This window comes from Pithys albifrons, chromosome 4 (assembly GCF_047495875.1).
Source record: "Pithys albifrons albifrons isolate INPA30051 chromosome 4, PitAlb_v1, whole genome shotgun sequence".
NCBI lineage: Eukaryota > Metazoa > Chordata > Aves > Passeriformes > Thamnophilidae > Pithys > Pithys albifrons.
Window position 1 is genome coordinate 45944289 of NC_092461.1, and position 72089 is coordinate 46016377.

Genomic DNA, 72089 nt, shown 5'->3' on the forward strand with positions numbered 1-72089 from the left:
GTCCATTTACTAGATCATGGCACTCAGTGCCACGTCCAATCTGCGTTTAAAACTCTCTAGGGATGGTGAATCCACCACCTCTCTGGGCAGCCCATTCCAATGCCTGATTACTCTCTCTGGAAATAATTTTTTTCTGATATCTGACTTAAATTTCCCCTGGCAGAGCTTAAGCCCGTGCCCCCTTGTCCTACTGCTGAGTGCCTGGCAGAAGACACCAGCCCCCACCTGGCTAGAACTTCCCTTCAGGTAGTTCTAGACAGTGATGAGGTCACCTCTGAGCCTCCTCTTCTCCAGACTAAACAACCCCAGCTCCCTCAGCCTCTCCCCATAGGGCTTGTGCTCCAGTCCCTTCACCAGCCTTGTTGCTCTTCTCTGTACTCGCTCCAGCACCTCAATATCCTTTCTGAACTGAGGGGCCCAGAACTGAACACAGTACTCAAGGTGTGGCCTCACCAGTGCAGAGTACAGGGGAAGGATCACTTCCCTGGTCCTGCTAGCCACGCTATTTTTGATACAGGCCAGGATCCCATTGGCCTTCTTGGCCACCTGGGCACACTGTTGGCTCATGTTGAGCTTCCTGTCAATTAGTACTCCAAGGTCCCTTTCTGCCTGGCTGCTCTCCAGCCACTCTGTGCCCAGCCTGTAGCGCTGCAGGGGGTTGTTGTGGCCAAAGTGCAGGACCCGGCATTTGGGCTTATTGAACTTCATCCCATTGGAATCAGCCCATCTCTCAAGTCTATCCAGATCCCTCTACAGAGCCCTCCTGCCTTCCAGCAGATCGACACTCCCTCCCAGCTTGGTGTCATCAGCAAATTTGCTGATGATGGACTCAATCCCCTCATCTAAATCATCAATAAAGATGTTAAACAGGACTGGACCCAATACAGACCCCTGGGGAACACCACTGGTGACTGGCTGCCAGCTGGATGCAGCTCCATTCACCAGGAGTCTCAGGGCCCGACCCTCCAGCCAGCTCTTAATCCAGGAGAGGGTACACTTGTCCAGGCCATGGGCTACCAGCTTTTCCAGGAGTATATTATGGGAGACAGTGTCAAAGGCCTTGCTGAAGTCCAGACAGACACATCCACAGCCTTCCCCTCATCCACCAGGTGGGTCACCTGATTCTAAAAAGAGATGAGGTTGGTCAGACAGGACCTGCCCCTTCTAAACCCATGCTGGCTGGGTCTAATCCCTTGTCCACCCTGAAGGTGCTGTGTGATTGCAGTCAGGATGAACTGCTCCATAACCCTGCCAGGCACAGAGGTCAGGCTGACAGGTCTGTAGTTGCCAGGGTCCTGCTTGCAGCCCTTTTTGTGGATTGGGGTGACATTCGCCAACCTCCAATCATCTGGGACCTCCCCAGAGAGCCAGGACTGTTGGAAGATGATGGAGAGCGGTTTGGCAAGCTCTTCTGCCAGCTCCTTCATCACCCTGGGATGGATCCCGTCTGGTCCCATAGACTTGTTAGGATCCAACTGGCTCAGTAAGTCAGTAACTATATCCTCCTGGAATACAGGAGGGCTATTCAGCTCCCTCTCCCTGTCTACCAGCTCCAGAGGCCAGTTGTCTTGAGGGCCACCTGTCTTACTGGTGAAAACTGAGGCAAAGTAGGTGTTTAAGTACCTCAGCCTTCTCCTCATCTTCCTTAACTATATTTCCCTTCAAGTCCAACAGAGAATGGAGGTTTTCCTTGCCCCTCCTTTTGTTATTAATGTATTTATAAAAGGACTTTTTGTTATCCCTAACTGAAATAGCCAAATTTACTTCAAATTCCACTTTTCTTTCCCTAATTTTTTTCCTGCATGACCTAGTTCTATCTGTAAATTCTTCGTAAGTAGCCAGCCCTTTTTTCCATAGTCTGTAAACTTTCTTTTTATCCCTGATTTCTTGCAGAATCTCCCTATTTAACCAAGCTGCCCTTCCTCCCCTCTGGCTGGCCTTTCGGCACACTGGTATAGCCTGTTGCTGTGCATTCAAAATCTCCCTCAAAACATGTCCATCCCTCCTGGACCCCCTTGCCTTTAAGGGTTGTTTCCCAGGGTATGCTCTGAATCAGTTTTTTGAATAGGCCAAAATCTGCTCTCTGGAAGTCCAAAGTAGAGGTTTTAATGGTGACTCTCCTTACATCCCTGAGGACTGAAAATTCTATTATTTCATGGTCACGATGCCCCAGGCAGCCTCCAACCACTACATCATCCACCAGCCCCTCTCTGTTTGTAAACAGTAGGTCTAGTGGGGCCTTACCCCTGGTAGGCTCATTTACCAGTTGATGAAGGAAATTGTCCTCTATACACTCCAGGAACCTCCTTGACTGCCTCTTCTCTGCAGTATGAAGCTCCCAGCAGATATCTGGCAGGCTAAAGTCACCCACAAGAACAAGGGCTGGAGATTTTGAGACATCCGCCAGTTGCTTGTAGAATAATTCATCTCCTTCATCATCCTGGTTGGGCGATCTGTAACAGACTCCCACAAGGGTGTCAGCCTTGTTGGCCTTGCCCCTGATTCTGGCCCACAGGCACTCAACCTTGTCACTGCTGACCTCAACTTCAACAGAGTCAAGAGACTCTGTAACACATAAAGCCACCCCTCCACCTCTCCTTCCCAGCCTGTCTTTTCTGAAGAGCTTGTAGCCCCCCATAGCAGCACTCCAGTCATGTGAGTCATCCCACCACGTTTCTGTGACAGCAACTATGTCATAGTTTTCCTGCTGCACTATGGCTTCCAGCTCCTCTTGTTTGTTTCCCATACTGCGTGCATTGGTGTACATGCACTTCAGCTGGGCCATTGATTTCATTCTCAACTCGGGCTCTATGCCCTTAGGCCTATCTCTGGAGAGCCCAGTTGCCGTCCCTTCCCCCTTCAAACCTAGTTTAAAGCCCTCCTAACCAACCCTGCCAACTTATGGGCTACAGTTCTTTTGCCCTTCCTAGATAAATGAAGCCCATCTGCTTTGACGAGACTGGGCAACACGGAGTTTGCCCCATGATCAAAAAACGCAAAATTTTGACGATAGCAACATCCCCTAAGCCACCTATTGGTAAGCTGGGCTTTCCTAAACCTCTCCTCATTTATCTCCTCATTCATCCCAGCTAGCACAGGAACTGAGGCAATTACTACCCGTGCTCCTGTCCCATGAAGAGATCGGGTCAGTGCCTTGAAATCTTTTTCAATTACTTGTCTAAGTGTGATCTGGAGAGTACTGACTGGAAGGGAATACAGCCTGGAGTGTTATTGCCTGTCTATTGCACACAGGTTCCTGTTGAACTTGCTGCCCCCCAGCTCTTTCTCTGCAGAATTGCTCCCTGGGCGGGTTCTCAGCAGTCCCCTTCCTTTGCTGATGTCAGGAGCTCTTCTTTCCCAGATGTAGGACTTTGCACTTGTCCCTGTTGACTTTCAAAATGTTCCCTGCTGGCCCCATCTTCCAGCCTGTCTAGGTCCCTCTGGATGGCCACCTGGAAACTGGGCATATTGGTTGATCCTTACAATCTGGTATCATCTTCAAACTTGATGAGGGGACATTTCATAATCTCCTCCCACTCATGGCTACATATTAAATGGGTGTGTACTGGACAGACTCCTGCAATATCTTTGCAAGAACTCGTCAGCTCCTTATCAGGTAGAGAAAGTCCACCCCACTAAGCACTACTTTCTGACCTGAGCATCCAACATGTGTTTTCACTAGTTAGTTGTTCACACATCCACTCTGTAATATCGCCAATTCGATATGAAAGAAAATCATATCCACAGCTGTCCTATAATCTGAAAATCCAATTATTTTGTCATAGAAAGCAGTCAGGTCAGTCAGAGCTGATTTAAAAATTGTAAATCTTTGCTGACTATGCCCAACCATCTAACACACCACAGATTTTTTTAATGAAGTCCATATAAACTAACACTGCAGATTTTTCTAACAAAAAATCTAATTTTCTTTTTAAACCCCCCTTTTTGTCTGGTGTTATGTTTAACTTTCCAGTGTTTCTTGAACTCTAACATGGGCAGTTTCAGCATTCTTTCAGCAGGCTGGAAGAGGAAGGGAGAGGAATGTGAGCAGTATGGGGTTTCAGCAGCACGTTCAGTAGGACAAAGTTATTAATGGAGTGTAAGAATCCACATGGAAATCTTTGTTTTTTCACAACCTGCTTCCTTCTTACTCTTTGCTAGCCTCATTGCTAGCTTCTTTGAAAGCTGCACAATATCTTTCCCCAGAGTCAAAGTGGCATGAAGGTTGTTGTTTGCTACACATTGACTATGTATATTTGCCAGGTCTATACCATACACAGTATTTCCAGCAGTTAAGCTCCAACAGCTCAGGCAACAAACATTTGAATACTAGACAATTATTGAAACTGTGCAACATGTGACCCTGCTTGTCAACACAGACATTTTATTACCTCCCAAACATCTGACACCCCCACCCCTGTGGGACCACAGGGCAGCCGATGTCAGCAGGGAGAATGATGCTGTGCCCGCCCCTGCTGCGCTTGGAGGTTGATCACACTCCTGGCCTCTTGCTTTGTTTCTCTTCACTAGAAATTAAGTAGGAGGGAAAAAATAATAAGTTCCTATGTCTTACAGTGACAAAAATGTTTGTAAGTTTTGTCAAAACATCAGAAGTCAGAATCAATACCCTTTAGAAAAAGTTTATGATGTTTTCATGAAAACAAAATCCTGTCATCCCAGAAGAGGTTGTCTCACCCAGTATGCAGAGGTTGATCCACACATAGATTCGAGGCATTTTATTTATTCACTGTTCAGTGCAGAAAGGGGTACTCGGTGGCAAATCCATAAAGCCAGAATATTGACTAACAAAACTTTTCACTATTTATATATTTTAGCAAAAGAAGGCAATAATTTTCATTGGCTACAAATTACATAGTTGCATTATTAATTAGTATTCTATCTTCTATTGGTTAAATGATCCTCTCACTTCTCCTGCTAATTAGCCCACTTGCTAAATCTTTTTCTTTCCAGCTGGTACCTTCCTTGAGCCAGCAGTTGTGATCCCACCTGCCAGAATTACTCTTTGCCTAGTTGAATGAGTTGGCTTTGTTTTATTTCTCGTAATCTGGCATTTTCTTAGTTGTTTCACCAAGCATCCTTGGTTTGCTGGTTTAGCATTCTATTATGTCTGGGTTCAGCTGATGTATGGAAAGAAGTTTCTTTCTTCTATTCTTTTTTTCTATAGCTGCTGCAATTACTGAGATGTTCAAGATAATTTGTCTTTGGGAGTCGTACATCAACATTAGAGTATGGCAAAAAAGTGTGCTGGAATCAAGTATCACAGACAACTGAAACCTGTAGTTTCTTTCTTCATTGCCTAATAAGAAAAAAGATGAACACAAGAACCCTGTTTACTTCTTCATCTAAAGAATCAGGAATCTTTACATATGTACAACTATTAGTAATACTTTTAGCCAATTCATATGCTACCACCACAACTTCTTTCTAGACATCCTGGCTTCAAGCACATCCTTAAGGCACCAAAAAACAGCGACTGGGATAGAGAAACTGCTGGGATCTTGAAGCTGAGGATTGAATATCTGGCCTATTTAGACTGACTAAATAAAAGGAATGGCTGACTGGGACCATGGGTACCTGCGGAAGATTTCTTCTGAGTTCTGACAACTAAGAAATCCTCTCTTAGAGGAAAAGCATTTGACTGATAAACATCAAACCATCATAGGCAGAAAGCTCCCCATATGTCAAATTAAAGATGATTGAGCCATGCTAGTTAAAAAGAAAGCCTGATGATACTGGAGAAAAGACTCAAATCTTGTTATGTGTCATATTTCATTTCTTTTCAGGAATGGAATGTACCCTTGGATATGTGTGGTTTCTAGCACAGTTTGCCATTTAGCAAATTACACATACAAAATGTGTCAATCAAAAATACATGCTCTTGAACAAGGGGGATGTTAAGAGTTCATGAATTCAAGTTTAGATTTAATATTCAAGGGCTGATATTAATTTGCTATGGGAATATATTTTATGGAGGGCACTTTGATATCCCTTACCACCCACAATAAACTCAAGTAGCCACTGTAATTAAAATAAACATTGACACATGGAAAGCATTGAAGCAGAATTTTCCTTCCTAAAATAAAACTGATTTTCCTGACAGATGCCTGTGTTTCACAACTGTAGGCATGATGCAGCTATGGAAAGTAACTGAAAAAAGCACTTAAAAATGTTCCCTATAGGATTGTTATAATAAATCAGATAATATATTTTGATTAGTAATTTCCACCCATGTTTGATATTATTCTTGATAAGTAGGAGACAGCAAAAAAAGGAAGGAATTTGTGTCTACATGTCTAAACATGAAATTAATTGAATTATCATAACAAGAGTTTAAGTTATGCATTTAGGAAAAGCTTTTTAGCAAAGAAGAAAAAAGAAATTTTATGTATTGCTTAAGAACATGCAGTTCCTGTAGCGAGATTTTATGTACAAGTAAAAGACACATCTATTGGGAAGGATCTAGGAATAGGTGATTTCGGTTTTGTGGATGGAAACTATGATTCCAGGTCATACTGAAGTCCCATTTTTCATTAATTTATATGATGCCAAACACAGTGATTACAAGCCTAAATTTCCTTAAACAGCAACAGTGAAATAAGACTACATCCTTCATGAAGTCACGTCTAATGGAAAAAAAGCTTTCAAATGATGAAATCTGGAGTGTAACAAATGTGAGTAATAGATTAAAGATATATCACACATAATGCTTGTAGCATTGATAAAGTTGTCTGACACTGCACATTTGAAGACCATAAATTTCAAAAGCTTTTAAACTAAATTGACATTTACCACTTAAACCTTCCATTTCACTTAGCTGTGGAAAGTAAGGCACCTAATTGATTACTGCCCTTTAGAGTCTCTCTAAAGACAACAGAGGGAGGTAAATGCTTCTAGAAGATTGTCTTGTTTTAAGAGGACTGTTTAAGCTAGGTGGTTACCATTGATCTCCACTGACTATGAAGGAAGTCAGCCAAGACTAGGTCATGTTCAGCAGTTGTGATTGCATGAGAAGAACCCCTCCCAGAGACTATGATTTATTCGTACTCTTTCATGTGAAACACATATTTAGGATATCTATAAGGTATGCCTGAAGATATCTGAACTGAAGACTACTTTTAAGACATGTGAGAGATTCTTCCTAGATCTTAAATTGCGGGAATGTATCAGGCTTTGGAAGCTTAAGCAATGTACCATGGTCTCTGAGGTTTCACTGTTATGCTTCCTTGCTAAGATCTGCTTTGAAAAGTATTTACCTAATGCTGTTCTTCCTTGCCCCTTAGGAAATTCATGGGCCTTCCTTATTAACTGCATCCTCACATTCAATCAGGCAAAAGAATTTCCCTTTTCAGGTAATTTCAGTTATTACATAGAAACTTCGTTCGTTAAATTAAGTGAGAATATTTCTTTCAAATGCACTCAGAACTACTGACAGCTGAGATAGATTAAATCCTAAACCAAAGATGAAATATTTAATCAATCACTAAGTGGTTTTCTGTGTAGCTGGGAGAAGGCAAGAGAGTTGACCACATTCTGTAACTATGATGTATTTGTGTGGTGTTATAAGACCCTTCAACCAATCACTTTAGAGAACTTCCTGGCAACTTTCAGAAAGCTTTTAGAATAAAAAAAGAAGTAATGAAGTAAAAGTAAAATAATCCTTTTCTTTTCTGTTCATCCTGTAATGTAATTCTTGTTATTTTCTAACCCAGACGCATCAGAAATATAGAGAATGAATTTTCTGATAGAACTGAAATTCAGTTTTAACTGAAACTAGGCAAAAATCTTCAGGAAATAGTAATCTTCCTGGAATATATCTCACAGGTTGCAGCTAGCAAAATGCGATTAATGTCAATGTTAGTGGTGAACAAAAAAAATTGAATTTCCTAAGGAGAAGTTAATAAAAAATGAGATCTCATCAACCTACATTCTGTTTAAGTTTGGATTCATATATACAAAATCCACTTATTATTTGAAGCAACAGCCTAGTCTACCTAATTTTCATGGCAATTTATTCTTTACATACCTAACTTACTAACCCTCTTCCTAGCTTGGAAATTCCTTGAGACTATCTGTATGCACCACCCAGCTTTCATATACAGAACTTCTCCGGTAAGATAAGAACATTCATCACAGTCCAGGTTTCGGGCAAAAAGAACAGAAGCTTCATTTTCATCCCTCAAAATACACAGAGGTTTAATCTGTCAGGACTATTACTAATTCCATTTGACATAGTGGTGATATTTCCCTTCCATGTAATCATTTTCTGGTTAGGAAATTTATTCACAAGAAAGTAATTTAGTCAGTTTTTATTGGGTGAGTACTCAAAAGACACAAGTCAGCTGGAGGCTGACTTGAGCTTCAGTCCTGACTTAGTGATTAGTTTTCAGGGGAACAGAAAATGAGGTGGGTGGCCCGGCCACCTGAACCTGGATAATTCCATCAGTCTGTAGACTATTGTACAAAACAACAGAAAGCCACACCATTATGCCTTTTCAATTCTCAGGAGTAAATTAAGTAGACTGTATCCCAAATGGTTGGAGGCACTTGACATGCAGTATTGCTTCCCTGTATCCTCAGTGGATGTAACTGAAACACATTCTAAGTAGACTCAATCATTTTACAGAAACAATCACATTTCCCTGCACTCAAAGGATAGAAAGAAATTTAGACCAAAAAAAACCACTCAAACACCTGAATTAATATGAGTCCCCTTCAGAATTTCTCAAGCATCAATCTCTTTCCTCTTCTATTCCCTCTTAGCTGGATGCAGTACTCCAGGTGGGGTCTCAAGAGAGCACAGTAAAGGGGCACAATCACCTCTCTTGACCTGGTGATCACATTTCTTTTGATGCAGCCCAGGACATGGTTGGCTTTCTGGGCTTGCCATCTCATGTCCATCTTTTCATTCAACTGCAATCCCAAATCCTTCTTGGCAGGGCTGCCCTCAATCCCTTCATCCCCCAGCCTGTATTGCTACACCTGTATTGCTTGGTGTCATCATGTCCAGTTTTGTTTAACAAACATTCATCCAAAATACCAAAAACAGCAACAGGATTTTTTTTTCTGTAGGGGATGGTGAGATTATAATCCATGCTATTCTATAGCTTTGTTTATCCTCTTTTGCCAAAGCAACCACCTTCCAACATTGTAATCGTCCAAAATGTACCAATTATCTTAAACACATGGAAGTCACCCTCATCACATTATACGGACACTGAGACATCACAGGATCACTCCAGTGGGAACTGGAGGGGAGGTGGAATAAAGGAAGTGGCTTACATGTAAACAAAGTGTGGCAGTGATGAGGAGTTGAGGGACAACTGCTGCTGAACTTCAAGCTGTACCAGCCAGATCACACAGAGCCAGGGTCAGGGCTGGAAGCTGGGCAAAGAGGGCCCAGGTCCTAGGCAGGGACACTGGGCAGATGAGATGGGAACAGACTGCTCTGCTGTTTGAGCAACCCATGGAAGTGCATGTCATGGTGGACAATTAGAGCATGCGATGAGGCAAGGACTATGCCTGCTGGAGAACCCCTGCCCTGGTAGCCTGGAGACAAGGAAGAGCACTTGCTGACAGTGGTGGTGATATCTCTGTGAGTGATGTTGGTGTTTGTATGGGTGCCAGGAACAGCACTGCTTTCTATGCTGATCTCTGCAGCCAGACATGTGCATTGTGGTCTGTGTGTCTGCATGGGATGGGAGAATTGCCCTGAGTCTAAAAGTTACTAGGTGAGGCTTTCTTTAACATCTTTCATCAGTTGTGGCTCCACTAAGAGGAGTCTCTGCAATTTCCTTGCTTGTAACTCAAGATCTCTGGCCTCTGTTAAGAACACTGGCACTCCACTGCTCTCAACAGTTATACCACTACAAGTGTTTTTTGTAAATGTGTTACACTGACATGTATCACACAAGAGAAAATTACACCTCACTTAAGTTTTGTTGTATTAGGTCACCAATTTCAACCTCATTAATGTGGTTACACCAGAGAGAAAATTGCCTGGAACAGTGCTTGTCTATGAAAAATCAGTGACTTAAATTACTGAAAAATCTAATTTGTTTTTCTTTGTTTGTCTCCTTGTTTCACATTCTCAAGGGTATGTGGTTTGGCTAAAGAGATCTGCAGAAAAGGATGTGTGATCTGAATACATACTTCCATCAGACCACTGTAGTAGTCTACACATCCATTTGAATTGTTAATTAGATGTTTTTTAAATGTGTCATGCATGTCATACATTAAATATCTAGAATGGTTTAAACTAACAGATGTGATTCTTACGTTGCTCACTTTTTCATTATTTGACCAAGATTGGTTAGAATGATTAATCTTTTTGTAATGCATCTGTATTTTTAGCAAAGAAGGAATAAAAAAATTTCTTCTAGCTGAATGTACTTGAATGCTGTATTTTTCACCAGTTTTGAGAAAGGTCAGCTTCATTGTGCCCATACAAAAGTGTATCACCAGAATTTTCAATTCATTCACATGGAAGCTGCAGTTTCTGTTAGGTCTACACACACACGCAAATATGAATCAGGAAGAAATCTACACATATGCAGCTTTTGCTTCTACTATTTGAAAATCTCCTGCAGAAAATATCATAAGCATGAGTAGAAATCACAGAATCATGAAATGATTGATTTCAAAGGGACCTTAAAGATCATCTAGTTCCAAACCCCCCGTCATTGTCAGGGACACCTTTCACTAGACCAGACTGCTCAAAGCCCCAACCAATCTGACTTTGAACACTTCTGGGGGTGAAGCATCCATAACTTCTCTCAGCATGTTGTTCCAGTGCTTCACCACCCTCACAGTAAAGACATCCTTTACAATATCTAGTTTAAACCTATCCTCTTTCAGTTTAAAGCCATTACCCCTTGTCCCATTGCTACAGGCACTTGAAAAAATGTTGCTTTCCAGCTTTACGTTTGTAACTTGAAATTAATATATAGGTGTCTGAAAATACAGATGAGGGCTTAATTGAATATTCAGAAATACTCATCACCAATATTCAGTAATTTAAAAGATCTCTTTACTGGCACATGCTATTATTGCAGAGATGTTGCCATTCTGGGATATATAGGGGACAGACAGATGCTCTTGTACTAGTAACAGAGAAGTAACTTATTACTTAGAGCCGAAGCAGACAAATGAATTTGACATATCCGCTCATAACACAAAGTATCTATTACAGGTATTAATATTGCTACAGTATCCCTGCCTGACCAAGACAGCATGAGATGTATTACTGTGAAAAACTGAGATAGGTCTAAAAAGCTGCAAATCTAGGAGGCAGAAAATGTGGGATTACTCAAATATACAATTATGAGACATCACTTCACAGACAATTCTGAGACTATATTTTTAGACACTGTAAATGTAGCAGCAAAGCCGAGAAGACAAGAAAAGACAAGCAATACCATAATCCACAAATTCTAAGAGAATCAGTTTGTGCCATATGCAACCATGCAGTTAAAACTGTCTCAGTATCAAGCACAGAAAGTAGTAAACATGACAATTTTTTAAAAGGATTCTGGTAACTCCAGTGAAATAAATCTGAAAATGTACCAGGCAAATTATTAGAAAGTATGATAAACAGTAGGATTAAAGAGTTGATACATGGATAAAAAATATTTTGAGGAAGAATCAATATAGCTTTGTAAAGAGATGCCATGCCTCACAATCAATTGTAGAAGAATCTGCTTGGTATAATTCCCTGGGATTCCCAGAAAGTGTTCAAGAGGATTGTCCACCAAAGTCAGTTACAGACAATAAGCTGTTGTGAAGTAAGGGGGAAGTCCTCACATGAATAAAGATCTGCTTTAAAGCTATAAAACCATTCTTTTTTTTTTTTTCAGTGCAAGGAGGACAACAACAGGATCCTGAAGATATCTCTGTGAAGCTTTGCACTATTCAACATGCTCAAAGATTATCTGGAAAATGGAACAATGCTTAAGTGATATGGTTTTCTAATGCCACTAAGCTATTCAGGCTCTAACAGCAACAGTGGGTGGGGCTGGGGAAATAACAGAAGAACCTCACGATAGTACACAATAAAAAATGAAAACTAGTCTAAGTAAAAGAAGCTAATGCACAATGAGAAAAATAATCTTACCTTTATATTCTCATAGGATTCAGAATTACCTACCACTACTCATAAAAACATCCCAGTGTTTTAGCAGTACCTGTGAAAACCTGAGCTCAGCAGAGGGCAAACCCCATACATCATAATACAAATACAAATACAAATAATAAAAAACAATACAACACCAAAACCAGAAATAGATGATGATGATAATATAGAATAGCTGGATATTAATCTAAGGCATTCACAACATGAATATATTGTGCTCTTTTTATCTCTCCCCACTCTTCACTTCATAGTGGGTAGAGCATAATTAGAGAAAGTTGAAAGGAACAATGAAAGACAGTGAATGAGATGCTCATCTAGTGATTTAATACAAACACTACCTTTCTCTTCAAAGAATTTTGCTTCATAGAGATTCTTAAGGTCTACATATGCCTCAGTTTTAACCTGGCACCCTGACTACTGACAGATCTGCTCTTGGTCTGTCAGAACTCTTTAATGGCACTGTACTAAACAACGCAAAGTATGAAGACTCCTGAGATCCACACAAGCTGTAGTCATGCTTCTGCAGACTTTGCACACATGCCAAATGTTATGGGCACTGGTCAAGGTCCTGAATCAAATAAGAAGGAAATGGTATAACTTCCATTCTTTCTCCCCTTCTACAGGCCATGATGAGATCTGAAGGTCCTTTAGCCACCTATCAGAGGACAGTACCTCCTAACAGTCACTGCATTCTCTGAAAATCAGCTAAATATAAGAGAGAATAATGTTAATATAGCACCAAATATCAACCTAAAGCTACCAGCTCAACACTACAGCTCCTAAGCTTTCTTGTATGTCTTTTGATAATAGGAAAAAAGCATCTAAATTACTCAAAAAATTCTATACAAATTGCATAATGTAACAGCAGGTGGCACTGTCATATCAAAACTCATGTTCTTATTTAATGAGATTTTATTCATAGATAATGAAATGGAAAAGTGAGTGACATGAAAATTTGCACATTATAATTAAATATTATTTTCTAAATAATCTTCTTCATTTCTGATTAACCATTTGAGTGTTCCAATGTTCTAATCCTGGATTTGAGCTATTACATTTGCCGATACACTTTCACTGATCCCTTTTGTTCTGCTCAGCCATCGTGGCAGTTCTACATTCCCAGAAGAAATAAGCTGAAACATACATAATTATTTCTTCCAAAACTGCTCATCATCTCACAGGTAATAAGACACAAGACTGACATTTCCTTTCCTTTCATACACAGTACTATGTAGGAAAGCTGTAATGACAAAGGAAAAACAGCTCTTACTGTATGTTGAAAGAGAAAGCTTTTTACTGAAAGATTTAGCAAATGGCTGGAAAAACTCAAACATTTCATGAATGAGAAGCAGGAGCAGTCTGGCCATTCTGAAACAGCAATATCTACAGCCAGAACAGTTTATATGTACAAGTATCAGCTGTAACCACCCCTGAAAAAGTTCTCAAAGCACACGCTCTGATATCCACGAGATACTTTTGAGTGCTTTTGTCCTTTACATTTGTAACACACATTGATATGATTTTTTAAAGCCCCTTATTCCCATACTGAAGTCAAATTTCTGAACCACAAACACTTTACAATCACTGGACCATGCCATAGATAACTAAGCATAGTTCAACATTACGAAGCCTAAGCCAAGGATCAGAGGAGCATCAGTTTAACTGTTGGTTCCTCTCTGCCATGTAAAACCTTTCTGTTTGCCTTAATCACAAGCTTGATGGTGCTGAAACCAGGTTTTTGGGGTCTCTGGCCCATGAAGTGGGTATCAAACAGGTGTTTGTGAGGGAACCAAAGCCTCTTTCGCTCTGGACATGACTTCTAACAAGTGCAAGACAGTAGAGAGTCATGGCTGCCTCGGGACACACTGCAGACCTTTTTGCTTCCTGGGTACTGACTTGGACTGGAAGGAGATTCTTGGGAATTATCAGCACTCCTCCACTCCCAGCTTTTCCTTATTTTTGAATGGAGGACAAGGAGTGAGAGAGAGAGAGTCTGCTTTTTTTCCCCCACGAGAAAGGCTCCATACTGTGTCATGTGAGTTGTCCACCCCTTTGTCTCTGTCTCACTGGGAAAAGACTGAGAATTCACCTCACAGCCAGCCAAGGTGTGACACCGACACTGGCCATAAATATAACTGCACCAGGAGAAGCCTACTGGGTTTTATTTTGGGGTTGTTCTTTTTTATTTTTGGTGCTGGAGGAGTAGTTTGCTCTGGTCTGTTTATAGTTGTATCTATATCTACATACATACATACATATATATATATATATATATATATATATATATATATATGTATATGTATGGTTAAGACCAGTTATTCTTCTTATATCCATTTTCTAATTAAAGTTCCTTCTTCTTAAATTTAATAAGGAGTGATGTGATTGTTGAGGAGGAATCCTCTTCTCTGGTTTTGGTAAACATTTTGGTTTCTCTCAAATTAAGATACTTGATAAGTTTCAGGGCATTCGTAGATGTCAGTCCTTTATTCAGGAATTATTCCATTGAGTCAGAAGTTAAGAGATATCAGGGACAGCAGCATGATTAAGGCAAATGGAAATCAAACTAGAGTGGAAAGAAAAGAAAATATAGAGACAAAACAGTAGTATGGGAAAAAGAAGGGAAAAACGTGGCCATGAGCCTTTCAGGCTTTCTAACATTCCCTTTGGGTAAAACCTTGGTACAGCATAAACAGGCTTACTGAAGAGTAGATCTGGATATTACAATAGATTACCCTTATTTTTCTGGATTTTAATTCCCTTTCAGTTGACAACATGATTGTAATTTTTTATGGTTACCAAAGGTCATTTACAGTTGTATTGACACTTAAGGTTATTACTGCTATAATATACATTATTACTAGTTGTTTGATTTACAGTAGTGTCTAGAGGGGAATTCAACTATATTTCCTCCCAAGCAAGCTGAGAATGAGGTTGCACTTTCAATGCTCTAAATACTAACCATAGGTCAAGACACAAAAGCAAAAGACCAAGAGAAGTAGAGAGGACTTCCTCTCTGTGGCAGGAGCATGTGCTCACACAACCAATGTCTGTGCTCTATCCAAAGTATTTTGAAAGCAAAAGATAATCACACATTGGCCTAAACAGGCATTTACCAAGATTTACACATACAATTAGGGTGGTCCCATGGTGTAATGGATAGCACTCTGGACTTTGAATCCCAAGGTCCTGGGTTTGAGTCTCAGTGGGGACTGTCTCCTGGCAGTTCAATGCCTTCCTGCCATCTGATCCCATCAGATCTTGGGTGTTCAGCAGGGTCAGCCTTGGTTAGTACCAGGTGCTGTAGACAGTCCCAAGGACTTCACTGTCACTGTCCAAGCTCACTCGGCCGTGGCAAATGGACCTTAGGACTTAAACGGTGGGGCCAGTTCTGTGCACGCTGTGCCTCACCTAAAAAATCCACTGCGCAGGCTAGAAGGGCACACCCACGTGGGGAGAGCCCTTCCCAAATCTTTTTTCGCAAAGTCTGGCCATACACATACACACATACACATACACATACAATGACCAGATTGAGATCTTGAAATGTTCAGAAATGTGTTTTAAATGCATTACAATCATACAAGATCCAGCTAACCAGTTGTAGATCAAGATAAGAGATCACAAGATCTTCTGCTTAGTTCACAAGCCTACAGAACCAGATGGAATCCATCCTAGCATGATGAGGGAGCTGGTGGAAGAGCTCACTAAGCTGCTATCTATCTAAGTCCTGGCTCACTGGGGAGAACCCAGATGACTGGAAGTTGGCCAGTGTGATGCCAATCCACAAGAAGGACCAGAAGAAGTATTCAGGGAATTATAGGCCTGTCAGCCTGACTGCAGCACCTAACAAGGTTTTGGAGCTGATCAGCTTTAGTGTGATCACATGGCACATACAGTACAATTAGGAGATCAGACCCATCCAGCATGAGTTTAAGAAAGGTAGGTCCTGACTGACCAAACTGATCTCCTGTTATGACCAGATGACTCTCCTACTAGATGAGGAAATAGCTGTGGATGTAGTCTACCCAGAATTCAACAAAGCCTTTGTCATCACCTCACAGAAAATCTGGCAGCCCAGGGCTTGAACAGGTGGACTTTTGGCCAGGTTAAGAACTGGCTGGATGGCCAGGCCTAGAGAGTGCTGGTGAACGGTGCTGCATCCAGTTGGTGCACGGTCATTAGTGTTGTCCCCCAGGGATAAGAGTTGGGCCCAGCCCTATTTAATGCCTTTACTGATGATCTGGATGAGGGGATCAAGTCTATGATTAGCAAATTCATGGATGACACCAAGCTGGGTGCAAGTGTCAAACTGCTGGAGGTTAGGAAGGTTCTGCAGAGGGATCTGTACAGGCTGGATAGCTGGGCTGAGATCAACAGGATAAAGTTCAAGAAGACCAAGTCCCACACGGCCACTTTGGCCACAATAACCCCATGCAGCACCACAGACTGGGGGAAGAATGACTGGAAAGATGTGAATATTACAGGTTTGTTCTGAGCTATACCAATTGTCATGCAGCCTGAAAAAGAAATGAAATCGATCAGCACATCCTTCAGTACCCCTAGGAAAATCTGTCTGACAACAATGAAAGGTTTATAAAAGTCAGAGACATTAAACAGATATTTTTTTGACAGGCTTATACCCATAAACATACACCTACTGGCATCTATAAAAACACCACCTGTTGGAGTTTTAATAAGTGAATACTAAATATATTGACAGGGAAAAATCATAATTGGAATATTGTGAGTAATCAGGTAATAAACACTAATGTATCTCATTTTATAGATGCTTGAGGTGATTACTTTCATACGTTTGCTTATACTTCATTATATCCTCTTGCAATATGCATTCAACTAAATCAAGAAATACTTACTAATGTTGTGTGGGAATCATCTGTGAGATGATTTATCCTCACAGTAAAGCCTACAATGAAGATGGTGGGGTTTAGCTACTGAACAGAAATTACCATGACTACTTATCATTGTCCAGATGCAACAAGATGTGACTGGATTATTTAGAATCCTGTCTTCTCTTTTTTTTTTTTTTTTTTTTTTTTTAATACTGTGCTGGTTTTGTCTAAGGTAGAGTTCATTTTCTTCACATAGCAAGTATGGGGCTATGTTTTAGATTTGTGCTGAACACAGAGGTGGTAATAAAAAGATGTTTCTGTTATTGCTGAGCAGGACTTACACAGAGCTAGGGGGTTTTTCTGCTTTTTATGCTGCCACACTGACAAGGAAGTTGGGATGCATGGGAAGCTGGGAGGAGACTCAGCTGGGACAGGTGACCCAAACTGATGAAAGACATATCCCATACCATATAACATCATGCTCAGTATATAAAGTTGGGAGAAGAAGAAGAAAAGGGGGACGTTTGGAGAGATGGCATTTGTCTTCCCTGGTAACCATTACAGGTGATGGAGCCCTGCTGATCAGGAGACGGCTGAACACTTCCCTGTCCATGGAAAGCAGGGAATTAATTCCTGCTTATGTGAGTGGCTTGTTTTGCTTTGCTTATGTGAGTGGCTTCTGCTTTCCCTATTAAACTGTCTTTATCCACAAGTTTTCCAGCTTTTACCCTTCTGATTCTCTAGATCCTGCTGGTGGAGGAACGAGCAAGCGGCTACACGTTATTTGGCTAATGGCTGCAGTTAAACACAACAATCACAAAACATCAGTAGTTCCTACACCCTGTTCATGCAGGTCACAGTGCATGAACAGGAGTGTTCTGGTCACATTGTTGATGTAGTTGAAAACTTTGGGAAACGTACTCTGACTAATTAATAAGGTACTATTTACACAAATGTGACAGGCTGAAACTGAGGAACAAGGACTGTTTCTATCAATGAAAGTTTTCTCAGAACTGCATTCCAAAAGCTCTCCAGAGGACAAGGAGTCCTCGTCCAGCACAAATAAACTCTAGTGCATGAGCTAAGAAGTCAAGAAACACTCTTTCCCTTCTACGCACCCAGAAGCAGTGAGGAATATCTCCCCAAAGACATTCTGCACTTTATCATGCAGTCACCTGAAGTGTCCTGGGAAAGGATATCTTAATTGCACATAGCAGCAATTAACAATCATAATTTAACAGTACTTACCTATTTCACAGTAATACTGTGAGGATTCACCAAATATTGCATTTCTAAAATTATATGCAAGAAATTATGTCATTTAAAAAACACAAAGTATTTTCATAGTTATCTAAATAAGTGCATAACACACAGGTCTAAATGCTTGTATTGGCAAGCAAGAACTAATAACTATACTGATTTAAGTTGTAGAGAATTATTTCAATTTTTTTTTACAAAAACATAAAGTAATGCGAAAAGGTAAACCATCTAGTGTCACATTCATCTGGCAAACAATAGACATCTACAATCTTAATACCTTATCTCAGCCATTGTCTAGCCTTGCCTTTCCATCAGGGGAGACAAATGCACCCTTGTGAGGTGTGATTAATCCCATCCTAAAGCAAATGTGTATGCAACAAACAATGTGTTTCTTCTTTGAAGCTTCCATTTCTCTTCTTTGACTGAAGAGGCTAAAGGTGACTGGCAGGGCAAAGAAATCTCTGATTCTCACAGGCAGACAAAGTTGCTCAATTATGTAGTCAGTCACACACACAGCAAGTCAATTTACACATAATTGCCACTTAAGAACCACAATTCCTCTAACAAAATTAATTATTCTAGCTTCAAGAGAAATGTGAGGTTAGCCAACATACCCAAATTAATCTTGCACATTTAAAGTCTCTCAGTCTAATTTAGATGAATGAAAAGATGGTGAACAATCATCTTACATATCACAGCAAGTATGGGGTTTTGCATTATTAATTGAAGAAAATTATTCAATACATAAAATGCAAATTGCAGGATTGTGCAGAAAAGAAATGCCACTTAAAGTCAGCAGAGATTAAGTTGCCTGAACATGTTTCTTTTCTGCACTGCATGAAATCATCTGAAGTAATTTCCACAATGATGTTTCTTTCTGCATGAAGACATGCCTGATCTGGTTCTCCTGTTTATCAGATGCTCAACTATTATGGCTGTTCAGATTTGCAAATTGAATTTTTAAGTACATAGATAGAAGGATTGCATAATTTTCCATTAATGCAGATATATTAGGTATTACAATAAAAATTTTTCATGAATGAATATTTGAAAGTTGTCACAGGTTGATAATTGGCTGGCTGGTGTTACACAAATTCTTAATAATGATTAGTTTTCCATAAAATAATTATCTTCCACATTAACTATTGCTCAGATACTGTTACTGATTTATATGTATAAGTAATATTTCTATAGGCTGGAATGTGTTTGTATCACTGTTAAAGAAGATGTTTTATAAGGCAGGATGGGGAGAATTAAATCTTAAAAAGAAAGGATTTTTTTTTTTTGTCCCGCGTGCCACCGGAATATCACGATATGTTGCCTAATGCAATGAGCACATTCAGGAGCCAATGTCTTTAAAGGGTATAGACTTTATTGCCTGAGAGATGTTTAAAATTTAAAAGATCATTGTCTTCCGTATCTGCTAAAGTGTATAACAAGGAAGTAAAAGAGAAATTCCTCCACAAGCCTTCACTTCCAAGAACCCTCAAAAAATTTCCACTTAAAAGTGAAGAGTCAGCCTCATATTTGATGTAAAAATTGAACATTTTTTGGTATACTGTGCTATATTATTGTAATGTATTTTTAATAATTTGTCTGCTATTTATTTACTATACTCAAATTTACACACACAACAGCTGAGACTGAAGTGACTTATGGAGAATATTTGCTCCAATATTGCTGCCCAAGAGGGCCAGTTTCCCAGGACCATGTCTAGTTGGGGCTTTTTTTAATATCTTCAAGGACAGAGACTGCACAACCTCCTTAGGCAACCTGTTACAGTAATGAATAACCCTCACATTAAAAAAAGTTGTTTCCTGGTGTTCAGCAAGAACCTTCTGTGTTTCAGTTTGTCCCTGTTTTTTCTGTTTCTATCACTGGGCACTTCTGGGTTGGGTACTCTTCAGTTTCTTTCATAATGACATGGAGAGTGGGATTGAGCAAGTTTGCCAATGATACCAAGCTGAGTCATGTAGTTGATTCAATGGAAGGAAGGCATGCCATTCAGTGAGACCTCCAAGAGCCTGAGAGGTGGGTTCATGTGAACTTCATGAATTCCAATGCAGCCAAGTAAAAGGTCCTGCACATGGACCAGAGCAATCTCCAATATCAATGCCTACTGTGAATGAATGGATTAAGAGCAACCCTACAGAGAAGCACTTCAGGATACTGATGGATGAGAAGCTCAGCATGACCTTGCAATGTCCAACTCAGAATGTTCTGTAATTCTGTGATTCTGTAATATGCACTTGCAGACCAGAAGGTTAACTGCATCCTGAGCAGTATGAAAAGAAGTATGGCCTGCAAGCAGGTAAAGAGAGGTATTTCTGAGCAACGTGATCTAGTTAAAGATGCCACTGCTCATTTACAGGGTCATTGGACTCGCTGAACCTCAAAAGTCCCTTTCAAACCAAACCATTCTATGATTGTATGAAAAAAAGGTCTGGCTCCAAACTGTTTGCACCGTTAGAAGGGAAAGGTCCCTGACTATATGAGTTTTCTGCCTTCAACTCTTCCCTTCCCAGTTATTCAATTATCTTAACAGAGGATTTTCTTGAAGATGGACAACAAAGTTCATAAAGTGAAAAATATGCATCATTCTTCGCAAGATCTTTTTCCTCATAATATCTCTGAGCTCACCTGCACACAGAGGTCTCTCCATAATAGCACACAGAAGTGTTTTTTCTGATCATAAGAAAACAATGAAGAGTCATCAGAAAGGCAAGGCTGTGTAAAAAAAGTGGTACAAGTTTTTCATGTTCTGAAAGGAAGAGTGGGTATTACTTGTTTCATATACTTGCAGCAGTACATCATGTACTGTACATACATACAGTCTTCAGTGTTCCTTCCTTTGATGGGTTGACCCAAGGGGCAGATAAAGCCCTTGCCCAGATGCCCCATGACGGGATGGGGGAGAAAATAGGAAGGTTAAAAGCAAGAAACCCATATGGTTTAAGGGAAACTCAATTCTATAGGGGAAAGGGGGAAAAGAAACAAACAAATAACTGATGTAAAGACACCATCTCTCACCAGCAGTCAGAGACCCAGCCATTTTCCAAGCAATGGCTAATTTCAAAAGACTTCCCCTGCCTCACTTTTACCACTGGCCACAATGTCATGTGATATGGAGTATCTCAGTTTGGGTCAGCTGTCCCATATGTGTTCTCTCACAGACTCTTGCCCACCCCCGGCCTACTTCTTGGGGGTCAGAGTAGGGAATGGAGAAGATCTTGACACTGTGTAAGCACTGTCCAGCACTAGCTAAAATGTTGGTGCTTACAAGCAAAAATCTAAACCGCAGCACTATATGGTCTGCTTTGAAGAAAATTAGCCCTATTCCAGCCACATGCACTACATTTCCCTTAATTTATAAACAAATGCTACATCCTGAGAAAATGTGTTGAGGTGTTGTTAACATTAACAATGCCAATGCACCCACGGGAATGTAGCAACTGTCTATGGAGAAGAGCAGTGAGAACTGATCTTGGTTTGAAATTCCCAGAAGATGGCCCAGCCAGGTTCTTGCGCTAGTGACAAGAGCCCAGCAGCCTAGAGTTTGCTGATAAGTACTGGCAACTCAGTTTAGAAATAACTCAGGCAATAAGGTGTGAGTGGTCTTGAAGGAAAACAAAAGTAAATTAACACAGGAGAAACTAATAAAGAAACACAAACCATAAAATGTAATCATTGGAACAGACCACAGGAAAGAATTAATACAAAATTGATTTAAAAGCTGAAGAGTTTACCTGAATTGCTAGCAGACAGGAACTGACATCAAATTAAAAGATTTCATCTGAAAGACAACTAATTTCAAATTTACTGAGGAGAAGACCAAAAGCTTTGCTAGTTGGCTAAGGGAGCAGTAGTTTAGCTGCTGAATAAAACAAGTAATCCTGGGCAGGGATAGTATCAGGAGCAATACATAGATTGTTGCATACATTTAATGTTTATTATCTCTCTGATAATATGGATTTAAATCTCAGACTGATTGCTTTAAATTTTATTCTATGTTGAGTGACTTCACTCTCTTTGATCGATTTTAAAAATTAGTTTGAATAAGGTATGATTTTTCATAGAAAGTCATTGAGGCTTTTGCTCAGAGCAAATGCATGGTCATGTTTAAAGAGAATTATTCTTCTTCTCAATATTTATATGTAATCTTCCTTGGCCCTATTGGGTTGTACCTGTTCAATCATAGGTGGATGGAGTAAAAGCTCCTAAAAAATGTATTGGATAGGTCAACAGTCAGTTCTGATTGTATATCTTTTATTCATCTCTGAGGGCTTTGGAGAATGGCATAAGGCAGCTAAAATTAAAATTTGAAAATTCATATTAATCACCTTCACCAATCTAATAACAGTGAAAGTGGCATCTAGCCAAGCATTAGACATAGTGTTTACCAAATTCAGTTTTATTTATTAAAGCCTACTTATGCTACAATTTCAGCAGAAAATGGCATCAGCTTGCTTTCCTGTGCAGCTGGTGGATGTAAAGCTAGCCCTTACTTTGAAAATAAAACTGCTCACATATATGTAAGTTGCTCTTCAGATCTACCTCCCCAGCTATGATTTTTTTACTTCCTACCACATTGTAAAAGGCAAGAAAATAAATAGGGTCTGAAAGTGGGTAGTGTTCAGAGATACTGAAAACCGCTTTCTTAACATAGCCCTGATTCCATACTCTCTTAAACTGTTTTCACACAACGCGAACCAAACTGTGTGTCTTCTTCTATCTGTCTGTTCTGTGCAGCTACATCAAGGGAAGTGAGATGTGGCTGGTTTCGGCTGGACCATTTCCACAAGAAGAGCAGAATATCCCTGGAGGGAATAAAGCTGTGTTAAAAAGTGCTTATTTCACTCGGCAAAGGACACAGCATAGAGTTGTCTAGAGATCTAGGTTTAGTCTTTGCTGACCTGTTATTGCAGGAGTGACATTACAGCACGTCCCAGACTATATGAAAGGAAGGCAGGCTTCAGACAACTAGATAGTAAAGGAACCACAACTGCTGCCAAAGAGCCCTGCTTCACACTAACCAAAGGGGAACATTCAGCAGAGAATCTAGCCAGTGCCACTGTTATTTGCAGGAATGACTCTTGATCTGTGTGAAGGAAATGGAGTTTATGATATGGATTATGTCTAATGTTGAATGTAATGGAACTCAGGACTCAATGGCTTGCATCTAGTACAAAATTTGCAACAGACAAATATTGGAACTGCCAACATCTATTAATTTTAACCCTTGCATTTATTACTCACAAAGCTTGTATCCATATAATTATGTATAATTATAATTATAATATACATATTTTTATATAATATACATATTTTTTAAACTGACCACTTCCATGGAAACTACTGTATGGCAGATGTCAGCAATGATGTTGGTATCATGAGCAGGACCCATGACAGCACCACAACAAGGGATAGTTTAACACAACTGAGTGATATCTTTCACTCTGTGCAGTGTGAAGAATCTTGAGCAAAATGTTAACATCAAAAGAGAAATGAGTTCAAACAAGGATTTTCAGCCTCATGAAAGGTTAGTAAACATGTTAGGCTCCATGCAGCCTCTTGCTTACCAAAATCCTGTGCTGCTGAAAACTATGAAGGTGTTCCTGAAGAAAATTTTCCTTAGATGTGTCCTACCTATCATAACTTTTCCTAATCCCTTCTCTCTCCTCTATGACATAAGGTCCAGGAGAGTAAAGAAGATTTTAAGTTCCAAATACAAACTACTGTATGAGTTCAAAACACTTCAAAAATTTGGAAATACGTGTCAGAAATGACAGTAACTCACAATCAGTTGATTGTGAAGCACTACTCTTGTAAGAAGAGAATGAAGACTGTTTGAATAGATAGATACAAATGTTGGGGTCTGCACATCCTGGCTTTTTCCTATATACCACAATATACCAGCCAGAAATAGTGATTACACAATTGCCATAAAATCATAGTTTTCAACACAAGTAGAGAAGATCAGGAAAGCACATTATAAAAGAGGTTTTTGTAACAGCTGGGGTTTTGCTAAAGCAAATTTTTCAACTCCCACAACAGTTGGGTTGCAAGTCATATTTCAGCATTCCAGCAAAAATTTTTTTGTACTGTCTCTTGAAATAATGAAATCTGTTTTTTCAGTCAGTAGTATCATATCAGGGAAATATCAGCCAGAGCATTGGTAAAGACAATTGTTCAGACAGATGGCACTAGCGTTCAGTTGTTACAGATATTCTGATGCAACCAAGTGGTTTAGTATAACTAAGCCCTTTGGTCTGAACCACAGCTCTGAACCCAACAGACGTGGTTCTATGCAATTTTACAAGCTCTGAGAACAAAACTATCTTGGAAATATCTGTGTTTCACTTCAGCAGTAGCATTTCACTGGCAGAGTGAGCAAGACCACTGTACTGTTACAGCAGTTTTTTCCACTACTAAAGAGGGATATGAATATGGTTTCTTGAGCAGGTTTGCCAAGGCAAGGATAAAATTACAAAAGTTGTAGTTTGGTTCCTCCTGTACAAAGAAGCAGGAATAACAAATAGCAGGTCCTTTAAGAGTTCCTCAGAAAATGCTGTTTCTTGTGTCTCTAGTGGTAGAAAAATAGTCTATTTTTGAATCTTTCTACTCATAAAACATTTTTCTAATTTCTTTAAAATGTCACAGCTTTATTTTATTGATATGTTTGAAAATAATTTTCATAACAGTTTTCTGAAAGTTCTTTTTTTAATGAAAATCGAAACTTATAACTAGAAAAGAACCAGCATTCAGAATTAAGATGCTATATCATACATAGGTCTCCTGTCTAATTGTGCTGATGTGAGTTCACATTATGGAAATTGTGAATACTATGGAATTTTGCCTTTGATGTCACTTTCCTGCAGTGAGGAGTGAATAGAAGAATGCACAAAACTAAGGGAAAGAATATCCTTAACACATGGCTTTCCTCTAGTGCTTTGAAGAAAACATTCTGGTCTGAACAGCTGATAATCAGAGAACAAATTTACTTTGAAGTGCATACAGTTACTATTCCATAAAGGACATAAGTAAACAGAAAAATAAACCTTGTCTCACAAAGTCTTATACTGAAATCATACATCAGAGTACTCTAAAAAATTATCTACAGTTCTAATGAGGCTAAGCATTTGATAGTCACTTGGACTAGACAAAATCAAAATTTCTAGTTAGGTTCATAGAAACACCAGTGGATCTGAAGTAATGTGAAGTGTCCATCCCTTGAATCATCATGATGGGAGGAGAGTGTTTTCAGATCTCCCTTTTAATAGAGAAAATATTCCCGAAAAAGTTTTTCTGGCTGATGGAAAGAATGACTACTGAAAAGAGGTTGAGTTAGTAGTTTAATGACTGAACAACTATGGGTCTGTTACAGTCAGTAAGGCATCTTGCTGTTCTGAGGTACCTCGCATTAATGGCCTTAACAAGTTGGTCTTATTAATGTTTTTAATTCATTTTTAATTATTACTTTCAATTAAGTGCTGGCTTAATTGCTATCCATTAGAGGGACTGCACTTCTGAATGGCAATCCTGGACTAAAAATGAGCAGTTCCTGAAAGCCAGCTGTATAACAGCAGTTGTTCACAGTTTCAAAGGAAAATTAATTCAGTTTTGTGATTATAGTTTTAAATTATTTTTAAATTTAATTGTTTGAAATGATAAAGAGTAAAATGTCTTTGCAAATAAGTATTTTTGACACATTCAAAATACAGAATTTCTACTACCTGTCCAATGTGTCCAAGGAGAACAGAGTATATTGCCCTTCATCTTTGTGAGCAGCCTTTTACATGTCTGAACACTATTGAAATGCTCACTCCCTTTCACTGTAGCTATCCCACTCTGTCTTTTCTTCTTGGACCATCCCTTCCAAACCTCAATCTTGCTCTTCACTGGATTCTCTCTGATCAGTGTATGCTTTTCCCAACAGTCATCCAGAGCAGATTTCTATGCCAAGGGCTGAGTAGAGAGGTTGTTGCAGGTGTTGCAGCCCTGCAGTACAGTAAGTGTTCAGCTGAGCTTCATTTAAAATATGGGTTATCGGTATCCAAAAGATGAACTGCTATGAGACCTCTCTGAAGTAAGTGTTAGAAATGTGCACAACTGGACACAGCTGTATGCAACAAGTGGAAACCAAACCTGGTGGAACAGCACGTGATGCTGGTGGCACAACATGCAATACCATATTTCACATGCTCCAGAATTTGTGCTCCTGGGAGGCTCCACTGCAATACCAGCAGCTGCCTACCCTGGAAAGGAGTCAGAGGCAGCACAAAATGCAGATTTTTGAAAATAAATATTTTAAAATCATAAAAGCAAATATTTAAAATTTGCCGGAAATAACCACTTCATAGGAGAAAAGGTGATGTAGTGAGGAAGGTGAACTAAATTCAAGTACTGTTCAACTGAGGACCTACAAAGCAAGGACAGAACAGTCACAAAGATACTCGAGAGTATTTTTGAAAACCAGTTGACAGCAGCTCAGTTAAAACAGGCTCGCTCATGCCTTTTCAAGACTGCTTTACACGAGTGACTTCATACTTGAGCCGTGGGAGCAGGCAGCCTAAGTGAGGATACGTTATCTACTTAGAAACACGTTTGGGATTTCACACAGTACGGGGGGCGGATGACTTCCAAGTCGCCCTGCGAACTCGCTCGGAGAAGTTCACAAGGGCCGGTTTGCGCGGAGAGAGTCTCGGGTTGGCGCGGAGCGCCCGGGACGCTGGCACAGAGAGGTCACTGACCCGCCCCAGCACCGCCGCACCTGCGGCCGCCGGGATCCCACAACCCAGGGCAGTGCCTGGACTGTGTTAGGGCGGGGCGGAACGAGGCGGGGCGGGGGGCAGCTCGGCCACGCCCGGCCCAGCCCGCGCAGCCCCCGCAGCCCCCACTCCCGCTTGTCCCCCGCAGCGCATGGCCCGCCATGGAGGGGCGCTGGCGCTGCCCAGAGGTTTGGAGCCGGGGGAGTGAGCGGAGGCTGCCGCCGAAGGGGCGGCACAGCCGGGCGGCGGGCAGGTGAGGCGGGGCGGGGGCAGGTGTGGTGGGCGGGGAGCGACCGGGGGAGCAGCCACGCCGATTCCCCCGGTCGGCGGCGGCTGCCCCAGAGGGTGCGAGGGGCGCAGCTCCGGCGGCCGCGGGCGAAGTGAGAGCGCGGGGCGGGTGGGGACGGGCCGGGCAGAGGCGCGGCACCTCGGGCAGCTGTCGGGGCACTGCCCGGAGTCTCCTGTGATGAAGCCCGTGTTCCGTGTTGTGCCGTCCCAGTTGGTTTCCCGCACTCCGACCCAGCGGCTGGAGATGAGCGCTGAAGCGGAGGGGCCGTCGCGGGCGGCTGGTGCCGGCGCGGAGAGCACGAGGTGACACCGTCTCAGGTACCGTGGGTCCTTTATCGTCCTCAGGGGTGCTGGCGGCGCTGGGCTGTGTAACACCCGGCCTGACCTCCGCCTCGATGGAGGCACCGCTCGGAGGTAGTGGGGGGCTGGGGGGGTTGGGGAGGGTGCGGTGTCCCTGGGACGGTAGCCAGAGCCAAGGGACACATTTCCAGCCTGGCCCGGCCGCCCCCTATGTGAGGCAGTCTTCTCTGCAGCTTTGTTGTGTTCTTGATCAGGAGTGTGGGCTGCTGCTGGCAGCTACAGGATGAAGTCGCCTCCCTGCTGCATGTCGCTTTCTTCCCAAGCATCCCTGGAGGAACCAGGGAGTAGCACATCCCTGGGCTCCCTGAACTCCAGTGTTTTCTCCAGTGAAGAAGAGCAAGGGCCCCTGCTCCAGAAGGTCATTCCCCCCTTGGACTGCTTTACTATCAATGTAGGAGGCAGCCGCTTTGTGATGTCCCAGCAAACTTTGTCTTGCTACCCTGACACTCGTCTTGGCAAACTGGCTGTAGTGGTCTCTGCTGCCCGGGATGTGGCGTCTGGCCTCCTTGAGCTTTGCGATGATGCCAACCTTGTGGAGAATGAGTATTTCTTTGACCGGAGCTCACAGGCATTTCACTACATCCTTAATTACTACCAGACAGGGAGGCTGCATGTGATGGAGCAGCTTTGTGCACTCTCCTTCCTGCAAGAGATCCAGTACTGGGGTTTGGATGAGCTCAGCATTGATTCCTGCTGCAGAGACCGGTGAGTTGTGGAAAGATGAGGTTTGCAGAAGTGTGGCTGTGTAACCTCAGCATTGAATTGCATTCAGGGACACTCAGATGAGAGACCAGCAGCGGGGGATGGGTGAGTTAACAGGGCATTTGGAAAAGTGTGCTCAGAGCTGGATAAATTCAGCCCCAAGTGCTGCTTTAGAGGTGGATGGTGTCAGAAATTGGAGGAGATATATTGGGGGACTTCACAGTTAGCCTTTGCTGAGGGACAGGTTGGCAGTTGAGATCAAGATAGTGAGACCCTAAGAGGAGTAGGGTCTGGGTTGTCCTCTACTGGTTTCAGACTGGCCCTGGAGCTCAAATGTTTGAAAAGGACAATGCCAGAGATAAAAAAGTTTGTGAAAGGAGAGATGCCCCTTCAATCAATTAGTGCAAATTTCCATATTTAGAGGGTTTGAATGTGGACTCAGGCATGATGTTTGGGAGGGTTTGGATCCTCCCCACCCCACACTTTCATTTTGAAGGATTTCCAGAGCCAAGTGGGAGAGACAGAAGGGGAGGGTTGGTCACCTGCCAGGCTGAGTGTGGGTGGCATGGCTCCAGGAGGAGCCTTGAAAGGAAGCATCGCACGTGGATGTAGCAGCTTACAGGGAGGGGGCAGCAACAGCGGGAACATGGCTCGCTGGAGACAAATTGTAACAGGCAGTTTAGGAACGAGGTGCGTTTCAACTGACCCAACCTCAGGATGTTTCTGTTAATTCTATTTGCAGTTAAATTTAATTTTTCCTACCATTTTTAATGTTACTGGTTTGGCCTTTTTAGTATTGAAGAAATTAATTTTGTGAAAAGTGTAATTACTATTTATCTAAAGTGGTTATGTCAAAATTATTAGAAAGAAACAAAGAACCAATCTCACCCCAAAAGAATACTAGTTATCCTACCGTAGTGTGGTTCTCTTTTGTAGATGAGGGAGTTGGAGATTAGTATTCATCCCTTTCTTCCTTCCGTGGTAAGTGTAACTGAAAGGTACTACTTCTTTGGTGATAAAAGGAGCTACAGACCTCTTTGGTGGATGCAGGACTATTAAATGAAGGCAAAATTGCATAACCCCTCTGTCTAAGGCTTCAACTTTGCAGCAGTTAAAAAATACAGATACAAAAGAAAAAGATACTTTTTTTAGTGTACTTTCATAATGGTTTTGTTTCATGAAATTAGTCTGTAAACATACTCTTGCTCTGACAGCTTATGGTTTTGCTTAGAACAAATGCTTGTGCACTTTGTGTGAGGACCTGTATATTTAAAAAAAAAAAGAAAGATACCTTTCATCTTAGTATGTAACGATCAGAACTTAATTTTCTGGCTTTTATTATGCTGTCAGTTTTAGTATTGCAAATACACATCAATGTGATAAAAATGCAATATATTTAATCAAGCTGAGAACCATTTAAAAACAGAGGATCTAAGGGTGCCAGAATTGCTTACCAGAATGTACATTAGTCATATAGCAGATCCTACTGTAGTCAACATAATCCATTTAAATAAAACTATATCAGAATAAAATTACTCTGCACATACAAAGTGTCACTGATGTGAAATGGGGGAACAGAAGTTTATCAGGTCAGTGGAAAAATGCTGCAAGGTCTCAATTAATAAAATCTTCAACCATATGCTTGATATTAGGGTTTTCTGAGCTCACATATGGTATACTTTAATGTGTATTCATATGACTTGCATCATACAGAATGAAAAGCTTATGCATATTGGTATTAAAAATCTTTTGGGGGGATGTTCCTGGGCAGGTACTTCAGAAGAAAGGAGCTGAGTGAAGCCTTAGACATCAAGAAAGATGCAGAAGAACTGGATGCCCAAGATGAAGAAGAGGACTTTTCTGGTAGCCTTTGTCCCAATGTCAGACAGAAACTTTGGGAAGTTTTGGAAAAGCCTGGCTCCTCTGCAGCAGCCAGGACTTTTGGCACTTTGTCCATGGTTTTTGTTGTTGTGTCCATTGCCAACATGGCTTTGATTTCGGTAGAGCTAAGCTGGCTGGCACCACCACTACTGGATGCCCTAGAGTACTTGTGCATTGCATGGTTCACAGTGGAGTTTGTTCTGAGGTTCCTGTGTGCACGAGCTCGGTGTCGCTTTCTGAGGAGTGTGGCAAATATCATAGACCTCCTTGCTATTTTGCCGTTCTACATCACCCTGCTGGTGGAGAGCCTGTGTGGTGGTGAGAGTTCCCATGAACTGGAGAACGTGGGACGTATTGTCCAAGTGCTCAGATTGCTCAGAGCCCTGCGGATGTTGAAGCTGGGAAGACATTCAACAGGTACTTTTGCCATGTCAGTGGTACTTCTCAGTTTTGCTACCTGCAACAGTTGTCCCTGTGCACAGTCCTCCATTTTGTGTGCATTTCTGCCAAAGCTTTTTTGCACAATGTGTTAGCAGCAGTGGCGTGTGAAAATCTTACTTTTGGACATTATAATTAAGTGACAAGGCCCTGCTACGATAAATTTTAGCTCTTCCAAAAGCCACTTATGTATTGTTTGCACAGAACATTTACAAAAACAGACCCCAAAGCTGCATGCTGTAAATCCACCAGTTATTCACAGTCATAAGTTTTAAAATGTATATTTCCGTTGATTTTATTAGGAAAAAAGCAGAGATCATTTCCCCACACTTTTTCAATTACCCAAGGCCCACTCATGACAGCTATCACAATTTGATTTGTTTAAAAGTATATGCAAAGAAATATATCATAATTTTTGTCTATGTCATAGATCCTAAAAACAACCACAGCAGAGACTGTTTCAAGAAAACTGTTTAAACTGAATCTTTGCAAGTGGTGGGTTTAGAGTCTCTCTGGCCATGTTGAGCCCTCTGGTGTCCCAGTGGTATGTGGAACCCAGCTGAGGGCTGCTTACTGAGTTGGATGTAGGTGCAGCACAGACGAGCAGTGTCAGGTTCAGAGTTCATGAAGTGGTGTGGGGCCCTTAGTGTCCAAGTGCCCCTGACAGGTTGGCAGAGAGATGGATGAACAGCAAGCAGGGATGTGGAAGGTGAAATGCATTTCTGAAGATCATTTTGTTCACTCTCTCTGGTGAAAGGCAGAGAAGGTAACATTTCCTAGTGGAAATTTATCAGAGGAAGGTGGGAATGATTGGTAGTCGTTGCATTTCCACATTTCCCATTTCCCCTGTTTTTATCACTACTTCATAATGTGTGCATGCCTGGATATATGGAAGAATAAAAGCTGTATTCCCACCACACCCTGACCATGCCATGATATTGCCCAGTGCTCAGCATTTTCAAATTATTTAATTATGTTCACACTTAAATCTTTGTGCAATGTGGTCTTAAATTTGGCCAGAAAAATGTTCAGCCAACACTGTGAGCTTTGAAAAATTAGATCCTAATAGTAAATCATAGTCTCTGTCCTGCGATATTAGCCTGTTCTGAAGATGGTGATGGTTGTTTTTAAAATGCACCCAGTGTACCCTTTCCAGCCATGAAGCAGGAATTGGCTGATGCCTGTCTATTTTTTTGGAGAGCCATCTCTGTCAACTGGCCCCAGTTCAGCAGGAGTTACAGTGTGCTCACAGCAGCAGAAGTATCTTTTATTTTTGTTCCCACTGAAGGGCAGCAAACCTGCCTACCAGTGGCAGGGTGTAGCTTTGATGCTACTAAGCATAATCATAGTGGTTTGGGAAGTATCTTAATCTTACTCTCTACCCTAGATTATGCTTATATTGATGCGTAACTGTCCCGTACAAAGCAGATGAAAGCAAGTTTATAGTGGTTTGGTCTGGCAATGTGTTCGTTTTGTTTCATTATAAGTTTTGCATAGTTTGGTAGAGGTTTTTTTGCAAGAAAGGCTTATACCTACTTTTGATGGTAGCATTAATGTGAATGCATTCCTGTAACTATATTTTGAAAATAAGAAAAGATTTTATCTCAAGGCGCTTTTGTGCTAATACAACAGTTATCCTAAAATAGGTTGATTCTAGTTACAAAACTTTCCAGTTTTTTGCATTTTACTGTAACAGAAGGAAAGTGTGAAACTCAGTTCTGTGGCTCTTTCTGTCAACTTGCAAACAGATGTTTCAGATGCTTATATAACTGTTAACTTCAAGTATATTAACTTTCATGGATGGTCAAAACACTTGTGCCTATTTATTCTTAAATTCACTATTCACAGTTTATGTTTAATATTGACTGTATTTATTCCATGTTAGGTAGAAGTGAATTAATTATATAAAAATCTAATGTCCTAATCTGGAGGTGTGCTGGAACCAAGATACTGGTTCTTTTTACTGGAACCAAACCACCAGTTTCATGGTCCAAGAAGCAATATACATACCCATTTAAACCATTCAGAGCAGTGTTACCATCATCATGTTTGCCTCTTTGGTAGTTCATTTGCTGCCCATTTAGGTCCAGAATGCTAAATCAAATCTGCATAATTTAAATGTGGAAACTCACTGGTTTGATCTTCTGTCAGAAGAAAAGCTGTTACTAAGATGAAACAGTGCTAATAAATCAAAACAGAAATGTACACTTGCAGATCTGAAGCCCGGTTTCTGACTAGAGGTAAATAGCAGAAGAGAGCTTTGTAATGTACTTCTAAATACACACTTAACCACAACTCCTAATATAAGATAAAATCCATAAGTATCATACACAGAGACCATCATCCTTGCACATATCTAGGCAGATAAAAGTGTTCAGGGATGGCTCTTGCAACTCTTCTGCTCTCTTGCCTTGGATCTGGGCAGCTTAAAGTTGCCTCCCAGTGAAGCTTCTCTCTAACTTCTGCATTCTCAGACCTGACAAAGCATCATGCACTGCTCAGTTGTTTTGTGTGGCAAGAGGAGTGCAAGGTCAGAAGTTGTAGACAGACATTCTTTCACCGAGTGGGGGTGTTCACAGTGACAAGAACATCTCTGTAGTGCTGCGCAGAGTCATAACAAAGCTGGGATCACAACAGCAGCCTGGCCCTGCTATCAGGGGCAGAAATAAGTGAGGGGAAAAAAAACATATCAGTTCTTTTCTTCACTTTCAAGAAATAGCTACTTAACCCTTTCTGTGGGAATGGAACAAAACCAAGAAATTAAAAAATAATTTCTACCCTTTTGGAAGCCAAAGCCAGCTCACAGGAGGGATGTGATGCCTAGAAACACATGGTCTAGACGGATGTGAGTGTGTAATTATTTATGGAAAGCACTATACTTATCAAAGAATCACTAAGAAATCAGTAGGACCTCTGTCCATAAAATGTATAGCTAGAGGGCGAGACCACTCTTCCGAGATATCAACATTATGGATTTTAGTGGCTTCAAGAACAGATGAGAGCTGAACCTGCATTTATTACATACTCTGATGCTCCTCAGCTGTTGTCTTCCTCCTGGAGCCTTGTTTTCTGTGAAGTTTTGCTGGTCCTCCTCTGGGAAGCACTTGCAGAGGGACTTCTTGAGGAGAAGTAAGATGTGAGCATCTTACTTGTGAGGGCAATGGGCATGTTTGAGAGAAGACTGTAACATATTTCAGACTGTTATGCTACTGGATACATGAAAAAGTGAAATTTCAGCACTTCCAGTGTTAAAAATTTAGGATTGTTTAAACACTGTGTAAATTGAAGCTCCCGGATATAGCTTGTGGTGCCGAGTTTCTTTGGGCAACAGAGAGATGGAACTTAACCTGCATGGCAGAAATGATTTCCCTTTCTCTTCCCAGGGCTGGGGCTGCTTGCCAGCCTCACACCAACTCTGTTACAGCACCTCAGTACCTTCCAAGCATGAGTAACCAAGCTGTCACATCTCCTGGCAAGGAGTTCTCATGGGAAGCCATAAGACTTGCTGAGGTGTATATGCTGGTACAGCCCTAGTTTGGCCATGTCCTAGGGCTCATAAACATTTAAAATAGTTACAAAATTATATCATAGAATACTTTATACATGCAATTATACCAACTGGTTTTCACTTAGATGAACTGTGGAGTCCAGTAACTTGCCTGATTCATAGATTTGTCTAGAAATATCTCCTGACTTCATCTAAAGACATGAAGAATTTTAGATGAAGATAATAGGACTAAGAAGAAGAATAAAAAGTCAGACTCCAGAACAGTTAGAATAATTGACCATAGGAAAAAATATTTTACTGAAGGTGTCATCAATGTGATACAAAGAGTCAATAGTCACTGTTCTTTTTCTCACTTTAATCCAGTTTATGGGAGAGATGCAATTTTTTTAGCTATAATATTCTCAAGGTCCATCATAAGGCACAAACTGTGGCTTTTGTAGTATTCATTTATGCTTTGAATAGAAGTGCTGTAAGGGTAATTTTAAATTGGAGTACCTTCTTCCTAGCTCCCTTGAAAGGACTTCCTGCTTTGTTAAGTGTGCTGGTTTAAACATAAACTGGTGGGAGAAATGAACCCAGCTCAAGAGAGACTACAAGTCAGAGTTACAATTTACTGAAAAGATTACAATAAATACTATGATACAAAGAAAACATTGATTTTAACCCACAAAACCCAGATGCATAACCCAGCACCCTGGGGCACGTTCATTAGCCCCTGTGCTGAGCACCACGTGGTCCCGCTGAGTACAAAGTAAAAGGAAAGGAAAACCTGTTGGTGAGGATGATGGTTACAGTCTTGTCAAGAGTGGCAGTCACAGTCCTGCTGCGGTTCTGGTTCTCCTCTGGATCTGCCAAGTGGTACCAGAAGTCCCAAAACCCCAAGATTGTATATGCTGAGGTTCAGGTGGGAATGCCCAGTACCTCCCCCAGGGTGGGGAGTTCTACAGTGCGTGATTAAACTGAAAAATAGGATATTTTTGGAATCTTTGATGGTTTGGGTTGTTGCAGCTGCCTACTGTGCCACTCCCTAATGGCCCATTAGAAGACATGACCCCTCAGGCTGGGTGTGAAGGTGCTAATGCCTCCCTGGAGGGGAATTATCACAGCTAACCCACGTGTGTGAAGACAGAACCATTCCTGTGCCTCCCAGTGTTCTTTAACACACAGCTTGTAGCCTGAGGTGTCAAGTGTGCCGTGGGCAGCTTCTGCAAATGATCCATTATTAACAGTTCATCAGAAATTATTCAGAGGGTGTAGGATACACAGTTTGGGTGACATCCAAAAAGTGATAAACTGGTCCTGGCCTCTGTAACTGGGACACTTCAGTAGAAAGTTTTATGGAGCAATGGATTGTAGTAACTTCCTTGGAAGATGAGAGTTTGATCTGAGCCACTGCAGTTATCTCACAGAGCTTTTGTGCTGCTATTAGTCTTTCCAAAATATGGAGGCTCATATTAACAGAGAAAAGACAGTAATATATCTTATTCCCCTTTCTTACAGATTTAATCTATATTTAATAAACATTCTAACCAAGAGATCATTGTTATAGTAATATAAAACACTGATATGGGCAAGTTCTTAACTGGAGTTAACAAAACATTCCCTACAAACTTTAGTGTGTACTTCTATTGTTTGCTGTACATAAAGAAAACCATTGAAACCCATTAGACCTACGGGGGAGGAAAAAGAGCCAAAAGCAAGGCATTTCAACACCTTGTAGTTTGAGGCTGTGGAAAGAAAAGCGAGTAAAATTGCTTATAATACTAATGAGCACATGAAGTTTGCAAGCAAAGATCTCCAGTAAGCTATTTTTCAAACACTGGCTTAGTGAAAAGTGTACCCCATGAAGGGTAATTTGTTTTAAGTATTGTGTTTTTCTCATTTATTATTAGAGAAAACATAGCACATTTTTAAAGAACAATATTATAAACCAATCCAAAGTCACCTGTGATTCAAAAGATAATTCCAGTCTCCCAGGTGTCTCAGCTGAATTGGTATTCTGTTATCCTCCTTCTTTTTTTATGTGTGCAACATTTATTCATTGCACTATTTTTTATTTACTTTCCTGCCTGCACCGTAGCCTTGAAGAAGCAGCTCTGAGAGGAATGTCAGGGCTTATGGAGAGTGGTCAGCTGCACTCGAACTCCCTGTGTAGCCCTCAAGGCAATAGGGCTGATGCAGTACATCAGTGAATTAACAGCATTACATGCTTGCATTGGGAGGCTTTGCTGTCTCCAGTTTGGCACAAGTGCAGCTGTTGCTGGAAAACCATATTTGTTTTGATGTCTATAGATATCAAATAATAGGGGATTTGGAGGCAAAAGGGGTGGAAGAGAGCCTATGACAACCATAAAAGGATTGGAAAAAGTCCTTAACAAAGAAAAAATTGCTGAGAGAACTGAACTGGGTTTTAAGCACGTACCTGGGAACATGAATTTGGTAGCAGAGGGCTGCTTGGTCCAAGAGAAAACCAGGACAATGGCTGGAAAACAGAGCCTTGGCACATTCAGACTTGAAATGTGAAGCAGGTGCTTTTACTGTGCTTTTAAATAGTTACTTAGATAACATTAAAAACTGCTAGATCTTATCTTATAGCCAATAATTAAGTCAAGATACATTAATTTGTCTAAATTATATGTGTATGTGGATCAAATGAAGATGAGTAAAGAGGAGAGTTTCCATGATGTATATTAAGGAAATAGAGATTATGTCAGAGATTCAGTCTAACATTGGTATCTATTTCTTTAAATCACTTTTTCTCCTATAGTGTTGAGAGAATCACCTATTCTTAGCCTACCAGGGGCAGTGCCCCACTAGACCAGCAGAAGGGCTTGTGGGAGATGTGGTGGTTGGAGGCTGTCTTGGGCATAGTGACCATGAAATGATTGACACTTCAGTTTTTGGTGAAGTGAGGAAGGAGGTCAACAAAACCTCTGCCTTGGATTTCTGGAGGGCAGACATTTGCCTGTTTAGGACACTGGTTCAGAGAGTCCCTTGGGAATCAGCCCTTAGATGCAGAGGGGTCCAGGATGGCTGGACATACTTTAAGAAAGAAATCTTAAAGGTGCCAGAAGCAAGCCATCCCTATGTACCTAAAGATGAGACAGTGGGGCAGAAGACCAGCTTGTTTGAACAGGGTTTTTTTCCTCTAGAACTCAGGGAAGAAAAGAGAGCAACCTTTGGAAGAAGGAGAACTCAGGAAGAGCACAAGAATTTTTTTAGGTCACGTAGAGAGAAAATTAGAAAAATGAAAGACCAGATAGAACTCAATATGGCCATTACTGTGAAAGGTGATAAAAAGTGTTTTTATAAATACATTAACAAAGAAGTGAGAGGCAAGGGATATCTCCATTCTTTACTGGACACAGAGGGAACACTATCACCAAGGATGAGGAAAAGGCTGAGGTACTTAATTCCTTCTCTGTCTCAGTCTTTAACAGAGAGATCAGTTATCCTCCTGGCAACCAGCCCCCTGAGCTGGTAGGCATGGGCAGTGAGCGGAATAGATCCCCTTCATTCCAAGTCTATGGGGCCAGATGGGATTCATCCTAGGATGATGAGGGAGCTGGCAGAAGATGACACTAACTTGAGTAGGAATGTTAATCTGCTGAAGGGTAGGAGGGCTCTGAAGTGGGATATGGACAGGCTGGATCAATGGGTTGAGGCCAGCCATATGAGGCTCATTAAGACAAAATACTGAGTCTTGAACAGTATGAGGTTCATTAAGGCAAAGTGCTGGGTCCTACAGTTGGGTCACAGCAACTCCCATGCAGTGCTACAGACTGGGGGAAGGCTGGTTAGAAAGCAGCCCAGAGAAAAAAGGTCTGTGGGAGCTGATCAACAGGCAGCTGCTGAACATGAGCCAGAAGTGTACCCACTTGGCCAAGAAGGCCAATGGCATCCTGGTCTGTCTAGTCTGGCCAGCAGGTCTAGGGAAGCTATCATCACCCAGTTCTCAGTACTGGTGAGGCTGCACCTTGAGTACTATGTACAGGTATGGGCCCCTCAACAAGAAAGACATTGAGGTGCTGGAGCAGGTCCAGAGAAGGGCTACAATGTTGGTAAAAGGTCTAGAGAGTAAGTCCTACGAGGAGCAGCTAAGGGAGGTGGGGTTGTTTATCCTGGAAAGGAGGCTCAAGAGAGACCTTATTGTTCTCTACAACTACCTGAAAAGAGGTTGTAGTGAGGTAAAGCTCAGCCTCCCAAGGCAACAAGCAACAGGACAAGAGGAAATGACCTCAGGCTGTGCCAGGGGAGGTTCAGGTTGGATATCAAGAATTTCCTCACAAGCATTGAAATGGGCTGTCCAGAGAGGTGTTGGAGTCACCATCCCTGCAAGTGTTTGTGAAACAATTGGGCATGGCAACTTAGTGCTATGATCTAGTTCACAAGGTGGTGTTCAGTTAAAGGTTGGACTTGATGATCTTGGAGTTCTTTTCCAACATTGCTTTTGTGATTCTCAAGACATGTTCACTAGCAGTCAAAGAAAAGCATAAAGCAGTCAGCTTTTAAGTTAGAGATGTTTTGAAAAGTTGTGATGACAGCTACTAATTAACCTACTGACAGCCTTTCTTGTCTTTCAGGCTTGCGGTCTCTTGGGATGACTATCGCTCAGTGCTATGAGGAGGTTGGCCTTCTGCTGCTTTTCCTCTCTGTAGGAATATCTATATTTTCCACTGTGGAGTACTTTGTTGAGCAAGGTGTGCCAGGCACCACTTTCACAAGCGTACCTGGTGCTTGGTGGTGGGCAACAACTTCCATGACAACAGTTGGTTATGGTGACATTAGACCAGACACTACCATTGGTAAGGTAGTAGCCTTTATGTGTATTCTATCAGGAATACTGGTTTTGGCTTTGCCAATAGCTATAATAAATGACCGTTTTTCTGCCTGTTATTTTACACTGAAGATAAAAGAAGCTGCTCTTCGGCAGCGTGAAGCTTTAAAGAAACTCATGAAGAATTCATCCAGTGATTCAAATATCAATGTTAATTTGCGAGACATATATGCACGCAGTGTCATGGACATGTTGAGGTTAAAAAGCAGAGAGAGAGCAAGTACAAGGAGCAGTGGTGCAGATGATTTTTGGTTTTGACTTTAAAGTTATTTAATCTTGTATAGGGCATAGACTACTTCTTGTATAGGACATAGACTATTACTACTGTAGTATTAAGCATCTCTTTTTTATTATTTGCCACATAGTATATTTGCTTTTCCAGTTGGAGTTTTACTTAACTTGGATGGACTGAAATAACTATTGTATACAAAAGGCAGAATTCATAACATGAAATCTCTCAATGAGCTCTAAAACCTTCTTTCAGAACTGGATTGTGGTGGGTGAAATGGGAAACAATGGATCCCTGAAAGTAAAAAAAAAAAAAGATGCAATGATTTGTCTAATCTCGTATCCCTACTAATGTGTAATAATAAAGTCTTGGTGAAAATTGCAATGGTGTTTTGAATTCTAAAGATCTAGGGTTTGTACTTGCACTGGGAGTACAAAAGTCAAAGTCATTAAAGAAAACTAAAAGGGGAAATCTTAAGAAAGTGAAATGTTGAATAAATTCAGAATGACATTCCTATAACAAGCTTAGTCTTGTTCCCCGTTCTTATACCCATCTTCTACTCCATTTGCATCAAAAAACATTATTATACCAGCGCAGTGTGGCAGCGAGATGGGGGAAGGGAGTGCATGTATTTGGAATTTCCTCGTTTGAAGAGAAGCAAAGGTCTACCAGATACATAATGGGTATCAAGAGACAGGGGAAAATATTAAGCAGATACAAGAGCTGCAGCAAAGTATAAAATAGTAATGAAATAAGTACCATAATATAGAGCAGCCTCTGTACTTGCTTCAGAAGCTGCAGGAGCTAATACAGCCTTTGCAATATAGAAGTAATTTACAAACTTAGTTTGAACCATGCCTTCTCTATATGTTTTGATTCCTATGACTTATTTGTGTAGCTACACCGTTTTCGTGCATAAGTAAAGTAACCATTGGATTGCAGAAGAAATAAAAATTGTAAAAGGTAACAATCTACTAATTTCTCTGTCTCCCATTGAAATCAGTAGGTATTCCAAGTGGAGCAGATATTTTAAAAGTTAATTATCTTCACTGACCCATTATTAGAAACACGCTTCATTAAAATCTTTCATTCCAAAGGGAAAATGAGTACTTGTTGGACTGGATGCTTGTTCTAATGCAGTAATTGCGGTAAAAAAAACTAAAATAATCTAAGATATTTTCAGTCCACCTTCCCACCACTTACCTCTACAGTGGCCCATACCATTCTTAGCAAACAAAGCTTTTCTTCAATATAGTATCACTGTTCTAGACTATGACATTGCCATAGAATGCATATAACACAACTAGTAGCTTAAATTAAAAAAGTGACAAACCCTTTTCATTCCACATTTCTTTGTGATAATATAAATATTAAAAAGAGACATCTATCTACTGTGGATTATTTAACTTTGTTTTTATGTACATGGAAGGCTTAAACTGCCTTTGAGAATATATGAAATAATCTGCTTTTAATAAACATTGAATAATGGTTGTTTTGAAACAGTGTGTTTTTCTGTCATTCCCTGTAAATGGTCATGTAAACATAATACAGCAAGCAAGGGCACCTTAATGCAAATTGAGCAGCACCTTGGCATAAAACTTCTGATTTATCAGCTGGTATAAGTCAGCATTTGGATTTTGGACTGATGCAGCACATGCAGCTGTCACCAGGCCAGAAGGAAGCCCAGGAAAGCACTGGACACCAAAATAGAGTGTCTTGCTCCACTAGAAATTGCCTAGGTATGTCATCCTCATGGTTTCAGTTAAATAGAGAGCAGTCTGTGTTATGACAGTGTTCCCCTCTCCCCAAACATTCTATGAATCTGTCATAAAACTGCCAGTGATGTCCAGAAGACAAAATTAATTCTGCAGGGAAGGTCTGATGCAGCCCACTCCAGGTTATTATTTCATAGCTCCTTGGAGCAGGAAGTCTCTCAGGCTGCACAAATTGTACAGGCTGTTTCTCATTCAAAAGTCATTCTAATTATAGAGAATTAGGAAGAAGCTTTCATTGTGGGAAGGCTGTTTTGTAATGTCTTTTGTGCTCTCTTATACAGCATCTGATCTGTGTTTGAGAAAGGAAATGCAGTTAAGATAGCTGATTGATTCTCTTTAGGGAAAGGCTGCTTTATTGCATCCTGTGCTTTTTATGAGGGACTCAAAAGAATGAGAGAAATGTTCTGGGATATATTAGTTGATTCACTCCTTTTACAAGCTCAGCAGAAAAGTTTCCTAGAAATGTCCATGAAGAAATGTGGCTCAGACTTTATCCAGTAGCTGCTTTGGCTTCTATTTTCAGACCTCTTGATTTAAAATTCAGTCTCCCAAACAGTGTTTGTCAATTGTCATTTACACAGCAAGGTTATCTACCACATTATGGGCTAAGCCTAGCAAATTATTTCACAGAGGAAGGCCAGTTCTGCTTTAAACTTCTACAGACAGAAGGACCAGATCATTTGTGCGGAGAAACACACAGTATAGGACATCAGAACTCTAAATCATGAAGCTGCACTGTGTACTTGATTGCACAGATTTGGGGAATAGCTCAGCCACGACTAAGGCACCAAATAAAGAATATTACTGTTCCATCTTTAGAATATCATACTAAAGACAAGAAGCTACCTCTTGTCCTCACATCTGGTCTGCCATTTCCCTCCCTCAACAGACTTGGCAGAAAGGATCAGTAACACTGGCTGAAAATTCAGCATTTTAGCTCAAAACACCAAGTACTTTCACAAAGTGACATCAAAGAGTGCAGCTGCAGAACATACAAAGGAAGTCTGCATTAACCTTGGTTCCCTAGTACAAGAATCAGTAATAGTGAAAATCACAGAATCAGAACAGTTTGATTTGGAAAGGACCTTAAAGATCATCTAGCTCCAAATCCCCTGCCATAGGCAGGGACATCTTCCACTTGAGTGGGTTGCTCAAAGCCCCATCCAAGCAGGCTTGAAAACTTCCAGGAATGGGAAATCCACAACTTCTCTAGATGTGTGAGTTGACACAAACAGACAGCCAGAACAACCACAAACTCTCAGCTAGTGTGCAGAGAGTAAATTTATTCCAGTTACCTTGTTAATCAGGGGATCCCAGAAGCAACATCTGTGTAAAGGTACACAACTGGAGACACAGGCACCGTTAAACTTAGTCCATGCTACAGGATCACTGGCCTGCTGTTCACACAGGCTTATGAAGAGACAGCCAGCTGCATGGTCCCTTTATCAATTTACAGTCCTCTTTTCCAGTTTAACCCATACCTTCCAACACTGGACAGCCTCACCACTCTCATAGTAAAGAATTTCTTCTTAAAATCTAGTCTAAACCAATTCTCTCACAATTTAAAGCCATTCCCCTTTATCTGTCACTACCTTCTCTTGTAGATAGTTCCTCTCTGGCCTTGCTGTAATGGCATAGACTATAGTGTAGACAAAGTCTAAAAAATCTGGCCTATTTGTTTATAGATGCTTAAGGTCAGCTTTTCATTTGGGCCAGTGTGGTCCAAACCCACCAGAACTTTTTAAACATCACTAAAATTGTTGTCATTTTTACTTTGAAAAAAGCCAGCAGCTTCTTAGGTCTCATCAGGCAAAGCAATGCCAGGAGGTCAAGGGAGATGGTCCTGCTCCTCTGCTCAGCCTGATGACACAGATCTGGCTGATGTGTCCAATACTGGGCTCCCCAGCGCAAGAAAACAGGCACCGGCTACTGGAGATAGTTCAGCAAAATTTTGGAGAGCCAGATTGCAGAGACCAGCACATCAGGGAACCCCTATGTCCAGGAGAGGTGGATGGGCTGGTAGCTTCTGGGGCTTCTTTTAAAAGGCATTTAGAAATTCATATTTGCTAATATTCTACATGTGCAAAGTATTAGGAAACATGATTTACCTGTTGTATTGTACTGATATTAAACCAGAATGCATACTTCACTGATCACTTTCACTGATCACTTTAATTATGTGTTGTTAGTAAGTTATTAAACCAGTCAATCTTGATTTGACATAAACTTTGTAAGTTGAGCAATTTTTCCTCCAGACAGGAATTTTACTGGTCAACTCTGAGCTTGTGCAATTGCCACATGGCAAATATGGTTTAGAACAAAAAGGAGCAAAAAGGAATGGAGAAAGTTAAGAGGGTTTTTATGAAATAATTTATTTTTGTTTTCCGACACAGCAAAGTATTCTCATCTTGTTATAAGTATTTTGATAATGAATGACATGTTTTTCTCATTTGCCACTATATTGTCCTCTCAAAGTTCCATTGAAGTACCCGTGCACAAAAGCAGCTCTAATCTGAAGAGATGCTCAAGATCTAAACCACACTAGAGCAGCTGTTGCTGATGGGTCTGGTACACAGTCATCTGTGCTCTCACCACAGCCTCACTGCAGAAAGGGTAGAGCAGTGCAGTCACACCTCTGATTGCAGACAGGGGCCTTCAGGGCTCTGGGCTCTCAGAAAGATCAGTCACCAAAGAGTAGGGATGGAGTTAATTACATATCTGGAACTGAAATGCAATCAATTACAACCTCTTGTCAGTCAGGGTCTTTTTGAGAGTTTCATGGAGACTGTAATTATTATGGCTTTTTATTTAAACAAAAATACTAGAAAACACATACATCTTCATACAAAAGTACATCTGCCACACACTCACTGTTCGTAACAGTTTGATGAGGCATTTAAGTTTGGTGCAAATAGTGAGCTTGATGTGATAAGCAGTCAGTAACTGAAAACATCCCTTAATAAAATAGATTTTAATGAAAGACTAAGCTGGAGAATTCAATTATAATTAACTCTGTTGTTGTTTGCTATATATGAATTGGAATATTTTCTGACAAAACTGTGACCCTTATGTATAGGGTTCATCCTTCTTCTAGAGGTTGGCACTGTCAGCAGAAGGAGCACAGCCCATTTGGCTTGTACCTCTCACAGGCATGCTCAAAAAGCCTGAGCAGGTGTAATCCTTCCCACAGAAAAACGGGAGAGAAATTTTGCTCAGGTCAGTTTTACATGCTGCCCTATTACAGAATTTCTATATGAAACAAACAAACAAACAAAAATCTAGGCTTACAACAAACCTATTTAAAGGTATTTGGGGCACTGCTATCTGTTTTACTTATGTTAAGTTTCTGCTTTTCAGACATCAGGAACTTCTTTAGCTGGGCTGAGAACAAGAAAGGGATCCCATTTAATGTAATAAAAGCAGTCCCAACACCAGCTGATGTAAACCTCAGTTGCTCCTAGTCTTTCTCAGACCCCCGAATAAGCTTCCTGTGAGATGAATTTACAACATGCTAAATAATCCAGAACAGCCTGAATATAGGTTGGGTCTTGTAAGTAGTCTACAGTTTTGTTAACCTGATTAAAATTCTGCGAAATGCCTATTATGATGTGAAAAAATAGACCTTTTTAACAGCTTCTGCAAATGAAATCCTCTTTCTTGTCAAGCAAAGACTCATAGATGTAAGATTTTCTCTAATTATCCCCAATTCTGTACAGCTTTCACTAAAATTAAAAGTGTTTGTAAGTCATGTAGTATTACTGTGTAGTCCTGCAAGCTGTGACAGACATTTCATTTCCTATGGCTTGACTCACAAAGGCAGTTCTATTTCCAACTCTGTGTAGCAGAGATAGATCCTGAGAAATGCCTGAAGTGTGCATGACTCTTCACTATCTAATACATGAACCAGTTTTTCAGTAGAACTTGAAAAAGAATTCAGAACAGCCTCTTGCATTTGGTATTAAAAAAACCCCCAAAGCGTAGTGAATTGACATGTCCCAAACACAGCCAAAAAAAAAAGGCAATTGGCTTGAAAATAGTTAAAAGATAACTGGTGATTTCACTCTTTACAGCTGGCTCTGTGTTACAGATTTCTACCTGTAAGTCTCAGCCTGATGTATGAAATATATTATGCAATCCAGACATTTTGAATTATGCCAAAATATTACAAGATCAACATGTCTTTGCTTAAGGTCTGCTGTCCAGTGAAGTGGCATTCATAAACTAATAGCTCTTTTGTCCTAAACTAGTGTCATCATTACAGCCTTTAGAACACGATGTCAGGACCTGCCAGAGTTACAAGCTCCATGGGATCAGTCCATAGCTTTTGTGATGTGTGTTAGATGCTGCAGTGATAAAAGCTACAACTCCTGAGGGCCTGAACAGACAGAATAAGCCATTATTAATGCTGAATATATGAGAGGAAAAATAAGAAAGGTAGAACAGGAAAGAGAAAATTAATTTAAATTTAAATTAGTTTTAATTTAAAATAAGAAGTTGACATTCTTCAGCTGAGATTTACCAGTGTCTTTTTGTGACTGACTTCGTGTGTTTTAGTCCTCACATCTTCTCATAAGAAATGAAGAACACATGATCCAGTGCAGAGGAAGAAATTCTTTTTAGCTTATTAACTGACATGCATTGTAGGTCCCCACCACAAATTAGATCACCTACTAACAAGTCATACTTCATCCTACCATTCAGCCTTGTATATCAGACACACCTCTGCTCTGAATCATGTGTAAGTACATGCTTCCATATTTACATTGTTCTCCTGTAGAGCAACATCAAAAAACACCCACCTTTTGGTAAGAATTAAACATCAAGTTAAAAGAATCAGATTGGATTTAATCTATTTACAGTTGCTGCTATTTTTTATTTCTGCTGTCAGTTTTCATCTACTCCTTCCATCTTCTCCTTCTGGCAGGAATTGCCAAAAAAACAGATGGAAGAATTGCCAATCACAATCTTTCACTGTCAAAATGTAGACAAACGTAGCCCAAAAACCTGTATTCTGTTTTCCTATATTAGTAACAAAATCCAAGTCAAAAGAAATGAGTGTGGTCTTATTTTTAGCCCAGATGCACGGATGGCATTGATTAGGAATCAACAGAACCAGTTTTCCAAATTACTGGAAGCTGCATGCTTATAGCTGGTCAAAACTGACCTGTCAGGTACATAGCTATTTATATCACTAGGAAACTAGATCTGAGTAACAAATAAAGAAGGAATACATTCTGAGAAAATACGTGTCCCCTGAGTTCAGACAGTTCATAGAACTGGTACCACAAACCCACCGAAGAGACATGATCCCAACTGTGCAAATGTTGCACTAAGTCAAAACACAGCCCTTTCCTAAAGACCCTTCCATCCAAATGTGTACTACAAAACCAAACTCTGTATTCAAATTGAGAGTGTAAAGGAGCAAAACTTGCCCAAAAGGCCTTCACAGGAATTTATTGTATGAATAATGGGACATGCTCCCCATGGCAAGTCTACTGATGTAATGGAATTACATCAGCATGAATTTGGCCCACTTCCCAGCCAACACTCTCTTATAAGAGGCTTTGTTGTGTGAAAGCTGGGTATGTGGTTGGGCTGCAATAAGGACCAAAACCAGCATCCAAATTATGCCCTGTGTTATGCAGACTCCCTCCTTCCATATGGAGAGGAATCCAGTTTGCTTGTGCCAAGCATCACAATGGAATTACTGGCCGGCTGAACTACCAAAATGCTATTGACCAGCACTACAACACAGAGGATACATTATGCTGCAAATTCTCCCATAAGCTGTCCAGCAGATGTGACAATACACAAGCCAAAAAGGGAGGGAAAAAAAAGGAAAGGAAAACTCTTGTGCTCACCTATCACCAGAATTTCAGTTTGGTTCAGAGCTAGTGCATTTCACTATCAATTATTTACTATACTTAGAGTTCAACACTAGACTAAGCAAAATATTCAATGTAAAATTGATGGGTGTAATTTATGCAGTTTCTTTCTGCATCAAGAATGTCACTTTCCAAGGACACTTCAGTACTTCAGTAACCATTGCTTACATTCCCTATCACATACATCATCACAAAGTGCAGGCCTGTCTCCAGCTGGTGGGTAGAGATAGTTTCGCTTGTTCATGGTAGGCTTCCATTCACATTATCTTTTCAGTTTCTGAAGAGCAAGTGTGCGTTTCTCACCTGCTTCTTCACATCTCAGATCAGAGCAACATTTGCCAGGGAGACATGTTCCTTCAGAAGATTCATGCTAGAATGATGTAGTCTATGGTGCAGGCATTAGTAATACAATTAATAAGCAGGAGAACACAATACAGGTGCAATAATAGGAAAGAAAGTCATGAGTGCTTCTTTTAGAAGCAGAGGATGCTTTATGGAATGCAGTAAGTCACAGCTTTTATATGGCATCCTGAAACCCAAGTGCAGTCTGAGAGATAAAACCAAGTAGTCATTAAATAAGTCCAGTCAAATGTAGCCCCACAAGTCACGTAAGCAAAAGCAACTTCTCTACACATCCTCTGCTTTCTCTCTAGCTTGCCTATTCCTCACTTTTTCCAGCCAGCCCCCCAAAACTATGGAAGAGTCTCCATTAGGCTACCTCACCTGGGGGGGATGTATTCAATGCCACCAAACTAGTCCAGGGAGCAAATATTCTAGAATGTTAGTGTATTACGTGATAAAGCATTATTTGCACATTCAGTTCCGGTCAGTGAAATGTTGGGATTTTTTTCAGTTTCATTTCCTTACCTAACATTCCCACGTAGAGGTATCTAATTAGCAAGGTAAAGTATAATCTGTTAATTAAAGGGGAGATTTTATCAAAGGCACTTAGGAATCCCAGTAAGGCAAGTGACATGAAAATACATTATAGTTGGCTAATTTTAAAAATAATTAAAAGAAGAAATAAAACCTGAAAATACTCAAGGATAGTTTAAGCCTGGGCTAAGAAAGAAAAAAAAGTCAGAAACTATAGGAGAGGTAAGATAAGACCCAAATAGGAAATCCAGGTACTAAATGTTTCCAACTATGCAGACATATGGCAACTCTTATGCAAGCAGCTGACTCTTTTGAATTTCATTTCATCATGTACTCTGGGCAAGGATCAGAAATTTACTCATGTTGGAGTCTGGTTTCCAGGTTAGGTGTGTAAACTCAAACGCTTGTAAATTTTTATAGACCTGGACAAGATCTCGTTCTTAGCGAGGGAAATAGCAATGTAGTCATTTGTATGCTTTCCTTTTGGAAACTGAATAGTTATTAATCCTTCACACTTTTAAAAAATCTTTTGTTTCCTTTCTGGAATAAGAAGATATGAAGCATTAGTTTAAAATGCAAAAAATCTGAACGCTCATGCCGGGTTCACCTCCTCCATTCCCACTTTAGCACACATAGAACAGGCTGTTTTCCAAGGAAAGGATCCAGAAAAATGTTGTGGAAAGAATATTTTAAGTTTTTTGCTGTACACTTTGGACAAATTTCACACCAGAGCAAAGGCTAAGTGATAGGTTTGCTTGAAATGTGGGAGTGTTCATATCTGTCACACAGTCCTAGCATAAGGGTATGAGAGGAAAAGAAAACAAATAGTCATGTTAGTGAACCAGCTGGTTGTCTCTGACATGAGTTTAACACATTGCAATTCAGACAGAAAGGACAGCGAAACCACAGAAGAGTGGCAATTAGCCTTCTCTATTTGTACCATTCCTCTGCTTCAGAAAGTAACCTAAGGGCAGTGATTGTAGCATATGAAGTGTATCCCCCATGTTTACTCAAGCTATATAAAAAACGACAGGCATGTTCCTGTCCTTACAAGGTGGAGGAGGCTAACAATAACCAGCACTGGTGCTCCAAATGGCTTTGGAGGAGCAGCAGCACTCTGATGCAAGTGGCCTCAATCCATGGGTTACACTGACTAGCAGAATGCATAGCAGGAAGGCTTATTTCCCTTCTAGAAGCGGCAGAGAGGTTTCAGAGTTGTCACCTAGTTCTGAGATTGTAACACAGTGATAGGATGCTGGGGAAGGTACCATTACTGCTGGACCTCAGTTTCTGATTCAACAAGTGTGTTGACACTTCTTGACATTTTTGAAGTCACAACAAACTTTTGCTCAAGAACAGAGACTGCAGATTTTCAACTTGTAAGGGGCCCTCTCATATGGCATGTCAGGGCTGCTCTGGTGCTCCACAGTGGGGAGACAACTCTTGAGTTCCCAGCTGTGCAGCTGTAGGTAAGGAGCAGATGTGCCAGTGACCATCTGATTAGACTGACTCTCCCTCTCCCTCTCCCTCTCCCTCTCCCTCTCCCTCTCCTCTCCTCTCCTCTCCTCTCCTCTCCTCTCCTCTCCTCTCCTCTCCTCTCCTCTCCTCTCCTCTCCTCTCCTCTCCTCTCCTCTCCTCTCCTCTCCTCTCCTCTCCTCTCCTCTCCTCTCCTCTCCTCTCCTCTCCTCTCTTCTCCTCTCTCCTCTCCTCTCCTCTCATCTCCTCTCCTCTCCTCCCCTCCCCTCCCCTCCCCTCTCCTCTCCTCTCTCCCCTCTCCTCTCCTCTCCTCTCCTCTCCCTCCCTTTCTTCTTTTTTCCATCCTCATTTGTCCTTTCTTATTCCCTTCCCTTCCTTTCCTTTCCTTTTATTTTTCTGTAATTTGGAATCAGTTTCTCTCCTCTACACAGAAAGCCAGTGCTGAAGACTTTTGCTAGTCAATTCCTATTTTTTTGGGCTGTGTGCTCAGAAAACTAGAGAGTACTTTGTAAACAAGAAATTAAAGGCTGCTTGAAAACCACTTCTGCTACCAGAAGGATTCTGTCCCAATTGCAGTATTCATATGATGTTATCACCACAGCAACCAAGCCTGTAAACAATACTGGTGGTCATGGATAGCACATCAGTACTTGGTTTCACAATTAGAAACACAAGCTTTGCCAGACTGCATTTCTTTCCTGTCATTTCAGGCTTCCTGATTGAAATGCTATTTGAAGGGCTTTGCTCTGGAGTGTAAATACATTAGCCTTTGTCTGACATAAGACCCAAGAAGGAAGTTAAGCTGCAATGTCCCACCAGGTCATCTGGTTAGGATTTGATATGTTATTCACGAGTTACCAATACACACCTGCCAGTACAATGACAACACATTTATTAACACACACAGGTCCTGTTTCTTCTGAAAACAAAACTTTCATTTAATTCTGGTACCTACAGAGTAGGATTAGTCTTTTAAGTTCTTCATGAAAGGCACCTAGGGAATTTTGCAAACCTCATATAATATAATGCTCTACAGACATAACTAACTCAACAGCAAGCTGAAAACTATATAAATCTGAAGTTATCTTTGTAGAACTTAATGACTTAGAAAAAAGGGTTATTTTACATTGGCTCCTGCAGGATGTTGATATGCCTGAGGCAGATACATAGTACTGATGGAAAAGCTCAGTAAAGGTGAGGGTCCAATCTGCTGCCTTAAAATTCACAGCAGAACTCCCAGTATGGGTGAGCAATATTTGAGCCATGAGTGAGAGTCATCTAACTTGACCCTAGATAAGCACAGTGTAGAAAACCTTGCACTGACACAAATCAACTTAATGACTCTTTGCAGTGATTTCCTCTAAAATAGGATGTTTAAAATAGAATTGACTACTATCCTCCATTGGCTGAAGGGGCCTTTAGAGTGACTAGCTCATGTTTAGATACTTATATCTTAGAAGTAAAAGTCATGGAGAGAGATGAATCATTTCTCTGGAGTCCCTTTTGGCACCACAAGTTTATTGTCTAACCATTCAACACACAGAATTCAGAAAAGCTCTTCACTCTGGATCCAGATAGAACTGCTTTGGATCAATCTAATCAAGCTGCAGATGGAGAGCTATGATCCTTTCTGGGAAGATTTATTGAACTGGAAATAATAATTAAACAATTTTTTTCTGATTTCTCTCACTGAATTAAAAAATCTTCTTCAGCAATCTGACTCCTCTTAGTGCAAGTACATCCAAGAATTAAGTTAATAAATCTTGGTGGAATTAATCTGGGCAGAATTATTTTGGATGTCTTACAGGACATCCCTTTACCTCCAGTTCCATATAGCTCATGTCTTTCAGAGGGAGTCATTCATGGGATAAGTCCGATAAAAATCTGAAAGTCTTAAGGAATAAGAATAATTAACCAATGCAAAATTTGAGACCACCCAGAGCAAAACATATCACTTCTGGATTTTGGGGGGACAAATGGTTAAATATTTATGATCTTATTTCTTCAGCCTAGCTGTTTTTCCATGAATAAATAACACATCAGATAATCTTAAGAAGTTTAAAAAATTTGATGTTTTCATAAATTTTACTTCTATTTCTTCCATCAGTTCAGAAAGTGAGTTATAAATTCTCCATTCTATGTCTTACTCTCACAGAAAGGGAATAATACCAGGTGCTTTGAGTGACTGGCTACAAAACATGAATCACAATTACTGAATCATTGAAGTGACCACTTCACAAACAGCCTTCAGTCTGAAATTTACTTATAGAAAATTATTCCACAAATTCTTTTAAATAGCAAATAGTTGAAAAAATGAGAATTCAGGGGTTTTATTTGCAAATCAAATGCAGGTCTGCTTTAAAACTGATCAGTAATTGTAATAAGCAATTTGAGCAAATACATGACCTACTATGGGCTCTCTTCCAGCAGTAAAAAATATTCTTAAATTTTAACTGATTTTTTCATGGTTTGCATGTTAAGTATGTTATTTTAAACACCTGTAAAAGACTGATCATATATACCTGATGTTCATTTTACTTGTAAGACTATATAATCTAACTAGTTTAAGCAGCATCTGCTACAGTTATGTCTTAATAAAGGCCATAAACTTAATGATAGAGACTCTTTTTATGTTTCATGTTTCATATACTTGTTCCACAAACATTACTACTGTTTCTGATCTGAATAGTAAACAAATGCAACATTCACACAATGACTTTAAAGTTGTCATGATTAACCAAACAGGAGACATGAGGATAAAAAGGTTGCGTTGCACTATAGAAATGCATGAAATAGTTAATTTGTATTTTTTAGAGACTGCTAACATAATTTCATTCCAGATGGCAGTGAGAGTGCAAATCTGTTCTGTTCTGTGAGGATATGGGTGTTATATTAGGCTCCAATGGATCAGAATTATTTTTCAATGTTGGTGGTTTTTTAAAAAAAGAACATTTTAACCATTTCAGACAATCACTATTTTGTTTTGTATGCTCAGTATGAAGCATTCATATAAGATACTGTCTGTCATTGCTCTCCACAAAATGCCATACCACAAACACGACTCCTCACCAGAGGCATTTCCTCTTAGAAACTGATAAGACTTTTAGTCTGTTCTATGCAGGATCTGATCTTAAAGGTAGTCAGGTTTTTTTAAACAGACTGTCTCTATTACCACAGCCTTTTTCCTCATTTGACTACTTCACTGTTGTTCCACCTTGAAAGTGTTTTCCTATATAGAGATTCCAGTGCCTTCACATTTCTCAAAGCAAGAAAGCTTAGGGATTACTTCTCCTTCCCTCTGTGATGCTCCTCGGTCTCCCTGGTTCGTAGAATCTCTGTAGCTTTACAACAAGGATGTTCATCACTAGTCTGCCCTTCATCCTTGAGTATCAAAGCCCTAGAGAAAACATGAGGCTATTAGTGTAGGGTAAATGAGTGTCTTTCAGCCAGTTCACCCATGTTTCAATGCAAAACAGAAGATTGTGAAGTCTTGAAGTTTTAAATTGAAGACAAATACTGATTTCGATACACAGATCCAGCACTCTGCATTAAGTATCTGTCCACAGCTGCACAGTCCAAGACCAATCCCTCAGACATGAGCACTGTTCTGCTTGCAGAGGCCCCACCAGTCAGGAGTTTTCTCTTAAACCTTCCTATGTATTCCCTGCCTTAATTGATGGCACTCTTAGGAAAGCTGCTTTCAACACAGAACACAGTTTTGCTTGCCTCGGGAACTTAATGAAGCATCACAGAATGGAATACATTTGATAAAGTCTCTGAACTACCTACTTCATGGTAAGAGCCAAGAAGTTGACAAATACCTTGTGTTGAGAGACAAAGAAAAAAGGAGAACTAATTTCAATCCTTCCAGTTACTTGCATCTCACCACTCAAAAACAACTTTGGGGGCTTCAAAATCTCTTCTGTATTTTCTGTCCTAGATCTCTTTGCTTTAGTGAGGTTTTTTATTTGTGTTATATGTCAGTTGTCTAAAACATGCTTCAGAATTGCCTTCAAAGGATTTCTCTGATACAGAAAAGAACTGCAGTCTCCATCAGCACCCATTCTGCTTTTGAATGCCTCTTTAGAGAGACATAATTTCTTACTCCACCTCTTGAAGAGGCTTCAAGAAAACTAATTGGCTATTTCATTTCAGTCTATTAATGTTTGACACAAATGACCAATGGCATTGAATTAACAGCATATCTATATAAGTTAAAAAGCAAAATAAAACTAGTTTGCTTTAAAATAACATCTTGCTCTGATCCAAGGTAAATAATGACACTAAGATTAATAAATGGGTCAATAAGCACTGGAACTTACAATCATGGTATGTTTGAAAAATGGAAAAGCTGGGAGTAGAAGACTGAGCTTCTATGCTTTGGACCTGCTCAGTAACAAGTTTAAATTTTGATATAATGGTATTTGGGGTTATTTTTTAATTTGTATTTTTCATCACTTTTTCAAATTCGCAATATCGCTTAAGCACATACATGTTTTTATTCAGAAATTAATCTGCTCATAATGTCCAGAATACTAAAGGATCAAAGCACAATGTTCTTACTATACTGAACCCTGGACAAGAAGGCAGACTGTCAAGTTGGTGAGAAATCTATGTCCTCCTCTTAAATAAATTGAAAGAAGGAAAACCCAACCCTCAACATTATCCTTAGGACTGTATAACTGTACTGGCAATTTTCATTATAAAATTTCAAGCAACTTTAATAAATATCTTCTTATTAAAATCCAAAAAGACCACTGAAAGTGAGTGGAAGGTATGAAAAATGTACATGCCCCACAGAGTTTATGCTATACTATTAGGATTTATTTCATCTTCCTTAAACACATTCTTTCAAATGACTTAAAGCGAATTAAATCTTATAAGTAATGTTAGTAAGAACGTGTCTGTGGCATAACAGTTGTTTACACACTGAATATTCTCAGGTGCATATGTCGGTACCTAGAATTCTGGTCCTGATTCAGACATTGCTTTGGGTGCTACTTGTTCCCTTATAAGACTGAATTCAGGTAGTAAAGCTGACTCTGCTGCTGATGAAGGAATTGATGTTGATTTCTGAACAGGATTTTACAAAGCAGGTGGAAAGAAAAGTAGAGACATTTCTCTCAAGTACTCATTGAAATTTCTGAAATATTTAATTGCAAAGAGATCTGAGATGTGTATGAAATATATAAGAGAAATAACACATATGTCTAGTTTAAATGTAGTATATGCTTTAAAACAAGGTCAAATTGCTTTTGATAATGGAAAATGTGGGGCAATATATTGTAACTAACCAACCGATTATTCTGCATCTCTGCAACTTTGCATTTTGTTACACTTGAGAAAACACATTTGTGCTTTAGTATCTGTTCATCCATTTCATTGCTAGGATGCTCAGATGCCTCCTATAATACCAGTCATTGTTTACAGAGATAAAAATGATTTCTGATGGCTGCCAAGTGGCTAATTAACAACACAAGTACACCCCAATTTATTCTTTTTTCAAGAGTTTGTTTGCTTGGTTTTAGTAATCATACTAAAATAATTACTTCTTAAACACTAATTTGAAAAGAACGAATTTCACTTGGGAGAAAGGTGTTTTCAGTACACATTCAAAAATACACATGTAGTGTCCTTCCTCTGTTTTTTTTAACACTGCATAAATATATGGGGATGAATGTGCTTATGTTGTGACCAGATAGGATTCTGGAAGATGGTAATTCTGAAGAGAAAAAAAATCTTTCAGAACTAAATATACCTGTAAAAAGAAACCAGAGATGTCATAGAAGACTGATGGGAAGACCTGCTGCTGCATGAAGTAAAACATTTGCCTCTCCAGGGACACTAGGCTGCACCACACTGAATAATGAGACAGGGAATAGCAATCAATATGGTTGCAACATCACTTCTTGTTGGGGAGGCTGTTAGAGATGGCACTGATTAACTCATACAACACAGACATTATGAATAGCTGGATTTCACTTTCCCCTGTACAATATAATGCTATTTCAAATATGCATGTAAGGTGAGTTGGACTTTCTTGGCAATGGCTCCAAATTATGTTCAAAGTTGTTTAAAATGGAGAAGAGGATTTATCTAATTAACATGTTTCTCAGCAAGACACTCTTAAAAATGAGAATGATTTTATGGGAAAAGAAAAATCCTCTTTAACCTGCCATTACCGCTGAGCTCTTACCATGTTTTCTTTAACCAACAATGCATCTCTCATTCTCACATCACAAGCAGGCAAGTGCAATCAGTGGCAAACAGTGAAGATGAGACAATAGTTATAGGTTAAAATCTTATTATTCCACTTTGTGCAAGTGGAAAGCAGTGGGAAAAGGCACTGAATGAGTAGCGATGATTCAGCAGTGATAAGGAACTATTCATATAAATTAGGAATTGTGAAATAGTAATAAGAAAAATGTCATTTAAAACATAATACATGGAGTTGTCTGTCTTCTTTCTGTAATACTGCACATAATACATGAAGGATTTAAGGGCTCTAAAGCACTGTGAACTGTCTGTTGGGTTTCAGAAGTCTCTACGGACTACACAAATTATTCAGGATTGGCTACCCCATGTTTCTGTCTGGGCAAAAGAAATGGTTTGCAGGGCTTACTGCGCTGGATCTCAGTAGCCTGGAGTTACAAATAGATGCAGGTAGGTTGGGATGGAGCAGTGGCATATGTATTATTGCCATTCGCTCTTCTCCAACTTCAGTGGCCTTTTCCTATGCTACAGCAAGTAATTTTCACTCCAATACCAAAACTGTGTCTTTGATATACAGCACAATAAATATGTTTGATCCAAACTGGGGCTTCTGGGCCTTACTGTAATGCAAATAAATATTACTTCACACACTTAAAAAATCTCTTAAAAGAAATGATGTTAAGGTTATATATTCAAGCACATGTGAGTTAGGAACAGCTGTATTTATGCTTTCTCCTGTGTTTTTAATTCTAACACACTGTATTCCCTCTTGGTATGAAGAAAGATTTCTTCAAGAGAAAAAAATCAGCTATGAAACATGCTGAATTTTATTATATATCTCAAGCCTAACATTACTCATATTTGTGAGTTTGTTTTCAGAATTAAACCACAGTCTTTCAGACCATTTTAATATCTTTCTGATTAAAAAAAAATAAATGAGGGAACAGAATTTATATTTAAATGTAATATTTCCTTCCTTTCACTTATCAGCAGTTTGCCTCTTGGCCTTTAATCACCCCAAGAACATATAGGCCTTCATATTATCTAGAGGATTCACTACATTTTGACACCTCCACTGGAAAAGATCCTTTATCAGGAAAAAAAGACAGAAATGGCTAGATCCAGAGCTGAATATGACACTGCATAATGAAAAGTGATGTGAACTGGGCCAGACTGGTGGCTATACTTTGGATAGGGCAGAGGTAGTGACCTGTGGCTGGTCATGCACATGACTCTGTGGGACAAGGGGTACCAGACCAGCCAGAGGACAGAGGATGGATGACCATATCCAACAAAATTTATTCCTTCATGGGGTCTGGCACAGCTGCACTGTTACCCATCTGTGGGAAGAAGTCATCACCAGCAGAAGTTCCTGCTTGTGTAACAAAGGAGCATATGTTGTCTATAAGAAGCTATTGTTTGCTTTTGCTTTTCTTCATGGTCTGTTGCTGTGATCCCAGAGTCAGGGAAAGATCTGATCCCCGAGAGCAGGAGAGAAAACCCTTAGAAGGGTTGTATTGTATCCAATATAAGGAAGAGAGGTGTTCTGATCTCAGAGTCCACCCCTTCCCACTCTCAGGTAGGCCTTGGGCTTATTCCTAGTGTTCTTGTGTTCATTTATTTTGCTGATCTGCTAAGATCCTGAAGAGAGGTACTTCCTCTCTTTTGTTGGCTCATCCAAAAAAAACTGAGTTAAATTTTCAGGGACCAGAAAAAAGCAATTTCTGGAGTCTGTGTATTCCCACTGCTGGATAGCAACAGTGGGAATCTTTTCCAAATCCACAGATATCTGCTTCAATCATCTGTGGGAGAAAACTTTGCAAAGGGAAAGAGGTGGAATTTATACAAAAAGTGAGCATGGGCTGCCTTCTGATGGAACAGTCCTTACAGTCATGGACTGCTATCATTCTTCACACAAGCAAGAAGGAAATTTATTGAAGTCCATGGGAGATTAAAGTTTCATACATGTAATTCCATCATACCAAATATTGTGAATATTTAATTCTGTAATCAGAATACCAAAATGTGTGTGACTATTTCCCCCTATTCACAGAGACTCGGTCACTCAAAAGAAGACAGAAAAAACATTTCACACCACATTCAGGGCAACATCTTCCCACAGTTACCAGGGTCATCTCTCTGTGAGCCACTGCCCACTGCCTGTCCTTGAGAAGTAAGGCCAACAAGAACTCCATCCTCTTTACAAATTCCTTGCTCAACTAACTATTGTCAGAGCCTGGAAGTAATGGGACTAGAAAGCAGGTGGGATCATTTGCAGAAGTGTATCTGTAAACATGACACCCAGAAAGGCGTGGGCCATCCTGAAATATTGAGACTGCACTGAACTGTACCATTGCTGTGCACTGAAACACCAAGTCCTTCAACACCTGACATGGGAGAAAAGCAGCTGGGGTTGCATGGAATCATGATACATGTTGTCCTTGTACTGTTCACCCACACAGCAATCAAGGTCCACAAAAAAGAAAGAGTAGAAGAGTACCAGCATAGATATGAACAAATGAAGGCATCAATGCCCTTACAGCATGAGACATTCTGTGTCCAGATAGTATTTCCATTTGGTGTTTCTATACTAATTTTTATGTTCTATATTGACTGAATCTATACCAGTGTTCTTACATACTGACTATGGATGCTGCTGTGACCTACTCAAAAAAGGTGCAGATAGACTGAGTAGTCTTTTTGGACAAATGGAGAGTAAATCAGTTCAGGCACACACTGGATGGGGCAAAACAACTTCATATAAATCTCATTGCTCATCTAGATGGCCTGTCACTGACTAATATTTTGTAAGCTGCTTCTAGCAGGTTGGATTCAAGACAAGTCTCAACAAGTTAGTCAAAGAGAAAACCATTTAATATTGCTATATATATATATATCCTGCAAAAAAGGGGAAACACAGAGACAAAATACTCATACAATTGCTCTGTTATGTAGCATATTCTTTATAAAGCATCCACTTGGTTACTTTCAGAGACAAGACCTTAGGTGTAGCCCAGAATGATTACTCTAATATTCTTACAGTGTGGGAGGTTGTTATGTAAAATTTGGCCTTCTGACAACATTGATCTTGTCATTTGGCTAGCAGTGGCAGAGCAGAAGCCCTAAGCATGGTAAACTGTCTCTGTAAATCAAAGGTCTTGAAAGCCATGAGTGTTGTAGCAATGCCACTGATCACCCAAGTGGCTGTCCACTAGCCATTTAAGAGAAAGGCAGTTTCTGACTGAAGCTTTAGCTGTGCATATGGTCCTTCCTTATTAAAGTCTTTCAGTGAGATTCCTTTTAGATTCAAGAGAACAATCGTTGTGGCTTACTTCTTACTGTCAAAACATCCTAGGCCTTTAATAAAGTAAGAAGGCTGGATATTTACAAGGGTAATAGCTGGTAAAAAGACGTGTTAGCCCATGCACCAGTCTACATAGGTGATGAGGACCTGCCATGTCTGGCATTTTGGTTTACATAATTCAAGGGTGCACTGTGAGAAGCAGTGATTCTCTGTGCAGCTTTCTCAAGGGTTCCAGCCCTCCTAGACCACACATAAGAGGCCACTGGCATTTCAGAGAATTGAAATTGTCTGGATAGTTGAATTCCCCTTCATAGGGCTTCAGTGGGCACTCCTAAATAAGAATGCAGACACAGCCTCCTAGAGCATCTCTGCTGAACTAGGAAATTTCAAGCAAAGTTCGCTTCTCTACATACTATATGGGTCTGATATTCAACCTATTGAAACAAATTTGCCTTTCCTCAAATATGTCCTTTTAAATTATTAAGAAGTAGTTGAAATCATGCATTACAATTGAACATTATCATATGCATCATATTGAACATAGTATTACATCTAGTACCTCTGAAAAATTCCCAACTAAGAAGAAGAGCTGATGGAAAGAAAAACATTTTTATAGCATCAGTATCTTTCATCACATTTGTTTGTCTGTTTTCTTCTCCATTCATAAAACAGTAGATTATTAAAAGCTGCTAAATATTGCCACAATGTCATTTGACCACAAAATCTGAGGCAACGGCTCGCCAAAGAAAAGTCTCCTCCTGATAGCCAAAGCTGTTCTAGTAATATGAGAAGCATAATCTAACCAAAACCTGGTTTTTTAATGTTAATACATATTTGTGATGTGGACTGTTTTTAATAGGACTTCAGAGATTACAGCATTAAATTAAACACAATAGATGGAAATGTTAATGAGAGCTACAGGGAAATGAAGAAAAGTTATTAGAGAATGTACCACACAAAGAAGAAATATTAAAATATAATACTTTTTCTGGCTGTAAAATGCATCAACCATAACAGCATAGAACAGAGAAACTACTTACAATTACTCATCTAAATGAGTGAGATAGCATTGTCTCAGAAGTAAATAATTTATGTGCAAAAGCTTTCATCAGTTCTGAATTTGTTGATAACAGTCTTTTGTCTAAAATATATTCAACTTGATATCTCCAGAGTGAAGAATGTCTTGTGTCTGTGTGTATTCTCAGCTTCATGGGTTCTGATGCCCAGATCTCATTATAAAAGATTAAACCTTCAAGGATTAAATTCTCCTATATGCATTCAAGACTGCATCCATTATTATACTGCTGTTGGGGGATAACAGTAATTGTCTTTGAATTAGTTGCTTACTTGGCAGAGGGATGAATTTTGGAAATTAGGTATTTCTGCAAACTTTTATTGGAAGAACTGATGTTTCAGGTTTCTGTGACATTAGTGTACCCATTCTGAGGTACAAAGGAAAAATACTATTACTAAGAGGTAAGAAGATTTCTCATTAATGTGTTTTTTCATGAGGAGTTGTCTTGGTTTGAGGGGAAAAAACCAAGATGTCTACCCACAAGCGGGGGAGGGGGCCTTCACAATAATCACGCCACTCTTTATCAAATTTAAGAAAAAAGGAATTTAATACAGGAAGGATAACTGTTCTTAACTGCTATATATAAACAGACAAGTGCAAACCGCTTCCCCAACACCACAAGAAAAGAAAACAACAACAAAACCCAGCAAGTTTTCCTCCGGGAGGAAAGTTATACTTAGGCAGTGTCAAATGTCACAGTCCGGCTTGCTGTGGAGTGAGTTTCCAGTCCCTCTCCAGCGAGACAGACGAGTGGTGAGCTCTCAGATGAACTCAGTGTCTCTTGTCCCAGATGAAGAAAAAGAAAGCTGAAAGTGGGGAACCGCCACGTGTCCTGGAAAGCAGCTGCACACCTCTCTCTCCCGGGTCACTGCCCCAGCCGGGGCGGGCATGCCGTGACGGTGCAGGCGGTGGTGAGACTGGAGCAGAGGCCGGGACCCCAGATGCAGGAACCAGGAGAAACAGTCGTGGCGAGGAGACAAACAGCGTCTCAGCCAGAAGCCCCAGCAGTAGCCAGCAGAGCAGCTTCTCTCCTCGGCAGCCACCGCTCCCGCGTTCCGCCAAGCTAAAAAGGAAAAATGTGCCCAAAAACAAAAGAGACAAACCTGCCCCCACCCAAGTGATCAGCAGTTAACTACTTCTTTTTGTTAACTACTGGCATGGGCAGTTAGTGGCAGGGGAGAGAATTTACATAATAATCCCAAACTACAACAAGAGTGGGCCTCGGAAATCACACCAGAAAGCTACAGTTGAAGAATTCATGGAGCAAAAAGGAAAGTTGTCTCTACTCTGAATGAGACTTTAGAGCATTAGCATAATATGTCTCAGGCTTTATTCACACATTGTAGATTTCATCAGTAAAGTTTATGCATAACATAAAAATAATTTGGCTTTCCAGCTCCTCTTTGAAAAGACTTAGCCAGTTACACTGTGGTGATGGATCACACACAGGAAGTATGATTGCCACCCAGGATAAGGCAAGGAGAGCCAAAAAATTCCCTAATTAGGGAAAAGGTCTGAGCAGCAATTCACTATGTTTGATGAGAATTAGAAACCAAAAATAGGACTGTCCCAAAATTAGGGGATCTGGCACATGAGGGGAAAGATTATGGAAACAGTGATAGTTACAGTGAAAAGGGATAAGAGAAGTATGGGGGGAACGTAAGGAAGCTTAAAGCAGTGTAAGTAATGAGATACTGCAATGGCAGTGAAAGTAATGAGATACTGCAATGGAAAGAGCAACAGAAGTATGGGAATTTAGAAAGAGAGAAAGGAAAATAGACAACAAAATGAGGCAAAATTAAAAAAAAAAAGAGAAAGCTGAAATAGAGTGAAAATAGGATAATGTCTCACATCTGTAAGTATGGCAATATTGAATAGAGAAAAAAGAGAAGGCATACTTGGGAAGGCAGATCAGAAAAGTTTAGACAAAGCCTGGTATTTTTTCCAGTAGGAATAGCACTGGATAAAACTACCAAGGAATTCAGCTCTATTGACATAGCTATCTTGTCTGTCATGGGCTCTCTAGATGCTGGATCCAACTATGAGATCTCACAGCTGGATTTAAAAGCAGTCAGTTATTTGATTTGAAAAGATTTTTTTCTTTCAAAAAGATTGTAGGGTATTTCTAGTCCCTTTCAATCCATTTAGCAGACCTTGTTATTTTTCCTTCCTAGACAATCAGAGCAACAAGTCTGAAATAGCAAGTGACAAGAGCATTTTAACAAACAAAAAAAAAAGCCAAGCAGTGCAGAACTGTTAGTCCTGACAGTTTTAGTGCCATAGATACAAACAGTAATAAAGTTTTAGAAACACAGTAACTGCATGCAGGCTTATTTTCAGGAATTACTTTGAATTATAATTACCTTAATGAGTGCACTAAAGCAAAGGCACAGCATTATATAAGAAATGCCAGATGGGAACCATAATCAAATTTGCAGATGAAATCATTTAAGAGAGAAAACAATAATCCCAAAGGTGAGTGTACTGAAATAATCACTTCTGTTCATAGAAAGGAGGCATGAACTATCATATCCTAAATTATATTTAAAAAAGGGTGTTGTGGCATTTTATCTGAATGTGTCACTGAAATGTACTTTAAGTTTGGAGGTTTGAGGGAGTTCGCGGTTTGGTTTTTTTGGTTTGGTTTTTTTTGGTTTGGTTTTTTTTCAGAAAATAGATCTTAGTGAGTTCTTATAGTGTGGATTTCTTGTAGTATCTTACATATGTTCTGTGGGTTTGTTTTTTTTCCTCAGATTAAGCTGAGTGTAAGAGAAAAAAAACCACTAGAGTAATTGAATATTAGGCAAATGCTCAAAGACATTTTGAAAAGATTTTAAATTCATTTTATCCTATTTACAGTTTAATTTAAATGAATAAGAGGAAAATTAACCAAATCATGTTTTCATTATGAACTAATTAAAGATCAAAACAATTAAAAATCCATAAATAGATCAAAAGCATTTAGGAATTCAGAATTAAGTGTTGAACTGTTCACATAAGAATGCAATGTGTTGTATCTTTCTGAGTTATGTACATATTAATGTCAGAGACATACACTTTATACAGCTACAGATTTGAGCTTGTTCAACACATGCAATCTGTTGTCTCACAAATGATACCTTAATATGCATCTTAGCATTATTTTGCTAGACAAAGAAGGTAAAAGACACAGAAATCAAGGGGCAAAAAACCCAAACAAACAAAACCACACACACACACCCAAAACCAAACCAAAACAAACTCACAGCTCTGGAGCCTTTAACCTGGCCATCCCTTTACCTTAAACAGTGCTTTTTCAATTGTACAAGGTTTTTCAAAATTAGCATTCATTTTAAAACCTGATTTAACAGGTGTAATTTTCAGTTCCCTTTTTATCTGCAGCTTCTAATTCACCTTACTGAGAGTTGGATGGTTTTCACTTGAAAAAAAAAAGTTTTCACTTCCATTGCATAAAAAACTAAGAAAGAAGTACAAAACAAGAGGAAATCAGCTGCAGTCTTCGGGTACATTTCAGTCTCTCAATGTCCTCAGAAAGTTTCCTACACACCTTATGCCCATGGGCCTTCAGCACAAGTTGGGGTGAGCTGAGCACTAAGACAGAGGCCTCAGAACTTCAAGGAAATACAGCCAGGAAATAGATACTAAATTCTCTGGGGCCCTAAACAGAATGGTAAGATGGCTACCCATGTCAAATGGGTCCAAAAAATTAAAAAAAAAAAAAAGAAGGTTCAGTCACAGGTTGTGTTTGGCCCACCCAGGCAATACAGGTCAGATGCTGGAGGCGGATGGTCCCACTCTGAGAACCCAGGTACTCTCTGAGGTCTGCCTGCAAGCTTGCCCAGGGCAAGAGACGGGAGCAGGATATAGGTCCTAACTAAAGTCTTCTCTGGCAAGGCTACTCCTTTATGAAGAGCAGAGCCCACCTGTGCATATGATCTCCTCCACTCCCCCATCACCAGTGCCCAGGGCCAGCAGCCACAAGCTGGAACCTAGAGGCTGGGGACTTGGTGAGAAGACAGCTGAGTTTTTGGTGGGGAATCAGAGGGCAACACCCAATAAATCTGACAGTATCTGCAGGAAGGCAACGTGCAGGTTCACATCACCAACTTCCACTTAGAGCGGGCTCAAGAAGGACCCCAGGAGAAGCGCTGAAGGCATCTAAGCAGTATGTGGATTCAGTATGTGCAAAGGCAGGCTTCTCTCTTTGAAGGCAGACCTGAATCATAGCTTTCCTTGGCAGCACACCCAAGAAATGCAGGGGCACAAACACCACCTGCTCTACTCAAGAATTGCCTTGACAGTGTCAACTGTTACATTGTCCATATTTTAAATTGATTTTTAACATTATGATTCAGCGACTTAACATTTTCTCTCTTATTCTGATCCAGTTTATCACCGAGAAAGCGTTGTTTACAAAGCCCCATTCTGACCACCAGCAGCCCAGCTGCCCTTCCAGTGACTTTGATCCTCTCTCCTTGCTGTGAGTGAACCTCAGAAACAAATCCACACTCAAGGCACAGGAATCAAATCCAGTCACTATGTTTCGTCCTGATTCATTTGCTCATCACTCTGTTACACTCCAGCTCTTGTTACAGACAAAAGGGAATGCACCATGTAGCTCAATAGCTTGACATTTGCTGTCATCATCATGCTGACACACTCACCTACACTCCAGTCTCCATAGCTGCTGCACACAGACACACAAATGCCTCCGGCCCCTGGTCTGAACACCTGTGTGCTGCACTCCTATCCCAAACACACACATTTGCACAGAATAGAGAGCTCACACCCTGAAAAGGAGTGAGAAATGGAGTTTAATGAGAGGACAGGACAGACCATGCTGACTGGACAAAGGGCATGGCCAGGAAACGTACTGGCAGCTGGCCACTTTTATCCTCTTATTCCTCTATTTTATCTTGCTTGTTCTTCTCCAGTCCACTCCCAATTCCTCAACTTTGGTTTCTCTCTTAAACCATTCCATAATAAGTCTTGCACACCCCCCAGAGTTCTCCTTATGGAGACTCCCCCCATGTTTGTGCAGTGTTCCAGAGAAGCTGCACCCCTGGGGAATCACAATGCATCCAACTTGTGGGGCTGATGCTCCCAGGACAGCCCCAGGGGTGTGGGGCAGGGGTTCATATCTCTTACGGGGACACTGGGATTCCCCCACTGCCCTGCCACCATGCCCCTCTGTGTGAGAAGTATTTTGAATGATATTGAAAACAAATGGGTGCCTTTTGGTCATTTATTCTTCTGTTCTTACAGAGCAGAAGGAAAAAGAAAGGAAAAGAAGTTAACCATTAAGACTAACAGCACTTTCTCTACTACAGAACTAATGCTTAAAAATAGAAAATGGAGGATGGAGTGGAAGGACCTGTCATTGGTCCAGATGTATCGCCACAAACTGTGAGCCCTTGGCAGTATTGGCAGGGCAGTCAGGCACAGCTAACTTCTAGCAATGTGCCAATGCCACTGGATAAAAGGGTCTCATGTGGCACCAGACAACTGGTCTAGCTGTGGAGGAAGGACTCTGAATCACCCAATAATTACAAACATCTGTGTGAGCATCCATGAAAAACTTGTCTCTTTTCTCCTGTGCCAGTTCCCGGCTCCCCATACCCCCAAACACTGCTTTGCTGAGACAAAAAAAAAAAAAAAAAAAAAAAGGTGGAGCTAAGCACAACCATGTGACCAGGCAGGTGCTCCCTCTACTCTTTTCCAGGTGATACTAGAAGGGAGCACTAAGGGATTGCATTCTAATTCTAAAGGAGCACAGAGTGGGCCACTGAATCCCAGAAAATGGACAAGGAGACTCAGCAGCAAGGCCAGGCCCACCATGAAGAACAGAAGCAGTACTAATTAGTGAAGATTTTGCTACAGACTTCTGAGTTTCTGAGCTCAAGACCTGCTCTTCTACAACCTTCCTGGTTGTGAAAGGACACCCATGGGAAGTCATTCTCTCAGCTATACTGAAAAGATGCTTCAAACACATGTTGGACAGGATACAAATGGAGAGACAGCATTCAGATTATTCAATGCTGGCTGCACATCTTTTCTCAGCTGCCAATAGCACAGGGTCTGAGTCAGTGGGCTGCAACAGCCTATCTTGTAAATAAACCTCCATCATTTTGCTCTGATGCAGACTTCTCAAAGTGCTAAAAAAACCAAAACCAAAACAACAACAACAACAAAAAAACACAAACCACAAACCCAAAAAACCCCAAACATGTAAGATAGTCCATAGTTCTCCCTTCCTCCACAGGACTTTTTACTGCCTTCTCTGCCATTCCTGATGGTATCTTTCAGTAGGGCAGCAGTGGGGCATCAATGTCCTCTTGAGTTATATTGGACAATGATTTCAAATATCATCTGAATAACTGACTTTAGAAGCTTTTTAATCAAATCATCCACATCTCACTATTCCCTTCTGAGAAGACAGAAAACAGGATGTTTCTGCTAAGATGCTATCATTTAAACCCCCTAGTGCTCCAGAGACAACATGATACAGCCTACAATTTTGGACAACTTACAACACAGATTTCTTCTTTGTCATGGAATTGTATCTGAAAGTCTGCATCTAGTTAACGAGTCTAGATGACTCCAGGGTGCCTTTGAACACAGAAAGCCAAAACTCCTAGTAATAAGGACTAGGAACTCAGAACAATCATCACAGATGCACCGTGCTCAGATTCATATTTGCCCTTCCTCTTCAGAAGTGTTTTATGCTGTTTGGGATCTACTGCTAAAAGGAGCTAATGTAATTGCAGAAAGCAGTCATAGCATCCTGCATACCTCTCTAGGGCAGGATTCAGCTGTGGGGTCAGCCAGGGCAAAGCTATGGCTGAGCTGGAAAGCAGAACTCCTCCAGTTTAGCTGAGGCAGAGAATAAAGCTCCACATTTGGGCTTAATAATGGCCTTGGGCCCATGGGTGTGAATGAAGGTCTCAGCTAAGACTACTCAAGGCCATCAAGACTCATTGATGCACCTGGGCTCCTGATACCCTTGACCTCCCGCTGTCACTTGCAACAGGTGATGGCCTCTCAGAGAGCTTGTGTCAAATCTGCAGCTTCAGAAGCACATCTCAGATACCTGGTGGATCCTCAGATGTTAACAGCCACCTATGTGTTGCCAGTTGAGTTAAATCAGTCAACGGATGAGATTCATCTACAAATTAAGATGTGAAAACCCACATATCCCACATTTGGTAAGCTTTAAACTTGCTGTGACAGTGGGTTTCTAGGAGTTGAATAATTTGCCTGATAAGAAGGATCTAGTGCCATTTGAGATGCTCCTGGGTATCCAAGGTATCTCTAAGATACCTCTACAGGACTGACAGATATGACAGGAGGAGTTATGTGACACTCAGGACCTTTTGTAACAATTACTAAAGGAGGTCAGACAGGACACTTTGAGGTACCCTGATGATGGGGACACCATATTTACACAATCAAATCACAAGTTATTACTGTCACCGTAGTCTAAAGATCTTTTGGGCAGCCAAGACTTGAGTGTTTATGTCAACATAATATGAATGGTGGTTTTAATTTTACTGGCTAGGCCTCCCTTGCTTGTATTACTTTAGGTGTGAAATTTCAGCTAAATCCTTAGAAATCTACTTCTCCTTTTGAGTTAGCCCCCAGAGACAAAGTGCTCTGCAATTATGATCTACAGTACAGTCTCTTGGCTCTCTGGGATTGCAGCTTAGATTGACTTTGCCTTGGCATAGCTGAAGAGAGAAACATTATTGTTCCCAGAGTTAATTTTTAAATATTTCCCCATTGAGGAGACAGACAAACATAAAATTCTTACAGAAGATCAATGCTGTGAGAAGTGACAACTGGTTTGGTATGCTTCAGAGTTCAGAGATGCACCACTGTGGAACAATGCAGTGTTCAAAGCTCACTAAACCCTTCTGAAAATCCCCTTCTCTAAGGCAGTGCAACTCAGAACTCAAAACAAAAATGCTATGCAAAAGTAGCATTAGGTCAATATTCCCTTAGAAAATCTGGTTTAAGTCACCCCAGAATATCTTCAGTTTCAACAATAGTTAGATATTTCAATGACTGAAACACCTCACAGACACTTACAGTTTTTAGAATAATTATGACATTGTGGATGCTATGTTAATTCTCTTCTTCCTTGGAAAACTCTAATTATCTTTGGTTTTTATTTAACAATATATGATCCCACAACATACTTATGATTTAGTTTTATCAATTAAATTTTCTCTTTTCAATTTATCCAAAACTGTATATGAGTATTTCATAATTAGTTTTAATTTTATTTTGAGCTCTGCCAGTTCAAATTGTCTCCAAGCACTTAATTAAATTTCATTCTCAGGAGATAGCTATTCCATCTAGATTTTGCAAAAATTTAGCATACAGTTTATAATAGACTTGATAACAGTTATTCAAACACACGGGACTGTGCAATTTCTCTTATATGTTATATGACTCACATACTTTTACATCCCATAGTTGTCAAAATGAGTTGTTTCCAGCTGCCACAAAAATAGATTAGCTCAATTTAAAATATATGTGGGGAGTACCAAAACCAGGCTGACATTCAATTTTTGATCAAAACCCCACAAAGAACAATACCAGAAGAGGCAAGCAATGACAAACTGCATTTTTCTGATTGTCTATGGCCACAAAAGATGATTTGCTGGAGGGTTTCTGTCACCTTTGGGACATACAATAAGCACTAAGGTACAGCCTGCACAGAGCTGGGCTCTCTCCACTACTTCTGTATGGGAGCCCCTGCTTCCAGGGCAGTCACTTGAGCAGCATGGAGTCTGTTTCTTACCTGGCAGCCCAGGGAAGAAATGAATCTGTTTATCGTTTTGAAGTAGGTTGATAGTGATGGTAAGACCTATTCTTTTATATCCTGTGACTTATAGATTAGGCTACATGTCTTTTACAGATTCCAGTTGTTTTAGGGAAAGAATGGGTTTCTGCCCAAGTGTCTAGAAAATGCACTGGTCACCCTAATGGTCATTCTACTGGCTAAAGGAGACTTCCCTTCCAGATTAAGTATTATGGAATGTAAACTATACATGAGTCAGTCAGTAGATCTTAACATTAACTTTGCAATTCACAAAGCAGATTTTCCTGCCTGAAACTGGAACACAAAAACATTTCAGTAACCTTGGCGTTACACTCTCAAACCTCCATTTAGAAACATATTTTTAAAAAAATCATCTCCATACTAATTAAGAAGTAGTTTTCACAAAACATTTAAATATGTGTTCTCAACTGTCTCTAAATTATTTACATCAGACTTTTCAGAGCACAGTGAGCCTCTTGCCTCACCTGAAGTTTCTAGACAGAATTTAACTTTCCAAACTGTAAGGTTAAGGTTTTATTTCTGCCAGCTGTTTTTAAGAGTGAAAAGGGATTCAAATGAGGCAAAGCATCGCCAGCCCATCGAGGGAGAGAATTGTCCTGCTCTGCTCTGCACTGGGGTGGCCTCAACTTGAATATTGTCTGCAGTTTTGGGCACCACAATATAGGAAAGTCACTAAGCTATTAGATAGTGTCCAAAGGAGGGCAATGAGGATGGTAAAGAGAGGAAGCCGTATGAGAAACGGCTGAGGGCACTTGATCTACTGAGCATGGAGGAGACTGAGGGAAGACCTCATGGCAGTTACAACTTCCTTGTGAGTGGAAGAGAATGGGCAGGCACTGATCTCTTCTCTGTGGTGACCAGTGACAGGACCCAAGGGAATGGCCTGAATTTGTGTCAAGGGAGGTTTGGGATGGATATTAGAAAAAGGTTCTTCACCCAGAGGGTAGTTGGGCACTGGAACAGGCTGATGCCAAAAAGGCATGGAATTAAAAGAACTGCTTAGAGACCATTTATCTTGTATTAAAAGAATCACAGAATCATCAAAGAGATGATTGAAAGAGACTTTCAGGATCATCTAGTCTCACCATCAACATGACATCACCATAATCACCCCTAAACCAAGCCCATGTGCTACATCCAGATGCCTCTAGAACACTTACAGAGATGTTGACTTCACCACCTCCCTAAGAAGTTATAACCATTTACTAAACATCCCATTAGGGAGGGCTGGTTCTCAGAAATTTGTCCTGGCTCCATTCAAATCAATAGAACGTTTTGTCAGTGATGACAGTGGGGATAGAGCAACACCCTTTCTCAATGTTACGGTTTTGAGCTGACAAAATGCCAACTGCCCAGTACCAAGTCAAAGGGTCCCCTCCCAGGGAAAGGGAGTGGGAAAAAAAACTTAGAAATGGAGCTTTGAAAGGGTAAGGTTTTTATATTCACACAGAAGAAAAGAAAATTTAAAACAGAATATAATACATACATATATGAATGTAAAAAGAAAATAATACCTCCACCAAGTTGCCCAGTTAATAACCCAGATTCCAACCACCCAAACCCCAGAAAACCTCCCAAAAACTCTTCCCAAGAAACCTCCCAGCAAGAGAGAGAGAAATTAACAAGAAAATGTTCACCTCCCTAGATAAACAACAGTGCGGATGGCAGTAGGCCTAATCTCAGAAGTCAAAGGAGCACATCTTCCCAGGTCAGGAGCAGAGACGGAAAGAGACAGAAACTCCTCCTTCCTCTCTTTTTATACCCCTTGACACTTCTTCATGATGTTAGATGATACGAAATACCTCTTTGGTTGCTTAAGTCAGGTGATGTTTGTCCCTTCTAATCTATGTCGCATCCTTTGAGGGCTGCTAAAACTTAGGCCTAAATAAGGCCTAAACTGAAACTAAAGGCAAAACTACCACACTCAAGTTACAGAAATAAGTGATTTTAGTCTCCTTGTCTTTGTCCTTTGGATCTCCAAGTTGTTACAGACTTGCAGGGAAAAGGAACAGTGCTACTCTCCCTGCAGTTCCCAGTCCTCTGTTCTTCTTTCTCCAAGCACAGCCTGAAGGAAACAAGCAGAACAGGACTGCGTCAGCAGGGCACAAGATATGGGGCCAAACAGAAGATCCTATCTCCTACAGGTCCTTGTGACTGTGATGCCTCAGCAAGTCCTGCTGTCCCCAAGCCTGTCCTTCTGCAGGACCAGATTTAGCATGATGACTCCTAGACCTACAGAGTCCAACAGGTGATGCCTCACTGGGGATGAAGGGATGTACGTGTAGAGCAGGGCATCCTCGCAACTTCTCCCAGGTTTTTCAGTCCATTTGTGATAGCCAGCCTACCTGAAACAAAAATTACAGATCACAAGGGTAAACCTCCTACTTAGGTAACTTTACATTCATTGAAAAAAATCAAGACCAAATGTATATTTTGAAATGAAAAATTAATAAATGAAACTTTTCCACATATTAACAATGCAATTTCTGAATGCTTGTGTTATTTGAATTGTAAATACTGGATAATACAATTAAAAAATGCAGCAGTGCATAATATATTATTTCCTTGGCAATGTGTCAATAGCCATGTTTTTCTTCTTAGGTACAGCTGACAGCTGTTCAGGAGTCCCAGAAGCACTAAAGAGAAAAAAATAAATCATCCTCAACACAGAAGGCCCTTTACATGCAAAACACAAAAGTCATTAATTTCCTTATAATTATATGGGGATATAAACAGTGATAAATTTACTATTTTTATAGAATAGCATAGAAGACTGGGTTGGAAGGATCCTCAGGAATCATCTGGTCCAACTTTTAAACTATTAGCATGCATCTTCACAGCTTTCTAAAGCCACAGTTACACATTCAGCTTATTCTGGCCAAATATAACAGCCACAACACCAGGATTTCAGCAGAATCAGCTGACATAACTTCACTAAAATGAGTACTGTTCTCCAGCTGGTACCAGGCAAGGACAGAAAGAGTAGTTTCTCATCAGTGTACAGTTACAGAAGCAACAGTAATTCACACTGCAGTATTCATGTGAAAACATTCCACAGTGAGTAATTAATAACTAATAAAAGATTGGGATCTGTTTGAGATGATCCCACATAGGTGTAAAGTAGTCAGTAGTGCTTGCTCTGTAAGACAGACCCGGGGAGAGCAGATGTGAAGATTTGTCTTAAGATCCTTAAAGGAAGGCAAGGAACACCCAGTTTCTGCATGTGGGAACTCTCTGCTGTAACTGGACCATCTCTGCCTCAGAGTGGTGTGAGCTAGTAATGAGCCAGTAACAACCTGGCAACAAGCTCTGATTGCTAGGTGACCTTTCCCATTCTCCTAAGCTTTAGCTTGCACATAGCTTCAGTA

The 72089-nt window shown here is 40.4% G+C and overlaps 1 protein-coding gene across 2 annotated transcripts; it reads left to right on the top strand.

Annotated features, from left to right (window-relative positions):
• The first annotated feature begins 26885 nt into the window (after positions 1-26885).
• Positions 26886-40759, top strand: KCNV1 (potassium voltage-gated channel modifier subfamily V member 1). Of its 2 annotated transcripts, XM_071553968.1 has the most exons (5): positions 26886-27279; positions 27526-27632; positions 27869-28379; positions 30148-30674; positions 38787-40759. In XM_071553968.1, exons 3-5 carry the CDS (start codon positions 27898-27900, stop codon positions 39296-39298), a joined length of 1521 nt encoding a protein of 506 aa, XP_071410069.1. In that variant the 5' UTR covers positions 26886-27279; positions 27526-27632; positions 27869-27897; the 3' UTR covers positions 39299-40759. The 2 variants fall into 2 exon arrangements, with proteins under 2 accessions (XP_071410069.1, XP_071410070.1); XM_071553969.1 differs by lacking the exon at positions 26886-27279 and having other exon boundaries at positions 27336-27632.
• The last annotated feature ends 31330 nt before the right edge of the window (positions 40760-72089 follow it).

Excerpts from the sequence above, each read along its gene's own strand:
- KCNV1 (XM_071553968.1), top strand. The coding sequence starts at position 27,898 with ATGAAGTCGCCTCCCTGCTGCATGTCGCTTTCTTCCCAAGCATCCCTG. Across the intron at positions 28,380-30,147 it reads GATTCCTGCTGCAGAGACCG|GTACTTCAGAAGAAAGGAGC; the intron begins GTGAGTTGTGGA and ends GTTCCTGGGCAG. Across the intron at positions 30,675-38,786 it reads GCTGGGAAGACATTCAACAG|GCTTGCGGTCTCTTGGGATG; the intron begins GTACTTTTGCCA and ends CTTGTCTTTCAG.